Raw genomic sequence first — 57164 nt, 5'->3', positions numbered from 1 at the left:
TCTAAAGTAAAAGCTCACAAAAACACATACTCATAAGGAGGCCAAACCGCAATTGCTCAGATGACCTTAGTGGAAATAACTGATAATTGCTGCAGCTTAACTGACAATTAGCTGAAGCCAATTCACAATTAATATTTAACTTTGTGCCTTCTTTCTGTACTTTTTTTTTTTCTCCTGCATATGCCTACATAAATGGGATTTCTTTCTTATCAGAGTGTGTGTTGACATGCTTTATAACAAACAGCTTCCGCCAGAGCAAGCCCCAGGAAGGTTCACTGCTCTGCAGGTGTTTCCTAGCCTGGCTGCCAGCTTGCATTTCCAATGCTCAGCTCCATGCTCTTCTCCCAGCAAAATCTCTCTCTTGCTCTTCTCAACACTGTGTAAATCTTGGCACTGCTTAAAAATAAGTTCCAGGGGTTTTGCTCTGGTTGCACAAGAGCTGTATTTCATCCCCAGCGAGCAGCAAACTAAGGACTAGTAAGTGTAAGAACATTCATTGTAGGACAGGGACATTTTGTGGGCAGAGGTGTAAAAATACTGTTTAACACTCACCCACCTCGCAGGTTCCATCCAGCCATCTCTGCGTGCTGCCACTTCTACAACTGTGAAAAAAAAAGTTAACGCTGCACATTTCTGTAGTGGGTCTCTAAAATTCAAGGAGCTGAACATACCTGCTTTTCTGCTGCTGAAAATTACAGCAGGATGCCATTGCAGGGTGGCAGGAGTCCCTGCTGCTACATACAACACTAGCTCTGGGAGAAGAGCCTGTCCAGCTGGGCATGGCTCTGTCACCTGCTCATTGAAGGTGCTCCTCCTTGCAGGGGAACTCCAGTGAAATGGGAATAAAGCTCATGAGAGAGCCAATGGCCATCATATATATGCTACTCCTGTCCTATCCCCTTACATTAAAAACTGATCTGGGAAGGTGGAGTACCTCAAGCTTTAGCAATACTGGTGGTGAAGCTTTAACAGAGATCTTTTCTATCAGATGAGGCTTGAGCAGGTAACCCACATCAATAACATTGACTCCACCAATTTGTTCATCTGCGATGTTTTTTGATATGGCAGAATATCAGCAGTTAAATGGCCAATGCAGTGCAGTGGGCAAGACCTGACTACGTAGTCTTTAAAAAAGTGAAATCATAGAGATTTCTTCCACATAAATACTCTGATCTTTATAGCTTAAACATATCCTTAAGCTTTTTTCCTCCCTCTGGTTGAATTACTCCCTGACAGGTACCTGCCTGGTGCCCCTTCATCTGGCCAAGGGTAGGATGAGGTGGATGAGCTGCTGCTTTTCCTCCAAAGGACCAACACCATCCTCTCCTCCAGCATACAGCTGGGACAGGCAAGCACCAGCTGCCTGGGGAATATCTCTTCCCAGCACCGAAAAAATTACTGAGTGCCCTCCACCATGCAAACCACCAAGCAATGCAGACAGCCTCATATGTGGCAGAAAGAGAGAAGGAATGACAGCTTTCCCAAGAAATTCATCTTTATTTAAGCAACCATGAGTCACATGAGCTGCCAGCTGGCCTGAGGAATAACAATAGCAGTGGCCTGGACAGTAGCAGTTCGAGCTCACAAGGGAGATTGTCTCTTTCCAGAGAAGATACATGATAGTACATATACAAGAGAATATTTTCTCACCACTAGAAAGTTAGTGTGCTGTCAAGTGCATATCACCCCTAAATCCCTGCCAGACTTAGGTGTGGTGGCGACTGTCAGGAGGTAGCTTGAGTACTACACTGGAGCAGTGTGAACTGGATCCTGCTTCCACTGAAGTCAATGGTGAAGCTCCACTCGTCCCAAGGGATTGGGCTGAGAAGCAATAGCCTGTCCTCACTCCTTCACAGTGCAATTTTTTCTAACACAAGGTATTTGCAGTCATGTTAAAATGCCAGCCAAGTGCTGTAGGATGTCCTGCTGTTCTTGCCTGTGTAGTAGCCCCTGCCTGGGCGGCAGCAGCATGAGGGGTTTCCATGTTTATCTCATACACAATTGCTACTTATCGTTTTTCACAGCTAAAAGCCACTACATAGAAGAGGAGTAAAAACTACTGTTGGATCAACAGACATTTCATGCAGCCATAGAACTTACAGCAGGTGCTACATCCATTGCAATGATGGGTTTCAGCTCAGAAGCAGCTCTGCCTCCTCATGCGGGCAAAGCACGACAGGGAGCCTTTTCTTTCAGGCAGACTGACAGCCTTTTTTAAGTTCTGTTTATTATTGATAAGAGTGGTGCAAAGGGGATGTGGAGTTGGACTTTGTAGCTTTTGACCTGGCTGGAGATCAGTCCTGTTCTCTTATAGATTTAAACTTCTGCGTGTATGTGTAATATCGAAGTCCTTTGGCACACAGCAGCGCGGTGGGTTAGGGAAGCCAAATAAAACAGAGCTGGGGCTGGAAGCTGAACAAGCCCCTGTGAAATCAGTGTGTCATCAAGCTCGAGGAGGTTGACTAAATCAAGAATTAAAAAATAATGTTATATTGCATTATTAAGGAAGAACAACACAGGAATGTGTCCTTGTGCTGGTCAATTGTTTCAAAGCTCATGCACTACTTTCTGATTTTCTTTCTGATCTCTGGCAACGTCTGAAAATAGGGGAAAAACAACTGACCATCACTGGATGCCTACATACTCCAGCGTGATCAGAAATGTGTCCAAAGTCAATCCTTGTGAGTGACCAGGCTGGAAGAGCAAATTTCCCATCAGTGATGACACACTTTGTGTCCATTTGTTTACCGATTGCACAAGATTGATCCTGGGCTGCGATCCAAAACCATCTTCCTAGAAACATTGCATCTTTGGGGGTCACAGGAAATTGCTCAGATGACCGTCATTTTTGCTGGTCTTCTCTCTCCATTTTTGTTCTAGGGGATCTTCATTTCCTACTTGTGGAGCTACAGCCCCTACATCTCCCGGCAAGGGAATCTGCATCTCCGAGCCCAGGTGCCTTGTCTGTTTGAGGCAAAGATGTGGGACTTCTACTCAGAGCATCATCCCCTCTGGCCAGCTTGGAAATGCAGGACAGCTAGTAGTGCAAGAAAGGGAAACATGTGACACATGTCCCACCACCCAACCCCTGCAACACCTTCCTCAGGGGATTTTGTGGGTGAATTCAAATATTTTCCTGTGCCAAGAGCTGGATCTACCTGGTAGGGATGCCCAGGCATCAGGTTTCTACCTCTCTCGCAGGATATATTTGCCTTTCCGGTCCAGATTGCTGCTGAAGTGGATGGAGAACCAGAGGAATGAAGTTAGGATCATCCCATAAACCTAAAATGAAATAAAGAGACAGGCATACAACTAAGTGTATAACTGATTATGATCCTCCATCTGGGCAAATAAGCAATCATAGATGTTGCATTTGGCCATTTGGCACTTCTGAATTATGTATCAGGGTGTCACATTTTTCTTTAGAGAGCTATTTTTCAGTGAAGTGGTGAACACCAATTCTGACATGGGAGAAGAAAAAAAAAAAAAAAGGCAGCATGTAGTTAAAACATCTGATTCGAATTAGCACAGCGTAGCTCAAACCCAGCCCTCATACCAAGAAATAAGATGAAACCAGGAAATTCAGATTTCAAATTCCTGCCATACAACATTCCTCTGTGCAAACAAATGTATCTCTCTCATAATAATAGCCTTTTGTAAAGATACCATGAGGGGAAAAAAACCCCACACACATGTTGTTTGGAGTAAAAAAACCAACAAAACAAACAAACAAACACCTAAACCAACTACAAACCCCACCTCACACACCTGTATAGTTACGAATACAGAGGACAGTGTGCTTCCTCTCTATTGTGATATTCTGCCCGATATATCACACACCAGGATTTACACAGGCAACATATCAAAGGTAAGGCTTCTGTGGGAAGGATAATGAGGGCTTTAACAACATACTCTTTCCTAAAGTATGCCCTAATGTGCAAGTGCCTTTGCTTGCAGCTTGATCTGGGAACATGTGTGCACTGTTGGATGAGGGACAGTGACATCAGAGCAGCTATAGCCCTCTTCACGTGCTTCCTTTGCATCCTGCCATCACAATAGTTAACCGTGCAGTGAAGTTTCCTCTAGCACAAGCTTCAAAGACAGCCGCCTTATCTGGTTATGGCATCAAGCTGTGAAAAAAGGATACATATAACAAAAATGCTCCTGCTTTTATCTGAATATAGCTGCAGTGAAATTTTCCCTATAGCTGAGAAAAATTGGAAAGTGACACCAAATATTCACATGTGACTTTACATTTATAGCTCCAAAGCAATGCCTGATGGTTTGCTTAAGTTACTGCTAGCAGTATAAAATTAAAAAGTGTTTGTTCCTCTGGGGTTTTTTTAGGTGGACAGGAATCTTCTAACCCATAATTGCGCCAAGGTGGACACAAGGAATAAAACGATCTTCAAATACACTTTCAGTCAGGAAAGGTCATCCCATCTGGGGATTAGCATGCAGATATCACAGCAGACCAAACTGCCCTTCATGGTGAAGAAATGAGTCTCCAGCCACATTCTCTTTTCTGGTGTGCAACACCACACACACAGAGTGCTTGCGTAATTACAGTGGTACACAGTGATACACCTCTGCCAAGCAGTGGGTGGACATAAAAGCAGGCTGTCTTTAATTAGTGATCCTCTCCAGCTCCAGAGAGACTGCTCCCATGCAGCCAGTGAGCTCCCCCATCGCTGAAAGACATGCCCCTCTTGCAGCATTTCATTTTTCCTTTTGTCCTCCTTCAAATAACATGCAGAAATTCAGTGCACATCCTTTATAAACAAGCCATCCTGCAAAGATTATTTAACCCCTCCTATGCAAGATTCTCCTTCAAAGACAGAACCTGGGAGCCCAGACAACATGCTCTGCTCCTTTCCTTTGCATCCTGCTCCTTACAAGCCCATGATTCATCTCACTGCCTGAGATGAACCCTAGTGGGTTTGTTAGCAGTCATTATTAAAAGAGACCTTCCCTTTCTGCCCAGCTCTCCAGCTCCACTGCTGGTGCTCAGTAGCTTTCAGGACCTTCCAGCACTAGCTGCACCAAGCGACTTCCCAGGCTGAGCTAGTAAACAGCAAGTTTCCTAAAATATAGAGCTTTTACTGCATCTCCTTTTCTACCCCTGCTGCTGGCTTCCTACCTGATCCACAAGCCCCCAGCCAGGTGACATGGCCCCTCACTCATGTGAGAAGATACACAGGCAAGCCTGAGTGGATGAAATGCAACTGCTGCTGCATCCTGCTCCCCAGTCTCAGCTGCCATGCCTCATTTGGGCAGAAAAACTGTGCGATGAGCCTATTCCTGCAGGAAAACCACTCCACTGATTAGCCTGGCCAAGAGATGTCCTCGCCCTTTCCATAGTGGAGTCCACAACTGCTTGTTTCTCTGCTGCTGGTCTCCAGAATCACCCAAAATCTTTGATTTTTGGGGGTAAATTAGGATAGCTTGCTCCACTGGGGCCTGCCTTTCAGGGGCCAAAATGCAAAAGGACAGACAGTGTTACCGTGAAGCCAATGGCGATGCCCAGGAGTGAGAAGACCAAGTCCATGTGCTTCTTCAGAAAGTCCTGGATCTCTCGTAGGCAGTCCTGGGAAGAGAGAGACACACCTTGCAGCACACCAGCAGCTTAGTAGGTAGTTTCGGACCTCCAACACCACTTGCCACAACCCCAGAGAGGGGGGCAAGAGAGAGGCACAGCATTGCACAGCTGGGTATCTCTCCCTTTTTCTACTGCTGCTATTGCAGCTTGGGAAGACAAACACCTGTGGTACATTTTCTATTACTACAACATGCCTATGATTTTCTTGATGTGATGCATTTTGGACTGTGGGGGATGTGTCTGTAAGTGTGGTCATGAAAAAGCTTTTTTCTTTTCACCCACTGGAAAATGAAAAGAGAGAAATGGAAAGATGGAAAAGCAGAGCACATTGTGATGCTAAATGCATTCCCCAAGGTTACTCACGAACAGCTCAATCTTGCAAGGTGCTGCAAGCATTAGTATACATTAGTCTTAAGCATGCCAGTGACCCCACAAAAATCCAAGAGGTGTTAGCCAAGAGACCCATTTCAGAAATGCAAGAGTCTGCCCTTGATGAAGCAATTTGCAGAGCGAGGTAAGAGTGCCCAAAGCCAGGAGTGAATGTAGCGCAGCCACTAAACTCTGGTTTCCTGTGTTACAAAGCACATTCTCCCACCCACTTCCCCAGCTCCCAGGCAAGGGAAACACAAACAACTAGGCAGGAGGAATGGAGTCACCCATACGGTGCCCAGCTTTGTTCTGCTCTCCCTTCCTGCTCTTTGAGCTGAGTTTGACCCCGTCTGGAGATGTGACGTTCCCGGAGGGAGTGCTTTGAAACACTGCCCTGCGGGCTGATACGTGCCCGCACATCACAGTGTCCCGTTAGAGCCTGACATCTTCATCTGACAACAATGTAATTGTATTGCTGTAGCAACATACTTTTAGTTTTCCTAGAGACAGCATATACTGATGCTGGTGGCATTAGATACTTCAGCTACTATTATTTGGCTACTCCATTGGAAGAAAAATAATTGTAAAATAGGTTCACTCAGAGAGTATGGAGTCGAGATTGCAGCTTCAGTGCAGAACAATCTCATACTGGTGGCTTCTCCTGCAGCCTCACTGAGATACTGCAAAAGAGGATGAATGTAGTGTACTTGATGAAGCTACTGCTGGGTATCATCATCCTGCTTCACGAGTTTCTCATTTGAATAACTATTTAATGCCCCGGGAAAAAGGAATAACATGAAATTCCACATTGGCTGTTAGTAGAACACATTTTAAGCCTCAGAAACTAGTGTCAATTTGGAAAAGCCAAAGAGTTTTTTTGCCCTCAGACACGCGCCCATGATACCTCACACTATCTGTGTGCACTGGAGATGAAGAGGAGGCTGGAGGGAAGTGACAAGCTGCAAACACAAGCATTTTTAAAGCTTTCTAGAACTGCAAAGGAAACTGTATCTGCGAGTGTATGACGCACCCCACCGAGGCTCCTCTTCCTAATTCACAGAATCATACAGTCATAGAATGGTTTGGGCTGGAAGGGACACTAAAGATCATCTAGTTCCAACCTTCCTGCCATGGTCAGGGACACCTTTCACTAGACCAGGTTTCTCAGAGCTTCATCTAGGCCTAGCCTTGAACACTTCCAGGGACGGGGCATCCACAACCTCTCTGAACAACTTTTTCCAGTGCCTCACCACCCTCACAGTAAACAAATTTTTTCCTAATATTTAATCTAAACCTACTCTCAGTTTGAAGCCATTCCCCCCTGTCCTATCACTACATGCTCTTCTAAAAAGTCTCTCTCAATCTTTCTTGTAGGCTCCCTTCAGGTACTGGAAGGCCACAGTTAGGTCACCCCTAAGCTGCCTCTTTCCCAGGGCTGAACAAACACAATTCTCTCAGCCTTTCCTTGTAGCAGAGGTGTTTCATCCCTCTAATCATCTTGGTGGTCTGCTCTGGACTCGACTCAAGAGGCTGATGTCCTTCCTGTGCTGGGGACCCCAGAGCTGGATGCAGCACTCCAGTGCTGCGTCGTGTTGTTATTGAAAGAGCAAAACCACAACAAAACAAACCCTAACCCATTTCAACCCCAAACCATGGAAAAGCCACAATTCTCATTAACACTTTAACTGCAGTGAGGTTTTGACAGATAGCAAGTAGAGGCACAACCCCCCTGTGGGGAGGGAGAAACTTTTACCTTACCTGTCCCGCATCGTGCACCTGGCCAGGTGGGCATGTCTTGTGCTCAACATTGGTTGTGTCCCCAAAAGGAGAGTGCTTCCCACAGCACAGGAACTGGAAGAGAGTGAGAAGTCTTGCCAATCAGCTGCCAGGGCTCTCCCCTCACCATCAGCTGCTGCAGCAGAAGGTGTCAGCAATGGGCCACCATTCCTCCCTGTTGCCCAAGGCAGGGCTACCCAGCTAGGGCAGCAAGGAACAAAGCACGTAGGTATGGAAACAACAGCTGCAGCTAAATTCAGAGGAAGTGGGTGGATTTGGCCCCAGTCTTGCTCATGCTCTTTCAGGACTGCTGCCTGGGACTGGGGCCAAGCCCTCCCTCCATGGTCACAACCAAAGCTCGCAGTGGCTGCTTTGGAAAACCCAGGGATACATAGACTCATGTTTCCAGTGATTGTTATGGGCTGGGGGGATCCCCAGCAACACCCACTGTGGAGCTGGTTTCCTATAGCCAAGGTGCACTGTCTATGGAGTAGAAGAACTGTTTCTTCATCAATTAAAGAGTCTAAAATGAACAACTGCCAAAGCCTGTTTCTCCCTGGTTCTCCTTGTCAAATGAGACTCTGGGTGTGCTGCTCCACAACCCTGAGGGCAAGCACCTCCATGCCTGGTCATGGCTCTGAGGGCCACCACCATTGCTGCAATGAGAAACATCTGCCCTCCTCTGCATTCTGAGAAGCATGGATAGAAGTAGCTTCGGAAAGTACTTGTTACGATGATTTAAGAAAACACAGAAAGACAAAGGGAGTTGTGTGGGAGGTGTCTGAAAACAGGCAAGCAGAGCTGACCTTCCCATCCAGACTTGCTGTGTACCATGAACTCACTACCCAAACAAGCCCTGCTGTGCAAGGGAGGCGGCATCTCCTGTACTCAGCAGGGACTCATGAGTTTCTCACCATGGGGGACATCCTCACTCATCGCCTTTGGCTTCAAGGGCAAGCATCCTCACTGTGCTCTGGGTAACCACCCTTGCACACCTACTGAGCTACAGAGAAAGCCCCTACGCCAACAACTTCCTGGGCGGTGGTTTTTGCGAGCTTGATAGCAGTTAACAGATCTGTAAAAGGCCATGTAGCCTCCAGTACTCCTCAGCCACAGGCTCAAGGGTAAATAGAGATAACCAACTCCAAATACTACTGCTAGACTATGTAGGATTCCTGCCCCTCCTCTCTACTTGACCAGGTGTACACCCACATTTTTTTACCACAGACAGGGAGCAGGGCATAGGGCAGGCTGAGACAGACAATACATGTATCAGCTGCAGTGTGAAAGTTTTGTAGATCTTGCACCACAGTGATGCTCTGATAGATGACCCTTTCCTCCTGTGGATAATCTGGTTGGTCAGAGCTGTGAAAGTAAGAATAGGAAGGGAGGAGCAGACTCCACAGCATGCTGGAGGACCTGGTTCCTCAGGGAAAATGGCATTGCAGCACCCACAAGGCAAAACACAGGTGTCAGCCCCAGCCTGCCAAAACTATTGTGAAGATATCCCAGGGCAAGGTTTTCTGCTGCAGCTGAAAGACAACTTACTGCTTTGTGGATGGCAGTCAACTCGTGCCTCCTGAAGCTGGAGGTGTTCCTCCTCACCTCCTCGTACACAAAATCATACACATCCATCATGCTGTCTTCCACCTGCAATGAAAGCAGAGATCTGAGCATGCAGAACACTGATCACAGTCGTCTCTGGAGGGAATTATGCTCTTCTTGCATTCCCCCAGAAGCTCTCCCAGGTACAGCAATACAAGCAGTGCAGCTATTAAATGAACCCCACAGCAGCGGGAGCTGGTGTATGACCCACCACGCACGAAGGGGCAGCTATGACATGGTGAGTCCCATGAGAGAGGCGGTGGCACTGCAGGTGTAAGACCTTCTGCCGTGCGTGGACCCTTCAGCATCATGCTGGGGCCTCACCAGCTGATCGATGGAGCTTTTAGCTAGTTTGGGATTTAGTGTCAGACAAGAACTCAGGTACCTGTGACCAGTGTTCCTCTGAGTCCCTCTAGCAGGCAGGGGTAATGCCATCTCCCTGTCCTGATGAGAGGGCTGTGAGGACAGGCACACACAACCAAGAGATGCTAAAATACAAAGTCGAGAGGACCTCAGAGGGCTGGTGTTATCCCAGTGACAGAGCAGTTTTTCCAAACAGAGCCAAAAAAATAACAGGAGTGATTCAGTGGTGAGTCAGACCCTAAATATTTACCAAACGTGTGAGAACTTGCAGCTTGACAGATCCCAGCCAACTCCCGCTCGAGTGTCAAAGGGAAAAAAATATGACAATTGCCTTCACTGCCTGCAGTCAAAACCTTATTTCTTCCTTTCCTTCTCCCTTACTTCTTCAGGAACACTGATCTGAGTGGGCCTGCATGCAGTGTTTGGCTTTCAGGAGGGAAAATCCGTGGGTGAGACAGGCATAGCTGGTGCCTGCACAGTGAAGGATGGGCACTCCAGGAACAGAGCCACCCCTCAGTGAGGCTTTGCACCTCAGTCTTCTGAGCCAAGGAAAAAATCCTCCGCAGAAAAATCCTCCGCAGAAAAGCTGTTCCACACAGGTATGGAGGGAGGATGTTCATTTTGTCCCCTCTGTGTTTCAGAGTGCATCAAGTGGAATGACTGCAGCAGTAAGACAAGATCTCTTGCAGGCTTCTGCATCAACCTTCCCCTGAGCAAACCTTAAAACCCAATACAAAGGAAAACATCCAAGCTTTACTAACTTCTTGAGGCCATGAAGCAGCTTTCCAGCAGCTGCAATTAGATTAATGGATTCAATAATAAGATCGTCCATTTCCACTGAAGAATTGGATTAAGAAAAATGAAGAAAGAATAATCTTTTGACCTCCTCTTGTGGAGGAAGGAAGAACAGAGCAGCTGGCTTCTTAACCCAAGAGATTACTACCTTTTGAATATCACAACCCCAGTCTAAGATTCAGGAATAAAAAGTGTTTTGTGCTGTGACAACATACATATGGGTTTTGGCAAAGTAACAGTGCTGCATGTACAATTTCTGCCTTTTAATATTTATCATTAGGCTCAGGATGCTAAGCTTTCCTCCAAAAGACCTAAATTTGGATGACTTTAAAAAAAAGTTAAAAAAGGGTTCAAGCAAACTAGCTGCTAGGTTCAAGCAAGAGTTCAAGGGTTAAAAGCTATCCAGAAGTTTAACTACTTCTAAAGGTCTCTTGAAGTCTGGGACAGAAAATGTTTGGACAGGTAGTTTTAAGTCCTCTGCCTTGGTTGGGCACATTCCCCAAAACCTTGTGAAAAATATCAAAAAAAGTTGTGTTCACTACAGTGAGTTTTGGGCTGGGTCTTGCTGCTGACTCTACAATTATATTCAACTTAAACCAAGGTAAGATGAGACTTTGACCAGTGATGTTTCAACTACAAAGACCATCACAGGCTCCCCTGCAGCAAAGTAGTCTCTGACCATGCCACCAGAACCAATTCACTGTGCAGGAAAGTCAGTGTTCATTTGTACTTTGTGCTGATAATAAACCTCACCAACCACGGCTGATGTCCTCCTCTGCAGCCTCTCTGGTGGTCATGCTGCACTGAGTAACCTGTGAGGAGGGCAGGATTTCTGCCCAGATGTTGACAGCTGCTGATGAGCTCCTGTCAGCTGCACAAAACCCTGAAAGGATCAGTTTGATCAGGAGAGGTACTGCCTGATACAGTGGTGCATGTTTGCACCCTCCTTATTATCTCAGGTACCATACAACGATGTCCAACATTGAGACTGAGAGTGTTTGAAGGATGAGAGTGGATAGGAAAGAATTTGGAGGAACAAGATGTCCATAACAAAACTATGACAGAAAAGTAATCCAGTTGTTGGAAACAATAATGGAAGAAACCGCAAGCAGTCACCATTTCACAGCCGGTTCAGCTACAGTGATGGTGATGATGATGGTAATCTCCAAGTACATAATGACTACTAAAGACTTCAATTGCACCATTTCTGAGCTTGCTTGTGAGCTGACTTCTCAGTTATCTATTATTTTTTTTATTTTCATTTTGTCAAGTAGCCTCCAAAACCTGAAAACACAAGGGACTAAATGAAAAATATGTAATAGCAATAACTTCCTCTAAGAATGTGTGTCTGGTCAAGCCTAAGAGTACAATTTGCTGATTAGTCATTCTCAGCATTTCTGTCTAGCAATTATATCTAGCATTTACATCCAGACATTATCTGAATTTGCTATTCAGATCCTAGTAAGGGAATATCAAACTATAAAACCATTTCTTAAAGAGCGAACTTCTTGTAGTTCCTCCACATCATCTTTTTGATTTTTGCTAGGATCATTTGCTTTTGGAGGGAAAAGCTGCTCTTTTCATACAATACAGTTGTTTGTTTTCTCATGTAAATATTCCAGAGGTAGGTATATAAAAGTACTAAATCTCAGTATTTATCATTGTCTGTTTCCTTCTCTGCAGAAGACAGTGTATGAGAGGTCTGGTTTAATAAGAGAAGACTTAAAAGTTCAAAACATTGCACTTTGCTGCCTGGAATGGGGTTATGTTTATACTCAGAGCTGCAGCCAAGCTCTGAAACACCGGTGATGCATGGCAGCATCTATCTAGCCCAAAATGTTGTGCTAACTCAAGCATGCCTGATGATGTAAAAAATAAAACCTGAAAGCGTGAGACAGTCACCAGGTGGTTTCATGACCTATCCTTATTTGCAACATTGATTCATCCAGCAGACGCAAGTTCATCCCTATATTTTCCTTTGATCCAGGACCTAACACAGTGAAGATCTAGACTGCAGCACTGCTTTCTATCCTCAATTGCCATCCTCAACAGATTCCATTGCACACTCCAATGATGGGCAACTTTGATTCCATTGCCTCAAGACAATTTTCTTTTTCTGTGTTGGAGAAAAAAGAATACTAAAAGTAATCAGGATGCTTTTTCTCATGGTTAAGGATACCTTTTGAGTGCTTACTCTGATATTGTTAATAACATGCTTTAAGACAAACACCCATGTCCTACCCCTTAAAGAGTACTTAGCATGTAATGGACCAATACAGCTGGAGAAGAGAAAGTCCATTTGGGCTTCATTTTGAAAGGTCTTACACTCCTCCTCCCACACATAACTATCATTATGGTCAAGTGTGTTTTCCTGTTCCTAGTGACACGTTGTGACCCACTGCTGGAGGAGTTCTGCTGGACAAGCTCTCCCTTGGAAGGAGACTGCACCTGCAATGCTCATCAGTAAGAAACACCAAGAGCTGAAGATAAAGCATCAGCTGGGCTTAAGAAAAATCTCCAGGTTAAGTGATATGGAGGTCACACCTCACAGTAATTCTTTTCCTGGAAGAAGCTGCGTGAAATGTTCCAGCTCTAAATTAGTTAAATAATTGCTGCCTCCCACTTCTATCCGCATTCCTTAATGAAATATTCATTTAGGGATGATATCGATGGGTTGCTGGATATAACAAATGGAAAATCACCACCGAGATTGATGCAGCTGATTCCAGCTGACTCAATAAGTAGCATTTTTCACTTAAAGAAAAAAGAAATTTTGACATTGTTTATCATCCTTTACATCCTTTATCCCCCAAGAAGCAGAATTTATGGTGCAGGAAGACATGTACTCTAAGCCATTAATGTTCTTACCCTTGGCTATTAAAAACTAAAGCAAATTTCAATCTTACCTCCTTTAAGAGGAAAACTGACATTTTTTACTTAGGTTATTTATCAAGGATAATTTGTACCTGTAACTGGATTTGGAACAGAAACAAAAGACAAGAAGGTCCACCTTCAGTTCCCAATCCCTTTGCAAGTCAAAGGTACCAATGAATCCCCATCCTGCTGCCAATGAATACCCCTGCCTAGGCAACCTGAGAGTATTGCTCAGATGGAAACTAATGCAGACTTGTGCCAAGAACAAAGATCTGAAACCCCGTGAACCATTTTTGCAACTGTTGTTGGCCAAAAATCCCTCTACAAAGCAGAAGATCAAGGAGAATATAGTGAAAGGAGATGTAAGGATTGTCTCAAAGACAAGCCCACCTTCCTCCCTTCTGATAAACAGGAACAGTCTTGACATGGCCAAGAAGGAAGACAGCTCAAGGACAATAATACCGAAAGGAGCTGTCAGAATTATCTCAGAGACAAGGCCACTTTCCTCCTTTCTGATAAACAGGAATGCTCATGATGCGGCAGAGGAGGAAGACAAGCATGGGAACCAGGACGAGGATCCTCTGCTCCTGTGGGTCCTTGTGCCTTTGAGTAACCAAACCAATCAATGCAGTGCAGCCTCAGAAGAATCTGCAATCTCAGCACTTCACGTTCTTTCAGTGCCTCCAAGAATGATGTACTCACTGGCATCACTCAGAAGTGTCCCTGCAGTGGTGGCTACCGCAGACTGCCCCACTTAACTATGAACTGCAAGTTAGTCAGTTAAGATGTGAAACTGGAATAAAGTGGTTAACTCACTCAAAATCCTTCCTTGTTCCAGTAAGAAAAACACTTCTGCATCTTGTTGTCTCTGCCTTTCCTTTCCTCCCTGGTGTGCAGAAGTGCACGTGTTCACAGCATGTCAGAAATAGGGAGGAGGCAGAGGCAACAGCTTGGGTTTGGGCAAAGCAATGCTGCAACTTCAGTGAAACAGGAGAGAGAAAGCCAGGCTGGGTTCTTTAGCCAGGTTGCAGAGCAACTCCCACCACATGGATCGAGCACATGGTAGGACGAGCTCCCCTGACCATGCTCAACCAAGCCCTTGTTGCCTGTCTACACACAGTCATTACAGCTTGCTGCAATTTTTTATTTCCTTTATTGCATATTAGCTCTCCTCCTCTCCAGCCTTCCTCCAGCCAGTCATTCCCAGATGCAGAAATCCAGCCAGCACTGCAAATCAGAGCAGCCTTTGAGGCCCTCCATGGAAAATGGCAGAAGGTAAGAAGGTACTGCTCCCCCTCTGACTGACAGTGGTCAGTGAGGCTTTTAGCCAAATGGTTCCCACCTGTTTTGTTTTGTTTTGTTTTTTTCCCAAATCTGTATATAGATTCAGGTTTTATATCTATTTATACACATATGGGGTGGGGCGGAGAAGACATATGCACTCTCACTCACTTTCTGGTATTGCCAGAGGATCAGACAAACCCTGACCATCCTTTGGACAATCACTGAGGAAATACAGAGAAGAAGAGAGACCAAAAACCACTGTGGAACAAACAACTCAGGAAAAGCAGAGCCTTACAAAGCTATTTCTCTCCAGACCCAGTGCTTCGATCAAGTCCTTGCACAAAACACTTAAAACATGTGAAAGTGCTGAGCTCTTCCCCACCTCCTCCTCATTGTCTCTCTCCACATCCCAAAAAGAACAGCAAGAATCTAACTGTATGGGTGCTATACATCCCTTTTGGCCAGTGGGCAGGGGGACATCAGAGCCTCATGCTCAACTAAGCCATAAACTGCCGAGGCCACCTCTGTGCTACTCTGGATGCAACCAGGAGCATTGCCTTGTGTCTGTGGCAGAGCACCAGATGCTTTATAAGGAAGCACAGAAAACCTGGATGGGAACTTAATCAACATCAACACAGTTTTTTTCCCTAAATCCTCCAGATCTGGGGCTGCACTCCTTGTGCATGCCACCAGCCTCAGTGTATCAAAGTCTCCTTGGTTTTTTTAATTAGGTTTTTAGGTTGTATCAGCAACAGAGCCAGCCCCAGGGCAACCTCTGAGCTGGTGGTGGCTGTCCTGCTGCAGTGAGCATCCCACAGGTGCATGAAGGTGGGATGGCAACCATTCAAGCAGCCTCAGGTACCGTGGCTGGCGCTGCTGTAGGCGGGAGCTCCAGCTAATGCTCTGCCATGGAGAGCGGCAGAAATGGGGCCGTGTGGGTTCAGCGTCAGGGCAGCAATAAATTATAGAACCCGTGAGTGTAAATGCCTGTGTGGAGGCTCAGACAAAGGAGACCAGTGTCTCGCTGTGGGGAGTGGGCTGTTACTGTGTGATGAGAACATAAACACTGGGAAAGAGTCACAATATTTAAAAACGTTAAGGAAGAGGGAGGGGTTTCCCTCCTCTTTTGTTTTTCCCATGGAGTTCAGAGAGTGGGAAAGCTTGGTCCTTACCTTAAAGTGATTGTGCCTGGTAGATAAACAGCAAGAGCAAGGAGCACATCAGATTATTCACAATGTTCTCACAGCTAAACCACTAACTTTTTAAGTGTTCTCGAAAGACCCCTGTGAGCAGCTACAATCCTGATCCAGCCCCACTGAATCAAAAACCAAAAGGAAATTATCTGTATGCTTCAGGTCTGGTTTCACAAAGCACATTAACACAACTTCAGCTTGTGTTTAAGTCCCATTAAAATCTCTAGGACTTCAGACTGCATTTAATTATTGTCCACAAATGAGACAGACCAGACCCTGCAAGACTTCACCCCAACATACACCAGAGGCAGCGATGATAGGCACAAACACACCCTGGAAAAGCCACAGACTTGGTTTGCCACTGGAAGGACCTCTACAGCCCCACTTAAGAAATTAACTGGGAAGTGCTCGGTCATTCCTTGCATAACTGCAGAAACAAGAAATACATGTGTTGATTTTACGCATGCAAAGAGAGTATTTGCCTCTTGGAGACCCGGACAGTGCTTTTTGCAAAAGTACTGATTGGGACAGAGATAAGAAAACCAGCGCTGGTCCCACATGCAGGGAAAGGATGAGGGAAGCTGCTCTGTTTAAGAGCAAGCCCCTGGTGTGGCAGTGTTTGTTATTTAAAAGCTGCAACTGTTAATTCCAGCTGTTCATCCTGGGCCTAGAAAATCACCATCCCAAAAGGTACCACCTTGCTTGCTAACAAAGCATAAAAATCTCTGTTTAAACTTCTCAGATCCAGGAGGGGAGAGCAAACAGGTTCCTTTGGATGAAGCAGAGCAACACTGCAGGACAATAAAGGTGTACATGGATGGCTTATGTTCCCTGCCCATAAAAACCTAAATCCTCGCATTTATTCTTTGAGTTCAAGTAGTGCAACACAAAGGGGCTAATGCCTTCCCACTCACATGGAGCCAAAAGCCACAGGTTAAACCTTCTTTTGAAATCACCCAGAAACATGAGAAACCACTTGATAACTAAGAGATCACCATACCATTGCAGTCAGTGCAAATCCAAGCAATCTCTTCATCCAAAGGACATGGGGAATCAGGCCCTTATGCCTGAAATATGGGCAACTATTTGCACCAGTTTAAAAATTTCCCGAGTTAAATCATAATTTAATGCATTTTACGCTTTTATTTGTGAACAATCTCTGTAATTAAAATGCTCATTCTTGTTGCAAAACTTTTTTCATGTTACAGTGGCTTAACTGTCACCCACCCACCCTTCCATCCTAACTGGCTTACAGGGCTGGTGCCACAAGGCTGATGGAAGGACCAGCTCAGCTGCTGCAGGGAATGGGAACAGCAGAAGATGACATGGTATAAAAACTCCTCTGGCCTCTTTCACAGCAGGGCCCAGAGCAAAACCCCAAACCTCAGGTTCAACAAGGCAAAGTGCTGGGTCCTGCACTTTGGTAAAGTGAGGTCAACAACCTCGTGGAGTGCTGTAGGCTTGGGGAATAGTGGTTGGAAAGGGCCCCATGGGAAAAAAAGGCCTGGGGGTGCTGGTGGAGAGCTCAACATGAGCAAGCAGTGTGCCCATGTGGACAAGAAGGCCAACGTCATCCTGCCCTGTATCAAAAATAGTGTGGCCACTGGAACAAGGGAAGTGATTGTCTCTTCACACGGTATTGGTGAGGCCACACCTTGAGTTCTGTATCTGGTTCTGGGCCCCTCACTACAAGAAAGACATTGAGGTGCTGGAGAGAATCCAGAGAAGGGCAATGAAGCTGGTGAAGGTTCTGGAGAGTAAGTCCAGTGAGGAGCAGCTGAGGGAGCTGGGGTTGTTTAGACTGCAGAAAAGGAGGCTCAGAGGTGACCCTAACACTCTCTACAACTACCTGGAAGGAGGTTGTAGCCAGGTGGGGATCATCAGTCTCTTCTCTCAGGCAACTAGTGACAGGACAAGAGGACATAGTCTCAAGCTGTTCCAGGGAAGGTTCAGGCTGCACATGAGGAAGAATTTCTTCATTGAAAGGGTGGTCAGGCATTGGAACAGGCTGCCCAGGAAGGTGGTGGAGTCACTGCCCCTGGAGGTGTTCAAGAAATGACTGGATGAGGCACTTAGAGCCTCTTGTTGATTGGTCAAAGGTTGGATTCAATGATCTTGGAGGTCTTTTCCAACCTTACTGATTCTGTGATTCTATTTTTGTGTTGGTCAGTAAGGGTACCAAGTCTTCTTTATGGCAGCTGCAAGTACATCTTTGCTCCAGGCTCAGACAAGTTTGTAAAGCTGCAGTTAATGGGTGAGGAGAGAAGTGAAGTTGTGGAGGAGGAAGCAGCAGCCTTCCACCAGCTGTGCCAGATGTGGCATGTCCCTCCTATGTCCCTCTCTGCATCCCAGGTCCTAGCTGCTTTCAGCCACACTGTGAATGACTGAGAGACCTCACTTAGACAGTGGTTTGTGGGAAAGGAACTGCCTTAAAATAGCTGTGGAAAACAAGACTCAGCTCTTCAGCTTCAGGAACCAGGACTTCCTAATGTGGCTAAAAACCATCTGAAAACCTCTTAATTTCTGTGGTTACCACAGCTGTTCCATCAAAGACACTTGCATAGAGGTCGTTCTCTCTGCCCTCCCATGTGCAGTGGTCTCTCCTTTGCTTTGATTGCACCACCACTGTCCTTCCTCAGGCGAGTTTGCAACACTTTCCTACCTAGACCACATCTCTCACTGAGAAGAGGAGTAATTGCAATGCAACCTTTTTGGATAAAGCATGGTAAATCTCAGGTTCATGACTGCTACATGTCTGGCATACATTATTTCAAGAATAAAGGTTATGGTGACATCGAGTCTATCGGAATGCAGATAACTCAAAATTAAAACATTTGGCATCTGTATGAAAGAGTATGTTCAGAAGCTACAGAAGGCCACAAAAGCAGAAAAGAATGGGAAATTAAAAGATTCACATTTTGTTTACAGTGCCAGGTCTGAGAATATCAAATATTTACAAATAACTCTTCCTTTTTCCCTATCCAGCTTCTCTGGAAGTACTGTAAACAGGGCTCTGAAAGAGCTGCAAAGGCAGAAAGGGCATCTCACTTTCATCATGTTCAAACAATGTTTCTATCTATTTTGTCTTGATAATAACCATCAAAACAATTTTTCAACTGAATATTGGGATTTTCTGTTTCAGACAATTTTCTGTAAGAGGGGTCTGCTTTATGAAGAAAATGTAGATTTTCTTTTTCCTTTTTTTTTTTTTTAATCAAAAGGAGTAAACCACTGAAGCACATGCCATGGATTGTTTAGGGAAGACCTCCCAAACTCTGGCTTGCAGAGGGAAGGGAAGGCTCTTCTTTCAGTGCTGCCTGTGTTCGTTTGTCACCTTGCTCATGGGGAGAAAGAGGATGGGATCTACCACCAACAGCTTCCAGCTGGCATTTCCAAACTGAACAGGCTAATTTTCTGTCCAGAATTTCACTGAAAAGTCAATGTATTTTGCATGGAAAAAATCTTTGTTTTAAACATGAAGGGGGAGGAAGCAGCCCCTTGGTGCTGTCAGGGTCAGTGATTCAGGCACATGTAATGGGCATATTCATCCATATTTAATTTTACATCCCCCAATTCTGTTCCTTTCTTGATAGCTGTCTACATCCCATCAGGCTCACAAGACACCCACCAGCTTGAACGAGTTTGATTTTTTTCCCCCAGATTACCAGAATTAACTATTTCTGAAAGCACTGACATGCAGTAGGCAGCAGAGGACACCTGCTTTAATTTGGTTCTTTATTTTGAGAAAGTCAGACAAACAAACAGCTCTATAATGAGACTTCAGGAGTCTTCCTCCGGCTTCATTCAATTTTCTGTACCACTGCACTACCTGCCTTTCTGTCCTGGAGGGACAGTCACATCTGCATTTCCCTCTGTCATCTGCATTTCTTTCTCTGGTGAGACAGGTTACTTTTCAATCAAAACCAAATTTCCATATGTTTTGTAAGTGACACTTCTAATTAAATCTTCCCTCATTTATATTCCCTGCTTCTCTTTGCATTTTAGGAAGCAGAGAAACCCAAGATGGTCTCTAATGGTATTTCATTTTTTCTGCTGTCAGAAACACTGCTGGTTTTCTTCAGCCAGAAAGTAAACCTTTTACAGAAACCCTTCATTTTGCCTGGTGGAAGTTGCTTTGCTGTTTTGCTTACAGAAACCCAACCAATTACCAAAGCTAACCATAACCATAGGGGCATTTGTGGGCAGGGCACTCAGGGCAAAAAATCCCATAAAAATAATTCAAAGTCAAAACAGATGTAGTGATTAAAAGATACACAAAGTAATTCTCCTTTAAATATTTTGAGCAAAGTATTTTTTGAATGGCACATCCCTGTATTAACCCAGTATACAGCTTTTTCCTCCAGACTTTTTATGCCCTACTCTCCCTATTTGGATTAAATTTTAACTAAATAGTCTCTTTGGATAACAGAGTTTCACAAGACCAACCGGGGACAGTTTCTGGAGCCATTTCTCCTTTACTGGCTTTACAGCTCTTGCATCAATCTATCATTTACCTTCTGCAGAAGAAGGAGGAAAGTGTGCTCAAAGCCTCCCTTCTGTGTTGGTCATGAAAACAAAATCATTTCCACATTAAATTGTTAGTTTGAATGTAATAAATTCTGGTGGTTTTGCCAATGAGAAAAAAACCACAGAGGCTGTGGAAATACTCTTTTTCACGGATGTCTCAGCTCTGATTGAATCTGCTTCAGACAGTTAAGCGTATAGATAAAAGATGCTGTTGTGCCATCAGCACTTACCCTGACATTTCCAAAGCAGTTGGACAAATTCACAGAGGAAAAATCCACTGAGACCACTAAAGGCAGAGGCACCAGCAGGTGCCACTGGCAGGCACCCAAGCCACAAGCTGTTGTCATCTGAAAAAGCACTGCTTTGCACTTGCTGGGTTTTTATTCTGCTACCTTGGCCAACAACTGTAGTCTGATCCAGCATAGCCACCTGCACATTTCAAAGGATTTTCAACTACTGTGGCTTCTGGTCAGTTCTGGAAAAACTTTCTAGAGAAGCAGGACCTTATCCCTCACCTTAACCTTGACTTCTGCTTTCAGGAGGGCTGGATTTTAATTTATGCACAACACACTGAACGATTATGGGACAGGGTTCCTTGTCCTTGGGAAAGGCAATCACAACAATCCTAGTACGGGTTGAGTCTCCAGGATATTGAAGCAGCTGTGCTCCTCCATCACAGGAGGAAGTCTCACAGCCAGCCTTCTGACACACCGGTCTTTGGTCCCCCACAGTATCTGTAATCCAAAGAGATGAGGTGGCCGCACCAATCCCTAATCCACTGGGATGATGTTTCCCATCACTCACATCTTCGTTGCTGCCTGGAACATTGCAGGTTATGGCACAGGACTGGGACTGGGGAGGAGCAAAATGGAGACAGGGACTGACCCACTGCCTGAAACATCTATCAAAGCCCCAAACACTTATTTGAGTTACTGTCAGATAGTTTAAGTTCTTGCCTAAAACATCAGTGTTCTGCTTTCAAAAGAAAGATGTAATGATTATTTTGTACTCCCGAGTTAAAATTCATATTTTTTGAATGCAGGGATGCAAAAAGGGGGATTCACAAAGACCTAATAGCAACAAATCCCTCTGAATGGGAAGAGGAATAAATATGCAAAAAGCAAATTATATCAGATTTGGAAAAGGTTAAAATAAGTATAAAATTCTTTAGGCTACTAATTACTGAGGTCAATTTCTGCCTTCCCCAGCAGCCAAATATCCTGGCCCCAGGGGCATCCCATTCCCAGGTTATGGTTACCCACTGTGGTGCACAAATCCTTTAGCATCTCTGCATTTCTCAACTCAGCTTTCCCAGCACCTTGCACCTCCCACATCACCCATCTACCACAGCACCAGCAAGCTCTGGGTTAACAACTCAAAGCCCAACTTTCTTCCAAATTCAAACTCCTCCAACCTTCTCTTTCTGGTCCAGCATGATAGCGACCCCAAATACCATTTTTCACTCTATTGTTTTTCCTGTAGCACTGCTGCCAGTTAATAAACACATCTCCTGGGTGTTTCTCCTGGTCATTGCCAGAGACAACCTGAACAACCACAGCCTGCCATTGCCTTTGAATAGAGGCTCCCAATTGACATTTGCAGGAATTAGAACCATCTGGAAATTACTTTTCTGAAGTCAAGTATGTCATTTAAAACAAAGCAAAACAAACATGCCCTGGAAAAAAAAAACAAAATACAAAACCAAAACAAAAAAACCAAAGCTATTTAAAATGAGACTTGCATTTTGTTTTGCCTTCAGGACAAAGAGCTTGCCCTGCATGAGGGTTTCCATGGCTTCTCCCTTCAGATGAACCCATTGAAGAGGCAGCTAATGAAGGTGGCCCTGTTCTTGTAAAGGGCAGATAAGACAGAGCCTGGATCTGACAGACCTCAGCATGGATGGCTTAATTACTAACAGATGTCCCTTTTACGGGAGAAATAGTTGCTACAAAAAAAAAAAATCTCTGACGAGATGCTGGTGGTATTTCCTAGCAGCCAACACTTACCTCCGTGCTGTGTGTGTATCTCCAGCAGGCAGCTGGGATCAATCCACAGAAGGCCAGAGCAAAACAGAAAAATCCCTGAGGATAAAGAGGAAAAATACCATTAGCTACAGTATGGGGAGAAAAATATCCATTAGAAAACACCATAAGGACATATTTAATATGCTTGTTTGAGCAAGTTTCATTAAAGTTTAAACATCACCTTCTTTTAATATCCCTCTTAATGCTGGTTACTTAAAAGAAATTAGATGGACAATAATGTGATTCTCCATCAGAAGTCCTCTAATTACACTATGGCCAATTGAAGAGGTCGACCAAAAATGCAGGCAGCTTCCTGTGGAGCAGTTAATCTATTCTGCCCAAATTCCTCTTGGAAAAAGAAAAGGGGGGAATAAAAACATTGTATTTTCAGTATGTTCCTCTTCTACAGGAGGACTGTGCCTCAGAATAGCATCTCCTTACTCATGGGATTCAATGCCCTGCATTTAAAACCTGGCTATTTGCTTCAAAGAGGGGGAAAGCCACACAAATAGTCCATAAAGAAGTGAGAAACCAGGACAGAGAGCAACCTGCTCTGGAAAAGGAGCTGGACTTTACTTGGTGATTAAGGTGGCAGCTGCATGGCCAAGCCTCCTTCTTTAAATCAGCACTACCCTAAGTTAGACAACAGGATGACAGAAATATAATCAAGGCCAGCAACTGACCCTGAAGTGGCTTAACAAAAATGGCAACAATGCAGGAGGTGACTTGACTTTTGTCTTCTTCCCCAGGCTTGCAGAGCTGGAAGTTACGTGCTTTGTCTCTTTATTTGAAAAAATATGGACTAAAAAAATCCAAACCCTCATGTAAACAGCACTTGCCTGCTGTGACAGCTGGACCAAAGGATCTTGTTCACATAAAAAAAAATATAAAAGGGAAGGAAAAAAGTGCCTGTGAAGCATTTGAAGTCTAAATGGGCTCATCAAATATGAATCCACAGCTTAGTCTTGGAATGACAAAAGATAGTGAATAAGTACCAGTAGAAAATTAATGGCCTTACAAAAGTTTCCGTGAAACTGTGCCTCTTCCAACACAACAGTATGTAGGAGGGGAAAATTACACAGCTCATTGCACCTTATTTTGATTTATAATTTTTTCTATGACTGTTTTCATTGCATGATACAGCTGAAACAGCTTGAAAAAGATTACATCTTACATGAAATTTTACCAAATTTAAGCTTAAGGAGAGGAAGAAAAGCATTGCTTCTATCAATTCTGCTTCACTAATAGAATTTTGCTTAAAAGGTATAGCTTTAAAAAAAAAAAAAAATATCCAAACTCATGCCTATGAAGCAAGAAAAGAAAATGTGTTACTTCAGTTCCTGGAAATGAAAGTGAATATGCCAGTAAACTGCCTTTTGCTGGTTCTTGTCCATCTGCTGTGTTCTCTGCCCTGTCCAGTGGTTTTGCTCCTGGAACACAACTGCCATTGGCATTTCACCACTATTTAGGGACCGCCCTGTTTCAGGCTCTGCATCAGGCACTTGGAAAAACCCTGTTACAGCTCTTACGAAAAATCTTAAATTATGTATGTCCAGTCTCTCCTTTATTTTATTTTTTTGGCAGCTGCCTGGACATATTGCTGATGAGATCACCCGTTGCCTTGCTAGGAGCTGAAATGAGATTACGGAACACCCTAAAAAAGAAAATGGGAGGAAAAGTTTGATCAAATGCTGACATGACAAGGGGAATACAAACAGTGAAGATGTGGAAGAGCTCACAGGGCAAGATGTCATAGACTAAAACCCAGATGGAGTGGGGGGTTCAACCCCTGCAGGTACAGCACAAACTGGAGGGAGGAGGTGAGGTTACACAGGCATTTCAGGTTGCTCCTCACTAGACCAGATCCTGCATTTTGCACTTCCTCCAACTTCCCCACCAAACAGTGTAACAAAGTCATCGTTTTAAGCAAAATTAAGTTCAAAGCCAAGAAAATAATTTTTAAAAAATTAAGCCAGATGAAAAAAAAATCAACACTAGTAATGTAGCAATGTGAGCGCTCCTCTGCACATTGTTCCATTGAGGTTATAATCGAGAGGACCCACCATGAACCTGGCAAGTGCAAACAACAGCGTGCCAGTGACACCACCCAGGTTTCTTCCCCCATGCTCTCCCTTCCTCCCCCCCAGCTCCAGCACTTATGACATATCTCTGGGGCTGGAACCCGCATCAGATTAAAATCCTCCTTTCTCATCCTCCCTTCCTCAGTTCCACCCTGCATTTCAGTCCTTCATGTTCAACGTCAGCTCTGCCTTTATTTCTCTCTGGTTTCTCTGGGAATACCAAGATGTGGCCCCTTGGGAAGCTCCCACTCCATCCAGCCAGTGCACAGCAATTACATGGCTCCAAGAACATCTTATAAATGAATTATAGCCTGCTTTTTCCCTTCCTAGCCAAAAGGCTTTTGGAAGAGCAACTTTCTAATTACATTAGAAGACATTTGGAGGAACAAAGAAAAAGGCAACATGCAGTTTGCATACTAAATGCAGAAGGGTCGAAGCTTGTTCACCATCTCCCAGACCCTTGGAGCTCCTTGGAGACAGCCATAGGCTGCTGCCTGTTCCCTTTGCGGGAGGCAGCCACATCAGCCCTGTGGAGGGCTGTCACCAGCCAGACATCCATTACTCTTTTATGAATGACCTTGTTTCCATCCTTGCTGCAAGGAACAATTTATCTTTGACAGACTTGGCAGAATCCACTGAAACAGCATCCTGTCTGTTGGCTGATGTTTCTTTTAATTCACCTTTCTGGTGCTTCCCCTTTGGCTAAGGGGGTCTGCTTCGGATGAGGGAGGGATCCTTTAGCTCAGACTGCTTTCGGTAGCTCTGCCAAACTCCCACACTCCCAGGGAAGGAGCTGACCTCTGCCCTGCTCATCTCTAGCTGCTTTTTGGCACTGCTGTGATCACTGCAAGGGCCAGCTCCCTGCCAGACTGCACAGGCCAGGGGCAGGGAAAGGGGAGCTAATTTCAGATTGCATCCATCAGGTTGTGCCCCTCCCTCCCTGACCCAGTTCATCTAAGAGCACACAGTGTTTTTGCCTTTCGACACAGCAAACAGGAGTCAGTGATCTCAGCCCGAAAGAGGAATCTGTCCTTGGCACCAGCTGAGCACGCAAATGTCTCACTCAGGAGTGTTGCACCATGAGGGACAGCACAGGAGGCAGATTAATTGCGAAAGATGCTGAAGTGCACTGCAGTGATGTAAGGACCCTACACACTTGCCTACAATGATACACCTGGGTACAGTAAAGCAAACAGCCTGTGCTGTGTGCTGACCCTACTGGCACATCACTTGATAAAAAACTGGGTTATACCGGGCATTCACTAAGGTTTTTTGCCACAGAAATTTTCTGGAGCAGCTGCTCCATCCTGAATACAAATTTTCCTCTAAACAAGTGGGGCTTTAGGCTGTAAAACTCAGAGTTAAGAATTTCAGCTGCAATGCTATGGTTTGCATATTGCTCCCCGCTTCTTTTGCGTTTTCCTTTCTCTGCCTGCCCAGGTAACAACACATGATTTCTTAAACCTCATCGGTGCCAGAGTCTTTCTTTTGTACAAGCAGTACTAGGAAAACTTCCTTCCTTTTCCTCCCCTTCAATAGTGTCACGGCCTCCAGGGGCTGTGAGAGCTGCAGGATATTTACATTCAGGACTGACTGCATGATGGACCACCAGAAAGCAGGGTTTGCCTGAGCTGGAGAACAGTCAGTAAAGCTGTTGCCATTCTGCCTGTTTAAGAGGAGCTTTAGGAATAATATTTCTGGATTATAGAACACAATCTTTTATCCTTAAGTTCTCAGTTACTTTCTTGAAACCAGCTTCCTTGCAAGCACCACTGGATGCACAGTAGCATCTGTCTGGTCTGGTGGTGCTGCTAATGAAGCTATAAGACAGTCTCCTGAGATACGTGTGCTTAAACCAGTTTGACCTGTTCTAGTTTCCAACCACTGTGCACCACTGGTTACTGTTATTAGAACAGCACCAGTAATGTCTGCAAAGACCTGAGACCCCTACTCTGTAAACACACAGACCTCCAGATAGCCAGGTAGCATGAACATCTATAATTCAAATAGACAAAAAAAAGTGCTCCTTTAAACCCATCTGCATCCTGCTTAGTTTTTCCCCTGGGTGGCTGGTTTACCAATGCCACTGTGGTGGATTAGCCACATTGATGGAGACATCCCCTGAGCGTGGCTTGGTTTCATGTAAAGCCACAGATGTCAGGCCAATAGCCTAGTGTCTTCCCTCTTTGATTAGTGCAAATTAAATGGTCTTCTAAATAAAACACACTCTTTGCAGGGAGGAAAAGTCCTTTAAAATCAATAGTGGGGGAAGCTGAAAGATCATCTCTATTGCAGAAGAGGGAAAATAGCAACAAGCAGCGGTGCTGCGAGCCACAGCCCAGCACGGATCGGCAGGGCTGGATGAGACACTGTCAAGAAGTTTTGGAGCCCCACAGGGCAGAACCCCACTCCTGCCTGCCATGACACATCACGGCAGCCGTCAGGGTTGGCTCTCCCTGCCTTTGCTTCTCGCAGGCAGATCAGATGTGCCTTGGGAGGGAGCAGGAACTGGGGGGGAAAACAAGCAGCAGGCTGGCCATTGGTGTAAGATACAGTTAGAAGGGGCGGGTTGGGGGCGAAGGCGATTCATAGAACAGGCAAAGTTCCCGTGTGTGATTTAAGATGCTGATGAGCCTCTTGAACGAACTGGAGCAGAGAATACGGTTCATGGTGGCCAGCTCTCGGGTATTTCCCAGGGTTTCCGTCAATTTGTGAGGGCTGGGGATGTGCCGGCGCTCCGCAGGGGTTACGGGGACTGCTCCCGTTGCCGGAGGGTTCCCCAGCACGGCGCGGTGCCAGCGGGAAGCGGCGGCCGGCGGGCCCGCGGCCCCCTCCAGCGGCGGAGCGCGGAGCTGGAGCGGCCCCTCGCTCGGGTATCGCCCTTCTCCTCCTGCCCGGAGGCTGGACACTGCTCCCCACGCTGCCGGAGACGGTGGAAACGGAGCTTAAAGGCAGCAAAGAACCTCCCCCGGTGAGAGCAGCGTGGGATGGTGCCCCGTGGCCAGAGCTGCGGGGAAGGCACGCTTCAACTATCGCTCCAGTAAATGGCTGTAATGTTAAACAGCCTGTTCTGTGCAGTGGCAAGGCCCGAACTATACCAGAGAGTAAGTCAACAAATAAACATTACAGAGGAGTTTGACTGTATTTTCAGGCAGCCATGACAATCTCCATGAATCTGTACATACCCATCTGTTGGTTTCGATGCGGTAATCGCAGGCACACATTAAATACACTTCAGCAAAAGAGAGGGGATGTAGACATACTCTGCTAGAGGTATTAATGGGAACTGTGTCACTCAGGCCCCTGTTAGCACCTCTAACAGAGAAAGGAAGATTGCATTTTGAGGAGGTGAAAATATTAACTTCAGTAGCTGCTTTGCACTGTATTTTAAGGTGTCAGCTTCTCATTTCTGCCACCAGCATAATTTTCCCCATTTACATAGATTAGATAAATCTCTTTAAAGTTAGTTTATGTATGATAGCAATGCAATTATTTTATATTAAGTACAACTTCATGCTCAACAGCCCACCTGTTAACTCCTGCCCTTCACTTAGCACAGGAAAGTATGCAGTGAGCAGTGCTTTTCCACTCATCCCTCCAGCTCTGAGGCTAGGAGCTGCTCTGTGCAGACTAAGCCACATGTGCAGGTCACATTTTTAAATGGAGCTGAGCTCACAATCCAGCTTACTACTGTTGACATGGTCTAGGCCCAAACATGCACTTTGCTGTGGATGAAGGGAGAGGAGAAAGGGGGAATTTCAGCTCTTGTGCTACCTCTCCACCCTCTCCTTGTAGGCTGAAACTGAGGGTTCAGCCCAAATCCCCCATGCCTGCTGCCATGCTTTGTATGTCTCACACCTGCACCACTGTGGTGGATGTTTGCAGTGTGAGAGAAAGAAGGGAGGCTAATTTTGCTGTCACAAGTCAGGAGAACAGTGTGGGACTCAAAATTGCACTGCAAAAGTTTGCCCACATAAACCATGTGTTGACTTGGTGAGGAAAGAAATACCCTGGAATTGTCATCACCACAGTGGCTTTGGCAAATAAGCACCTTCCCTCTGAAAGCCGCATACACAGGACCTTGGCAAAAGAAACAAGCTGCAGAAGGATGCAATCCCAGCCTGAAGAACTCTGCAAGGTCACGCTTTTACAAAAACGTCCCTTTGCAGCAGGGGGTGGAACAACAGGGCCTCCTTCCCCAGTAGTGCTTGCTCTCAGGCATAAGGCAAAACAGCCCCCAGCACCACACTTTTATGGCACCAGCCCAGGGTGACAAAGGTCCCCTCCCATCCAGTCCCTCTGGATACGCACCATGGCGGTGAGGCACTGCGATTCCCGCACCGTGGCGGCAGAGCTCAGCAGGGCTGCCAGGATCAGGGTCATGCTGAGGCAGATCCCAAAGTAGAAAGCTGGAAGGAAGTCAGACATGCGAGCTGCGGTCAGATGCTAACTGCTAGCAGAGGCTTAGTCTGATGCTTTCACCCAGAGAGGGGCCAAAAAGTGCATTTTGGGGAGCTGGCCCAAAATTACCAGGTGGCAGAACTGAATTTTTTTGGTAATTTATTCAATAACCCCCACCTGTGTATGTTTTCTTGTCTGGCAGGGCTGTAAGCCTCTGAGTGGTTCCCACAGCTCCAGCAGTGTGAAGCACCCTAAAAGGGTGTTGGGTCCACCCAACAGACCACAAGCTGCCAATTATATCAGCACTCTGATAAGGATCCCCCCGCATGGGGAGTGCAGCAGCTGTCCCATGGCCCCTATCGGGACTCCGGACGCTGCTAATCTGGTGCAACACTCGCCCTCCGGTTTCCTCCTGGCTAAGGCGGGATCACAGCCAGTACCCCAGGGCAGGGCTCAAGGACCACAGCGCTGCAAAGGGCTTTGCTATCCCAGCCATGCAGAGGTGATGCTTGCGAGCAAGGCAGGTGGAAGCATTGCTGAAGAGTGATGGCTGGGATGGGAGAGCCTGCAGGGCCACAGTCAGTGCCAGTATATAACTCCTGTGTGTGTAGAAGCAGGGGAGGATTGTACCTTAGCTTTGGACTAACGTAGTTTTTACACCTGCTTTGTTAAACTGAAACTGAGGACCAGGATCTAGAGAGGGTATGAGCATGTTTAAGCCCAGAGTACAGCCTGGAAGAAGCAGCAGATGCAAGTGCAGCACAGGTGAGCAGGGTATTTTAGTATGTGGGCTATCTTTGCTCTACCCTTGTACCTGACAGTTTATATTTCTCCATTGTGAAAGGGAAAATACCCCAGGTGTTTCCACACATTTCTCCTTCCAGCCTCAATTTTCTATGAGCTGCTTCAATTCCTTGAACAGTCTCTCTCCCCATGCTCCAAAGGCCCTGCCAGCCCTGCGCCTTTAGGTTGTCTGTGGTGGAGGAGCTCCCCCTGTGCTGAAAGCTCAGGGGGAGGACGGGGAGATGGTGAATAGAGGCACCAGAGGGAGGATGGAGAGATGGTGAATAGAGGCACAAGCGGAAATGCAGAAGTACCTGAGCACCCCGTGCTCCCACAGCACCCTCTGGTGCCTGGCATGAGGGTCTGATATAGGGGGAAAAAGTGCCTGTGGGATTGTGTTAGTCCTAATGCATCCTCCAAAACCCAGCCCCTTCCCCCTCTTGAGATACCTCTGCAATTCCTTCAACTGATTTAGAGAATTTTGCAGCTCCTGGTATCACAAGAGGTGTCATTGGGATGTGCCCACAACGTACCTCTGTAGTGGATGACCCTGTAGGAGTTGCCATCCAGGGAGATATCGCTGATGAGGGTGAAATGGAGCCCATAGTGGGTAACTGTGCTCAGCGTGGCAATGGATAGCCCCAGCAGCTGGAAAAGAAGGGTTTTAGGAAGGGATTTACAAGGCAGTAGCTCTTGTTGGGTGCACACAAAGCTTTCGGGTGTACCTGGATGTTCCTGAGCCCCATGCAAATGCAGACAGCCTGATCATCCAGAGACCACTACATGTACCCCAAAGTGCACATAAAAGGACAAACCCCAGACACTTAAAAATAATAAAGCTCTTCTTCTCTCTTGCATAATGAGTACATGTGATACTCTGCAGCCCACAGCCTCTTTGCCACTGTCAGTGGATTAAATTCCCACCACATGAAGAAACCACAGAGGATCAATGCTCTTGCAGCACACTGCATAGTCCCACCCCACTCTGCAGACTACACACATGCAGTTGTGAGGGCTGCCACCTTCAAGAGTGGTTTTGGGCAAGGATGATGTTCTTTGCTTTGCTCTTTGCAATGCGAGTCCCATTGCCTGCTGATGGTTCTATTTCTTATTGCAGAGTGCAAAGAGATGAGTCCTGTACTGTTCTATCTGTGCTGGCTTCTGTCTCTGCAACATGTTGCTGGCCTATCTGCTTCTGTCCCATCCCTGAAAGCACAGGTATGCCTATGGGGCAACTACTAGCACATCACCCTCCATGTTGCCCAGAGTAAGTCCAGGCGATGGAGAGGGAACATTTCTGATGGCACCCGGCTCTAGGTCAGGGCTCCTCACAGCATGAGTGTTGGCAGAGGCACCAACAGTGGGACAGTTAAAACCAGCTCCAAATTTAATGTACTGAACCTGTAAAATACAAAAGGTAAGCCCACTCCTAGGTCCTAAGATAAGACTTCATCTTTTTGTGCCTTTACAATAGGGAAACACAAGGCAGCTATACCTGTGACAAATGTGACAGTGTGATGTCACCGTAATCCCCTCTGTGTGACATTTTGTAATAACTTTTGGGGGAGACTGACAGTTTCGGAGAATAAGTACATCCAAACCATAGCATTTTGTCCAACCTAATTTGTGGCACCCTCTGACCCTTCATATTGTACATTACTGCATATCTTGACCCACGCCCAGCAAAATGCTAAGTGCAACACCAGTTAGCTCAGATTTCTGAGAAACAGCAGTCTAAAATCCTTCTAACAGCAATCAGGTGATTCTAACCATCCACAGTAGCTGTGCCTTAAAGGTTCCTCTAAACTTAATGCTTGTTACAAATACTCCTTTGATTTCTTCCAAATGACGTATATTGTCATTTGGAAGAGAGAACAACCTTACAGTCGCTGCAGCCAACAGTCTTGGAATGCTGAAATTTGGACAAACTGTGAATTTCATATGTGGCCCAAAATAAGATACTACCTTTTAATTACACTCTCTCCAAACCACCAACCCTCTTTGAGCTAAACACAGATTATTATTAGTCGTAGTGGTAGTATTAAGCTGGTAGGTTTTGATGAAGTGAAAAGGCAACAAGAACATACAAGTCAAAAACATCCAGGAGAAGTGCTCTCCAATTTCCACCATTTCCCATCAGCTCTAACAGCAGATGTCAAGAAACTCTCCTTAAATTTGCTTCAAAAGCTGATAAAAAGAATCCCTAGAATTGCTTTCGCTTTGTGGTGCCGATCCACAGGTCTCTCACCCACACTTCCATCAAAGCCTTGCAGTTTCCTCACTGACTCCACCTGCAGCCAACCACCCTCCCAGCAACAAGTGTGACTGCAGCAGGTCCATCCGCCCTCTTTTGCTCCAAGGAGACAGGAGCAAATATCTTTTTGCTGAAAACTGCCCATTTTGCCAGTAGGGACCTTTCCTTTCTCTTTCGAGGCACCTGCTGAGTTGTGAAAGAGCTGCAGTGGTGTGACAGCCCTGAGAAAGCAGAAGTCTATCAGTGGAGGGGGGGGCAATGCTGGTGGCCAGCGATAACCACCCAGAGCACAATGATAACGCAGGCAGTTGGCTTTGCTTGCCCTCTGCCCGCGAAAAACAGAACGTGGGAAAACCTGACCCTCTCTGAGCAGGGATGGGAAAGGCAACGGTTCATCTTGGTTCTGCAGAGATCCCCCCAAACCTGCCTGCTCACCATGACACAGAGGCTGGTCACCAGCAGCTGGCACTTGGTGGTCCTTATCCCGCACCTCAGTCCCATGGCAGCTTGTTCCCAGAGAGAGCTGCAGTTGGTCTCTCCAGCCCTTGATAAAGCCTGGGTTTCCACCAAAGGGAGGCATGACCACAGCGGGGCCTCTCAGGAAGCGCAGTCCCCACCACGTGCCGATGCACCTCCTCCTGCCTGATTAGTAAATCCTGTTTAGGGCAGTCACCTTCTGCACAGGCTCAGTCGGCTGCTGTCAGCTCCCACACACTCTTTCTCCCCAGCTGGGAAAGAAGGAAAGACGTACAGAAAAACAACCCTTCACGGAGTTTGGAGCATAGCTCCTTAAAAAAAAAATTTTTAAACTGTTCAATCAAGAGTCAGCATCAAAATACCCTGGTTTTAACTTTCAGTGGGATGCAGTTTTGCTTAATGAACATTGTCAGTAACTTTTTTTTTTAATAATCTGCATAAAAAGTATCTTGGGGAAAAAGTTTAGGAAAGTATTATTTAGAAAAAACCAAAACTGTTGTTTGAAGAAGAGATCAAATCCCCCAAACAGACCTGTGTAAGAGTCTTCTCTCTAAGTTTAAAACCACCACATGGCAATAACCTATGGCTGAGTCTCTATTAAAATTTTTATTTGCAGACACCACCTTTGGTACTATTTTATTCAAGAAAATGGCTATGTGTAAATACAACCCCCTGCTCAGGAGACCCTCACTGTCCATGGACATTATAACTCTGACCTTTCCCCTCTCCTATCACTGAAGACTCCATGGACCCACAGCTACGAAAGACTCAGGTGATTTCTGGTCTTCAAAACCAGCTGTCTCCTGAATGCATATTTCTTAAAAGTAAATCACAAAGAAGCCTCAAGAACAATCTGGCCAAAGTGAGCCTGAATGACTGAGTGCCTTAATCATCCTTTGCTGGAACAAGACTGGTTTTCAAGAAGGAACAAGACCTGTTTTCACCTGGAAAACAGGTGAAACAGAATAAAGAAAACTAGTTGCATTTCTCCCAGGAGGCAAAGAAAGAGGGTAAAAAAGTAAAACCATCCCACATTAGTTACTGCAGTTACAGGAAGATGACAAAGAAGCAGGAGAGGAGTGAAAAGAGGAAGGAAGATGCAGTCTGTAGAGCAAAGAGAAACAAGAGAAAGTGAGTTGCACAAAGCCATGTGTATGGGGAAAAGCAGTGTCATGATTTTCTGACCACATCACTAGCTTTCTTGCAAAATATCTTGGTTGCATCCTCTGAGACACCACTGAGATCTGCCATGGCTGTTGCCAGAAACAGGTGTCCCCATTACTCGCAGGTCCCTGCCCTAGGGGTTGGTGCTTGATGCCCAGCAGGAGAAACTGATGTACCCATGTGCAGACAGAGACCTTCCATCTCTGGCCACCAGCTGAAGACCACTTGAGAAAAACCTACAGATGGACAGCAGGGAAGGAGGGCAGTGGGAGAGGACAACAGGCTGGTGAGGTAGCTGATGCCCAGCCACTTCTGTTCAGGAGCAGGACCCCTGAGGACAGGCCAGGTGGGGAAAATGCCTTATAAAACACTGTCAGAGTTAGGACTGCATCTGAATGCAGAGCTGTGAGCACTCATCATTTGTTCTGGTTCTAGGGGACAGATGGTGGTGGTGTCACCTGCATTTTCAAGGGGAGGAATCACAGGTATAGAGGAAGCAGGGCTGGTCCACAGGTGGAGTTACAGGTTAAATCTGGAAGAGTTGCAAGAAGGTATGAGAACAGTTCCGTGCTGAACACCAGCTAGGGCAGCCCAACCACGAGCGACAGTGAGCAGATGTGTAACTGTCTCACCCGCCCTGAGCACACCCGGAGCCTGTTACACCGCCAGGGACGGGAGAAAAACCACGGAGCTCATCTTTTCTTCCCCCTAGACCCCAGTTCCTTCCCCAGTCCTAAATGCCGGCCACCGCAGCAAGACCTGTGAGAAGCGAGGTCTCACACTAGAGGTCCCCATAGGCCAGCAGAACCCCTTCCCGAACGTCGGGATGATCGACGTGGGCTTTTTAAAGGGTAGTTCCTCCCCAGTTGAACAAAGGTCTTCTCTGTCCCTTCAGGATCCTCACACCTCACAGCAGGTCCACCTGAGAGGTTACAAAATCGTCATCCACACCCTTTGGAAGGACTTCTAGTCTTTCCACAAAATATGTTCTACCTCCTTTTGTCTCCAGCCTTAAAACCGGTACCTTCCCTGATTCACAGAGCTCTGAAAACAGAGTAAACGTGCATTTCTAACATTAAAAAAATAACAAGAGTAAAAGGAGTTACTCCCTCACCCAAACAGAAAACCAAAAAGAAAGTCAGTCCCTCACCCAAAAAAAAACCAGGAGCATCAGCAGAGTTGGGATATTAAGAGATTGGGCTGTGACTGAGAGAAGTATGTTCGGTACATGGAAGGGCACTACTGAGAGGAGCATAGTGGCAGTCCATGTGCTCATCTTACCTGTGCCCATCAGAAAGGCAATCTGTACAACTTCCTTGTGGGATTAAACTTCCTCTGGGTGCCCTGTCACTGGAACATACCTGCCTCAGCAGCTCTCTGTCCAGGGAGCACTGGTGAGAAGCAGGGTGTCCCCCCCCCGCCTCACCCCAGTGGGAAGAGAGGCAGAACTGGTGGCATACTGAGGGACCACCCTCACAGTCAGCATGTAGGCTGGATGGCAGCATGGCTTTTCCAACAAGACTCGGCCTCCTGCCTGCCCTGCCCTGCCCTGCCAGGTTTTATCAGTTGGTCCGCTTTGCAAGAGCACAAGTTATCACTCTCAAATGGCGTGCAAAAGCCACAGGTGACCACAGCTTCTGCCTGTGGCTTCATCCCTTATCTCTGATTATCAGCTGGAGCATGGAAAGATGGTAGTGAGTCTGAAAATACCCCAGAGAGGACAGGTGCTCTCTCCTTCTAGCCTTGTGGCAGCTTGCAGATTTCTATTATGAAAATACATACCAGCATCCCCAGCTGCACAGGTCTCGGAAGGACATGTCACCTCATCCATAAGGGAAGGACTGATTTAAAAAAGGGAACAAGCCAGGTCATATTTTTTGCAAAGCTATAAACCTCCAACCCTCTTCTGAGCTGGAGGGAAATGATGTCCATGCTGTCAGAGGGATGTCCTGAAAGAGCTGGGGGATTTGATGTGTTAATACTGCATAGGGTGAACTTGGGACACTAAACACAAATGGAGCCAAAAAAGGCTGAATTCTCGCTGGTGCTTTCTCCATGCCCACTTTTCTGGCTCTTACTCTGTTGGTGCAGGCACCGGTGATAGAATAGCAACACCCCAGCCTCAGCTGCTTGAACTCTGTCGAGGCAGCAGGTAAGAGAAACTTTCCTCTTGGCTTTGGGACACTGCTACTCATGCTCCTGAGAAAGGATGGGCTGGAAGCAAGGAAGATGATGTTACCCAGGAGCCAAAACTACACCCATCATCCAGGCAGGACACAACTCTGCCAGGTCCCTGATGCTTCTCAGGAGTCCCTTCCAGCCTATAGCACCATTAGGGAAAATACCTCTCCTCCACAGTAGCAACCAGCCCCAAATGTGGCAGATTTACAAGTGTCAGTGGCTCAGCCCATTCAGTCCTTCAGCTACCGCCCATAACACGGCTCCATTCACCCCAAAGCTTGCTCGTAAATAAAACATGTCCATATCAAACCGCACCGCAGCCGTACGAATGATGGGAAGCCAGGGAGACCGCACAGCCCACGTCTGCCTTCCCGGGCACATCACAAGGATGCATTGTAAAGGCTGCTTAGCATTCATATAGCACATACACACAATCAAAGCTAAAAATCAACTTTTAAACCCAGGGCCATCTCTTTTCAAAAAGGAAAGGAGAGGAGAACAGGGGGAGGTGCTGGGCTTTGCCAAGCTTCAGATGCACCATATAACTCCACTGTGAATGGAAACAAGGCTGGCTGGAGGCTGCCTTGGAAAAGGCAAAACCAGAGAGAAACCGTAATATCTCCAAAGGACTTTTTTACTTATTATTTTCAACGTGTGTCTCTGAAATCCTCTAGTGATTCCCAGGAAATCTGAAATTATTATAGGGGAGCAAATAAAATGCCAGAACAGTTATTAAAAATAGTTCATCAAACCACAGAAAGATTACATTGGAAAAGAGCATAAGCTGAAGACAAGGAGTTCCTTTCAAAGAATAAACTCAAATGAACTTTTTTCTCCACTGAAAGAATTGTACTCTTAGCTCTAAAGCACATCCCCCTAATCAAACTAAATTACTTTTTCTTTTCCACATGTTACCTAATTGCAAACTATAACTGCCCAGGAGCCAGCTGTGCAGATGATAGACCTGAAGACACAATGCGAGCCCTGCTCCATCTAGCTCTGCTCCTAAAAAACCCAGCCTGGATGCAGCCCAGCCTGGCAAATGGGGACTCACCTGCTCACAAGAATATGGTTGTTCAACTGCCCATTGCCCTTTATTTCTGCCATTCATCCTCTCATGCCTTATTGCAACAGGACCTCTATTGCTTTCCATGGAGGTCCATAAAGTTTTGGCAAAACCCCCTAGAAAGCTCATGTCAGCTGCCTGTAATGCAGGTACATTTGCACTGACCCAGCACCCCATCTGCAGGTGACACATGTGCCAAGGCAGGGGCAGCACTTTGCTCTCACCTTGGGCAGATGCAAGAACTAACATGTAGCATCAGTGCTTGGAGACCCATTATGGCAGAGTTCCCCTCTCTCTGAGAGTAGTTTAGCCACCTGCAGCATGGATGAAGCCACACGGGGCTGCAAGATGTCCACACCAACCATGCAATTATCATTTTTGCCTTATCTGCTCCAGAGAAGGAGAATTTCTTCTCTCCACTCTCTGCGGATAGGTAGCACATTGCTGGATGCTCTCTCTCCCCAGATTATGATCAGGAAGTTTATTGTGAACACAGACAGTGTTTAATGATGTCTTGTTCTACTGGATCTTACATAGTCATTAACTCTATAAAGAGATTTCAAATAAGATTGCACTTCTCTGAGTACGAGATGTACCTACCTAGGTTCCTTCAGACTGTCAGGAAGCCAGCTCCACTGTTAGGAAAATGTAAGCTGTTGTTGTGTTCTGTGCTCAGCCTCAGACCTGATGGCCACATCTGGCTGGAAATACACATTGCAATCAGCAACCCCGAAGCCAATTTGGACAAGTCAAGCTCATCCCTGACCTGAGTGTGGAATCACTATGGCTGGAGGCTGCACACTCTCCCTTGGGACTGGGTTTACTGATGTTTGAAGTGCGCATTATTAATGAAAAAAATTCCCTGCAGTTATTTTTATATGATAAAAATCCAGTTATTACTCTTGAGCGTGGCTCTTTGATACAGAAGGTTTTTTCCTGAAAAGTTTCAAGGACAGCAGCTTCCCCTTTCCTGTGCGCAAGGCTTTCAGCAGAAATTAAAGACAAGGTAATGAAAGAACACTGATATTACTCCACTGCAGTAATGTCCTTCCTGACTAAGCTGTGATTGATAGTGAGTGCAAGGGAAGCCCCCTTCACCAGCCAAGGCAGCTTTATGGATGCAGAAGACAAGTGCATTACACTGTGTGAGCTGAGCAGGCAGTCTGTGAATGCTCACGCTCACAAACACGATCACAGGCACAGGCAGCTCCCCTGCACTGCTGGGAACCCACCAGGAAAAATGCACCCATCTGCACTAACACACCACATGCTGCTTCTCTCGGGTCAAATCTTTCAGCAAAGCTGGTTTTCCCAGCCTTGGTTTTCCCCCAGGCCTACAGCACGGCCAAGAATGTCTCAGAAGCCACTGAATTTGGGTGCTAAACCTTATGCGTGCTTGAGTGGGATAGACAGAAAATCAGAGCGCTAGCAGGCTCCTTACTGTCACTTCCAGGAATTTCAGCCTGGCTGCCTGTGACATCCCAGTGGGCCTGGTTCCTTCAACCCACTGCCATTGCAACAGATCCCCAGGAAAAATATTTATCTTTCAACATGGTGGAGCCTTGCTGCTCCCTAAATACCCCACACAGGTACAAAAGGGCCCCCTCCGCGTCACATTTAGAAATCACAGATAGCTCTTTGAATTACCAGAAAGCTCTTTGAATTACTTGGCTTCAATACACCCAAGGAGCAGCACCAGAGAGGTTCAGGGTAGCCAGGGGGATATACAGACCCTTACTTCGATACCCAGATCATGGTGCAGAGCCCTGCTGGCACCTGTCCATGTGATGACAGCTCTGCCACGGGCATGCATACATCCCTGCCACCAAGTTGCTGCCAGTGACACCAGCTTTGAGCATTTTCCTGAGATGGGGTTAAGATCCCTCCCCAAAAGTGAAGCAAATGTAACTGAACTGCCTCAAACCTCCTTCCTATTCATGCCTCTGGGTGGAGGGAGACCTGCAGAAGACAACTTGCACTTCAGTTAATTCTAATTAGCAGCTGATTTAACCCCTCAGTGGTCATGCCAAGGGGTCACACCAGCTCCAGCTTGGCACCTGGCACAGGGGGCATGGCTGGTCCCACTGAAGCCAGTGAGAGGGTCTGTTTAGCATCGCATGGTTGAATCTTTTTTGTTTGTTTGTTGAAGCTGAGAGTGGATGCAGCCCTTGGGCAGTGGGTTCATGTAGCCCCCCTCCATCCACCCCGTTCATTTAGCAAAACACTGTGCAAGTTATCTCCTCACACCAGCTTCCAGGACTCCAAAAGGAAGCTCTTTTTTCCTGCCTATTCAATTCAGCTATCCCAAAGCACCTTACCCCACTGCTCCTCCTGCCGGAGCTGGAAGCAAGGCTTGTTTGATGGAGAGCCAAGAGGGACTGCTTGGCATAGCAGAGGGAAGCAGGGCTGCAGTGCCTGAGCCACAGAAGCTTTACGTTTTCCTTCTTCTCTCTATGCCTTTATCCTTGAAACTCCCATTGAAGCCCAAAAAGCTGGCCTGCAAAGAATGGCCTTGGTAAGATGACTCACATCACTGCTATAAATTTTGGTTATCATACTTTTTCGGTTGATCTAACAAAGCAGAGCCTCTGTGCCTCTGTCCGACAAACGCCGATCCCGCAAGGTACCCAGTTTTGGGAGGGGGCGGGTCGGTGACACATTGGACGGGACAGGACATGGGCTTCCAGCTCAGCGGAAGCAAGGGGAATCCCGGCTGCTGGTGCGTGTCCGGTGCGTGGAAGAGGCGAGGGGGGAAGGCGGGGAGCCCCTCCCCCGGCCAATAATAAAAACTAAATTAAAACCAAAATATTAAAACTTACAAGGGCAGGGGGGCGTTGATCTGCAGGAGAAGTGGCGGGGGTGGGGGTGTCGGGGAGCGCCCTCGAGGGGCAGGGACGGGATGGGATGGGATGGGATGGGATGGGACGGGACCGGGGTGGGGCGGGCAGTCCGCCGGTGCCGGCGGCGCCACGCGCCGGGCGCGCGCGGGGGCGGGTGCGCGCGCGGGGAGGGCGCGGGCGGGGGCGCGGCGGCGGCGGGCGCGCGTGGCGGGCGTGCGGCGGCGCGTGCGGCCGGCGGGTCTCGCGGCGCGTTGATAAGGGCCCGTCCGGCGGCGGGACCCGCCGCAGAGCAGCCGAGCGGCGGCGGGAGAGCACGGGGGGCATGGGAGCGAGCCCCCGCTCCGCGCTGCACACCCCCGCGTCCTTCTTCCCGCTTTCAGTTTAGTTTTCGGGTTGGGGGGAAGTTATTTAATTTTTTTATTTGTTTTTCCCCGCCCGCCGCCGTGGCCGCACGGCGATGAACGGCGGGGCTCTGCCGCCGCTGCCCCCCGCCGCCCCCCGCGGCCGCCGGCGGCCCGCCTCCCCGAGCTGCTGCGCTGCAAGCGCCGCCTGGCCTTCGCCGCCCTGCCGGGCACCGGGGCGGCGGCGGCGGCCGCCGTGGCCCGTCGGAACGAGCGGGAGCGGAACCGCGTGCGGCTCGTCAACCTGGGCTTCGCCGCCCTCCGCCAGCACGTCCCGCACGGCGCCGCCAGCAAGAAGATGAGCAAGGTGGAGACCCTCCGCTCCGCCGTCGAGTACATCCGCGCCCTGCAGCGGCTCCTCGACGAGCACGACGCCGCCGCCTCTTTCCCCGACGGCCGCGGGCGGGTGGCCGTCGGGGAGGTCGGCGGCGGCGGCTACTCCTCCGCTTCGCCCTCCTTCGCCTCCTCCGTGCCCGGCTCGCCCTGCTCCTCCGAAGAGAGCGGCTACGACGCGGCGCTCAGCCCCGAGGAGCGGGAGCTGCTGGACTTCACAAGCTGGCTGGGGAGCTACTGACCCGGCGGGAGGTGAGAGGGCAGCCGGAGGGGAGGGGGTGCCGCTTTCCCGCCCCGGAGCTTGGGGGAGCGGGGCAGGGACCCACTCGGGGCTCTCCTCACATCTCTCCGCAGCCGCGCCCAGCCCGCAGCACTTCGGCGCCCGCAGCATCCCCCCTGGAAGTACTGACCTCCTCCCCAGCGGGACCCCGCTGGCTGCTTCTCTCGCCGGGTTCACCCCTCGTCTTCGGGTCGTGAAAAGTGCAATGATGTATGTAACTCACTGCAGGGCCCCGCTCCCTGCGCCGGCCGGGGCAGCGTCTCCGCCTGCCCACCGGGAGCTGCCGACCGACGGAGAGGATGCCCGAGCGAACCCGCTTCCCTCCCACCGCTGCGATCTGGTGTTGCTTTGGAGGGGTGGAAAGGAGAAAAAGAAATCAAAACCACTTGATGCTTCCTTGTTTCTGGAGGGGGAGGGAATTTTTTATCATGTCAGATTCTATTTTATATGTAACTTGAACTGCCTGTGGGAACACTGGTGTATGAAGACTTATTTTTGTACAAGAAACCTTAGAGAAAAGGGTTGAAAAGATGGTTCTATTTTTAGCAAGTCCTATTCACTTGTTCTTGAACACTGCCAGCTAGAATGTTTTGGGAACATACATGGTGTAGATAAAAAGGTGTTTGTTTGGGTTTTTTATTATTATTATTCTCTCCAAACACTTCAGTAAAGGACTGTAAAGTTGCGTTTCAGCATGGTGTCTGAGTTTGCCTGGTGTGAAGGTCTATTACTCTGAAAACTGAAGTTTTTTTAAAAAAAATGTATTGAAGGCATTTTTGTATGCACTTGCTAGGATTTCTTAAGTTGTACATATGCAGTTTTTAAGAGAGTATCATATTTTATGTAAATTGACTTTATAAATAAAAATCTATTTATAAATGGCTTCAGAGCTGTAAGATACTTGTATTTGCCAGAAATGCCCAAGGTAACTTAAGTGTTGCCTGAAGGAGTGGGAGAGAAGAATAATGAGTGACAGAACAGAAAGGCAGTTCTTCTGGACCAGGTTTCATGTGCAGAACGGAATAAGGAGCTGCATAACAATCTCCAGGCTTGCCTTTCCCCCCCCCCACCCCCCTTCAAGTTTTACGCACTCAGCACTTGGAGCAAGTACTGCAGAGATTGTGTATGGGGAGCTGCAGATGTGTGTAGGAGACATGGCAGGTTCAGAGCTGATCACTTCTTTCCTGAACATGCAGAAGGTGCTGCTGCAGGAGGCTGTGTTGCCCTTGCCTACAGTGATGTGAGAGTCATGGGAGGGTAAAGAGGAAATGGGTATCTGAAGTTTGTCTTGGTAGCTGCTCTCAGGAGGTAGGTTGGGGTACCTTTATTCAGGGGAGCAGCATCTCCAAGAATGGTGGTGTCACTCAAAAACCACACATAACCAACAATGTTCCACTCTGTACTTCTCTAACTTCAGCTGCATGTACATATTCCTTATCTAAAGGCAACAAGCAAATGTGAGTTGCTTCTTGGAAACTGTTGTCAGAGACTCATAAGCTCTGTCCATTACTTTTGGGCTCATGCTGAAGATCTGCTTCGGTGGTGAGCTTGAAGTAAGACTGTGTCTTTAGGGGAATACTGCTGTGAAACAAAACACAGTGACGATTTCATGAAAAACTATGGCAGAGCTGTTAATTCCCTTAAACAGCTCTAGTGAATGTTAGGAGTTGAATGGAGCAAAGTGGACTGGGCTGTAGAATATCTTAAACAAACACAAAGCAGAAAGGGTTATTAAAATTGACCTACTTTACAGGATCCTGTGTATAATCTCTGCTGCCTCAGTACTGGGAAGGTAGAACTTTCCAGGAGGTATCACATAGCAGTCCCACATTCAGTAATTGCAGTGGATGCTCTGTAATCCAGATCTGTAAGAGTATTCCACACATATGATTCCATTTGAAGAGGAAAAAAAACCCAAATAAGCCATGGGAAAATGAAGGGTCTAACAGCAAGTAGCATTTGGGATACTGCAATCAAGAGCAATAGTTATTGCGCTTGAAGTTCATTCCCTAATCAAAGCTGCTCTAATAAACAGTCCCTTTAAAAGGCACAGGGAATTAAGGTGCTTAATAAGTTGCTTTCAAAGGTTTTACCCTTTATGGCTCTTCAACAGTCCCACAGGTAGGAAGAAGAGCTGTGAGCTGACCTGGGCATTAAGTGATCAAATCTGCTTGGCAGCAGCAGGTGGGGCTGGTGGAGTGGGGGAGTAATGTGGTACCTTTCCCCAGGGTGGGTTTAGGGGCTTTACCCTCCCAGATGATCTCCAAAAAATCAGTCAGCCATAAATCCATGCAGATTCCTACACACTTACTCTCAGCCTCAAACACCACCATGTCATCTTTTCCAAACAGTTTAGAAATTAGGACTGCTGCGCTGATTTGCACAAGTGTCCCACTATGGCAGAATGCATTTGCTTAAAGCATGTTACTACTGCTTGGTAGGGTGTTTGTTTTCCTTCCTTAGGAGCACCGATCGTTTTAGTATTTCCAAAAGCAATATTTGGCTGTCAGTCAAGTATTAACTGCCAGCATTATTACCAGGTTCATCTGATCACCCAAGATACTGTTGCAACAACATTGAAGCAGCATCAACTGTAACTGTATTGGCAAGATACTAGCTGTAAGCAGTTTTCACTTAAGCAATATTAATAATACCGGGGGTGGTAGGGGGAAGGAGCTTAGTCAGCATCACAAGTTACCTTAATGCTGTCAGCCAGTGTTTTAGTAGAAACTAAATGGGGAAATCAGAAATGTACAATTTCCTTTAAAAAAACCCTCACAGTGGTCATAAGTCTTCCAAAGAGTTGAGGTGAAAGAAGGTGCAGTGAGAAGGATATATGCCTGTATGTCCTGTATGATGGACAGAGGGACTCCTTTCCCCAGCTATGGCCATGGTGACAAGTCTCTAGCAGATTCTCAGACCAAGCTGCTACACCAGAGAGAAGTGTGTTGAATCATTCCACCCTTTTAAGAGAAAGCATGAGGGAGGATGCAAGGTAGGTTCTTTAGTAGTTGCAGAGACAGCAGGTACCTTCAGCCAGCCCAACTCACTCCTCTTCAGTGGAAGAAGACTACATGGACCCCTTTGAGAAGACTTCTGACCCTAAAAACTCACACCTAGACCTCTCTGCTGTATTTATACAAAATAGTGCCAGTGCAAAAACTTGAAGATGAAAGCCCTTTGACCGTGAGAGTCATCTTTCAGCAGCAAGAGTAACAGCAGACCTGTCTTCTCAGCCAGGTGCTTCCCCTGCCTGGAGAAGCCACCTACACGTGATGATGAGACCCTCAGTGTCTGGGTTAGCTGACGTCAAGCAAGAGCTGCCATGAGGGCTTCCAGGAAGTCTAAACTGCTACCCAGAACGCTTGTGGCAGGGATGGGGAATGCCTCTGATGAGCACATCATTTCTCTTTAGATATATAACTAGAAACCCAGTGCCTAAAATGGAAACTTCATCTCCCCAGAGAGACACAAACTGAGCCCTAAGGTACAGGGCTGCAGGAGACTCAGTCAGATTCAGGAAGAAAAAATACACTGAGGAATTTTGAGAGTTAGGCCAAAAAAAGGCTGAGGACATCAGGAGGCACAGACTTGTCAGTGTGCAGCTACAAAGCACATTTCTGTAAACTTCTCATGTCTACATCCACCGATGAGTTCCCATTTTCCTAAGCAGCATTTTGCACATCATAGACTTGTCTAATGAAGCAGAAATAAGTTGCAGGATAGTGTCAGGATTAGCTGCTCCCACCCCCAGGCTGAAAGAACTTTTCAATTTTTAAGCAGTGTCTCCTCCTTGGCATTTATTTATTTTTGTTATTGTTGCTCAGACTGAAGCTTTTCTTGTTACCTAAAGCACATAAGGCCCAGCACAATAAAAATATTTGCATGCATTATTGCCCAGTACTGTTCAAATGATGATGTCATGCTTAATGGGCAATCTCAGGTTCAGTTCCACGGCTACACTCCTTCCAAAATTTCTTTGCATGCTATTAAAAATAATTTTGAAGGAAAGGCCTATGCAGCCTGCTTGAAGGCTTGTGCACCACAGAGAAGACCTAGGAAGCAGGCAGGAGGGTGCTCTGCACCATCTCCATGGGAGGATGGCATTGCTGGTCCTCCTTGCAGGGAGAGTGGCTTCAGCAGAATCCCAGCACCACAGGACCCTCCAGAAAAGCCCAAGGGAAGAGGACTTTCTCCTGTTCCTACCACCACAAAGTATCACCAGCAAATACCTGCTTCACCACAGATTGTCCTGAAGAGAATAGCCTATGGTTGTTTAAATGTATAACAACTCACTTTTGCATGAACACCTCATAAGGACCTTGTTAGGGACCAATCAGGGCAGGCACCGAGGTATGCTCCATCAGATCAGCTTGCTGCTGCCTCTCCTCCCCTCTGTGAGGAGCAGCTGCCAAGAAGATACTTGTCCTGCCAGCCTTTGGTGTGCCTACCAAGGCTTTTCGCCTGCCACAGTTTGCGGGCAGACGGCTGTGTGCCGAGACTAGTCCCGAGGTCATTTCACTCTTTTCATGCAGGTCACAGAATAGCTGGCTAACAGCAGCAATTTTCAGTCATTTCTTATCTGGATTGGATGCGGGCCAGGAGCCTGGGAGGGTGTGTAGGTAAGAGTGAAAGACAGCCCCTTGCACAGTTGACGGCAAACAGAGCTGGCCTGGCTTTGCCCGGTTTGGGCATTGGCCAACAAGGGCTTGATTTTCTTCCCAGAAACTACCCTCAATAGAGCATTAGCCAAAGGCATACCTGGGAGCAATGGGACTAATAATATTAAAGCAACACCAGCTGTAATCACAAGTTAATGTCACACCCGTAAGAGGCTATTGGACAGTGTAACAAATGAGGTAGAATTCCAGCTCCATGAACCCCCAGCTCCTTTTGAGCTTTGTGCAAACCCCGGCACACATGAACAGAGGAGCTCTGCCAGATGCTTTCAGAGTACCTTGGGAGCTCACCACAGGTTGTCTCAAGCCAGTACCTGGGATTTGCTCTTTGGAGAAATGAATGGATGCTCCTGTAGCCAAATCTGAGGACATGGGGCGGGGGGGGTGGGGGGGAAAGGGGAGGATTTACATTTACAGGTGCTCAGTCTTTTTATGGTATCCAACCACTTTTCTTCCACACATTATTTTCCCATAATAAAGATCTCCTCAGAATGATGGTAAAGCTAGTTAGTACAAGAGCAAGAGAGGTGGTGTAGTTAAGGCACTTACCAGTAAAAGGGGCTGGTTTGCACCTCTACTGTTATCATCATCAAGACAGAAAAATTGAAGGGGAGCATCAGCATCCTTAGCTTAGGGAAAGTATTGCAAAAACACCAGAGACTGAGATTTCTGTTGTATTTTGAATTGAGAGCCTCTCCTGTTTTTGAGAGCCTACAATCAGACAGAGATCACTGTTCAGATCAGGATTACTAAATACCCATTTTCTGCACAGTACTGCCTCCTAACTCCTTGTCACCTCTCTTTTGTCCCATGGCAAAGCAAGGCGGCAAAAGAATAAATCAGTTGACCCCCACAAGTCCTATCATGGCTGTGCTACATACAGGTAAGGCAGGAGAGGGAACCTCAGAGAAATCCCAGCCAGATGGTAGGCTCCAACACCAGCATCCACACATGACAAGAAGGAAAGACAAGACTGACATTTATTTTCTGTCCAAGTTATCAGTGTTGTTGTAGAAGAGAGAAGAAATAAACAGTCATGTACAGAAACATAGAAAATGAAAGGAGAAGCAAGTGTAAGAAAGTGGTCAGCAGTAGAAAGCATAGTGCATTAAAACAGAACAAGAAGCACAGAGAAATTACTTCCAAGTATTAGTCTGTGACACTCCCCCCTCCCCATAAATGTTTTTGTTTATGGCTAGGTGTGAATAACATCAGAGGTATAAACATCAGAAAAAGAGAAACTTGTGGTAAAGCAATTGTTTGGCTGCAGGGAGCAGGGCAGTGCTTCAGGCTTTGACCTGTGAGCATTCACCTTGCTGCTGGAGAAGCCTCATTCTCTCTTTCATCTCCTGGCCTCAGCCCCAGCACTTAAAGCCTGCAGTACAATAGTTACCCAGTCACCAGATGCAGTAAGTTGTGCTTGCTTTTTAAGTTGTTTGGTTTTTTGGTTTTGGTTTTTTTTTTTTTGAAGGGAAGAAAAACCAACAAAGAGGCATGATAGCCCCAAGGGGAATTTTCTGTTAAAGTCACTGCCAAAAGAATGACCAATTTGTAAGTGAAATGTTGACACTTTTATAACACAGCAAATATCTTTGCCTTGAGTGAAGCACTTCAAGATTTTTTTGTAAAAAAGATGAATTTTGTCAGGAGGTTAAACACTAGTAGGAAGTGTTGCAATACTGTAACACATTGTCCCTTTCGCTCTCTTTCCCACATACAATTCCTTTAAGGCTCCACAAAGGAGCCACAGTCACTTTAGCAGAACCATACACAGAAAGAGCAGGTGAAACCCACGGGGTAAATAAAAATCTAGCTTAGAAGTGTTAGTAAATACCATCATCCTCTTACTAGCAGAGTACCTGCAAAGTCCTCTGCACAGGCTGCTGACTCCCACATCCCTGGTACAAGCCTGCCTTCACCATGGGCATACTCATGTGGATGGGAAGCCAGCTGGTGTCAGTAGGAGCAGCTGGTCCCCTCAGTAAAACACCTGCACGTGATTCTCTGCTGAGGGTGCTTCTGTGTCTTCTGCTTCTCCTCACCCAGGAGATACCTGGTACCTGAGCAAAGTGGGCAATGGGGATGGTGAGATACGCTTTAAGCAGCTTGAAGTTTGCAGCACACACTTTCTTTGTGCCTGATTTGAATGGAGGCAAGGATGGGGACCAGGTCTGGGTGCACCTGGCACAGCTCTGCACCATCTCCTTGCCTGATTCCTGTGTTGGCCCTCTCCAGCAGCCTGCATGCCTGTCCCACAGGCTGCATCCCTGCACGCTGCATGGAGCCGGAGTGCTGCTGAGATAGTTTATACCCTTTGGTCTTTGGTCTTGCTAGAGGACAGCCAGTAAAAAGAGGTGAGAGCAGAAAGGCTTTTGAAGTGGGGAGACCACAAAGCTCATTTAGGATGCATACACCACCAAAAAAACCCCAACCACCAGACAGTAATAACTTCAAAACAGTGCTGACTGAAGTTGAAAACAGTGATGTACTGGCAGAAAAACTAGTGCCTAAGCCAAGTTCAGACGTGGTTCAAGCTGAATTTGTCTGTTTATGATGCTGAAGAGAGCTAATGGTTGCCGGCAGGCAAGTCTTGCTGTTAACGAGAAGCACACAACTTGCTAAAACCTCTGGGCATTCTTTCAGGCCTAGGAGAAATCATAACCAACCCCCTCTCTGCTGGAGAAACCAAGGGCAGTGTCATGTTTTGCACATCCCATGGATGGCTGGGGCTTTGGTGGGATCTGGGATATAGGACATGAGCAGCACTTGGTGTGCACATTGCAGGAATCATCCAGGGAAGGAGCAGAGAGCTGGAAAGGGCGCAGAGGAAGTGGGCTTCTGGGGCTGCTGGGGACACAGACTGGAGCAGGAGCCCAGACAGGATGCCTGCAACTTGTTTTCTTCTGCTGCATTTGGGGGGACAGGATTTGGGACCATTCCTTGCGAGTAAACTGAACAGCCACCCACATTATGCTGCTGCCTTCCCATCCCAGCTTCTCATCACTGTCAGTCTTGACCTGATGAGCTAGCATCATCACCGCATTGGTGCACCACTGCCTCATTGCATCCTTGCATGGAATACAATATCCAGGACTTGCAGCTGCTCTCTGCAGCCACTGCAGAGGGCATTTGGGACAGAGACAGCAAGGAGCAGCTTAGGCATCACTGAAGGTGCTCAGTGTAGGCTACTTCACCCTGCTAGAAAGCCAGGCTGCGTGGCTGGATTAGCCTTGGCTCAGGAGAGCGCTTCTGCATAGCCAGGTCATGGTTTGTGATGCACTCTGGCTTGAACACATTCTTTTCTAGCAAATTGTTGTCATCCAGAAAAGTTAAGTGCAAAGTGTATTTCTTGTGTTAATTTATTTGTGCCCATTTAGATTTTTTTGTTCTATTTTAGTAAGAGAAGTGGGTTGAGACTTCTGTTGTACAGTTAAAATAATTCACTTGAAGCATTGCTTGTTGGCACACGACAGAGCAATTTACAAATTTCCAACCAGTTCTCAGCTGAGCATTGTACAAGCTATTATTTTGTCAGAGCTGATGAAGTTATTTATTGAAAATAAACTAAGTGGAGAATTTGTTTCTGCTTTCTTTCCCCTGATAATTTATTGTCTGAATTGAAAATTTTTTCCATATAGCTTTTTTTTCACTAAAAAAGCAGAAGCAGTTAATAAGAAAGATTATAGAAGTGCAGCATTTGCATTACAAAATGGTCCGTTTTGGAGTTGTTGAATGGAATGACTTTTCATTCCAAAATGTTGAACATTTTATTGAGGTCTCCAGGGTTCTTCATGGTTAAAATGGATAGCAGATCATTTACTGAAGTAGAAACTACACTTTGGGTCAACCTGGTTTAAAATGTCACTTTTCCGGAAATTTTGAGGCACCTCTGATCTACAGATACATCAAAGTACAGTGATGACATTTGAGCTACCAGAAAAATTCTGGGCTCTGCTTCTATCCTAAAAGCTCTAGCAAGTCTCTGTGAGGAAAAGTCAGGTAGTCAGCTGAAAAATAGCAGGTTGGGAGAAATAACTGCTGGGAGCACATGTAGAGGTATGGGTGTGTGGGACAGCTTGCCCCCAAACTCCTCCAGCCATGGGGGTTGCCTTGATTCTCCAGCTTTATGATCCTAAAGCATCTCAGGGCAGGATCTGTATGGCATTAGCAGCCCTGAGCACTCTGCCTAAGATTCAGCACTGCCACAGGATTTGCAGCACACAGCTTGGGGACCAGAAAAGTGCTGAAACACGGATGCCATGGCTTATGTGTAAGGAGGACTTCTCCACACAGAGTCCATCACAAGCCCATTTTTCTCCATTGCCTTTGGCCTCCCCCTTCCCACCTCCACTTAAAATTCACTTTGCATCATTTATCACCCCACTTTCTTTCTGAGTGCTTTCACCATGGGAGAAAGCTGGAAGTGGGAGGTGGAGCACAGGGAAAAAAGGAAAAAAAGAAAATGGAAAATATGGAAGAAAGTGAGAGGCTGAAGAGGGAGGGGAGGGAGAGGAGGAGAGGAAGGGCTTGAAAGAGTTGGTGATGGACAGGGGTAGGGTGGCCCCCGGGCTGCCACACATTGTGCCGAGCTCTATCCATCTAAATAAAGGGACTATCCTGACTTGTGTCCCAGCTGGTACAGGTTTTGTTGCCTTTTGGGTTTTGGTGTTGCCTCCTCCCCCTTTTCTCTTCCCTTCCCTTCCTCTCCCTCCCCAGTTTTATCCAGACTGCATCAAAGTGCCTCTCAGTGTCTCCACCTCCTCTGGCCTTTCCTCCCCCTCCATGGAGGCACAATGTCCCCTTTTGTGGCCACCACCCAGGTGACCTTTTCTACCCTCTTATCCCTGTTTATCCCTGCGCCCTTAGGTAAATAAACCCTGAGGTGAGGGGAGGGTGGAAGCTGGGAAGGAGAGTGCTGGCCCTGGGGCAGGTGCTTCCTTTTGCAGCCCCACTAGCCCCAGCGAGGCAGGAGTAACACCAGGGTAATGAGCACTGGAAAGTTATTAGGAGGTGGCATGCGTGCCAGGGAGGATCAGCCTGCCCAGCATCCCATAGTGAGGTGGAGATGCAGAGAGCTTTTGCAGATTTTGCCCCAAAAGAGATTGCATCCCATTTTCCACCCCATATAGGTGTTCATGGCAGCTGGCCCTGTAGGAGGGGGCAGAGCCAGGCTTGGATTGGGGTAGCCAAGGGCACTTGCACGTGGTGCATGGGCCTTTGAGAAGCAAATGTCCATGTCCAGCCACAGCCTGCACTGAGGATGTTGGCTAGGGGAGAAAAACAACCATTCACTGGTCTGGGTGCAGCAAGAGCATACTCACAGCTCCCCCTGTTATGCCTGGGGGCTGCTCGCTTTTCTCCTGGCTTTTGTCTCCCTGCACATTTCCCTTCAGTTCCTGCTGGTTTATCCATCTTTATGAGTCTTCACTCACTTTGGCAGAACTCAGTCACCTGCCAGGGCTGTGGCCCTGCAATGAGGGCTTGGCCTCTGCTGGGTGCAGGGGATGGTGGTGCTGTGGGGTCCCTTCAGTGAGCACCGAAAGCAGTCCCACCACTCTTCTTTTTCTTCCTCAGGTCACTGGAAAAGTATACCCCTGTCCTGCCAGCCCCTTACGTCCCTGCAGGCAAAGGGGCAGTGAGGCAGCACAGGGCTCCTTGCTTTCCCACTTACCAGGCAGGGATGCATCTGCCATGGGAAGCTGAACCCGCATTAGGACTGGTGGCACAGCTTTGGACAGGGTGAGGAAGGTGGTCATGTTCACAAATGTTTCTCATGGGGTTATTTTCCTCTTGAAAGCAAGCATCTGTCACTCTGGGCTCTCCTTGAGTATAACTTTTGAAGCCATTGAAGGTCTTTAGAAATGTTGTCCTGTGCCTGGTGTAGCTCTGCTAGAGGAGCAAGAGGCTCACGGTTCTGATCCACTCACTGCTGCCGAGACAGCATGCCTAGGGCTAAAGCTCAGTGTTAAACGGAGCCAGCCTTTTCCTCCAGGATGCTTAACAGGCATCAAGACCTCCAAGAGAAGGAAAACACCTGTGCCCTAAAATTTTTACACTAATATTTTCTTTTAGAAAACCATGAGCAGCTCTCTGCTGTGAGTCCCATATTTCCCAGCCCTCACAAACACATAGAGGCATGATACAGCACTTTAGCTATGAAATACCAGTAAAAGCCTTTATTCTGCATGTTTGATGCTTTCAGGCCTTGACATTCAAGTGGATGTGCCTGTGCCGAGCTCTGCTCCAGCTGTGCACACTGAATGCCCTGGAAAGGCAGGGCCAGGGTGGACACAAGAACACCCCCTGTCCCCTGAACCAGAGTGGGCTCAGGTAGCTCTGCCTGGCTGAGAATCTGGCTCATGCTACTTCACCATCTTTATTTGTAAAGGGAGAGCTCAGATCCACACAATGCCCCAGACTGTCTGAAATGGAGAATTCTCCACCCCAGAGTCCTAGTCTCCATGTATTTCAGATCCTATTTTGGCTGCCCAAGGTGATACAGTCAGATCCTAAATTAGCCTCTTATAATCTAAATTGAATTTAGACCCAGAAAATCCCCAGCTTTCAGATGTTTCTGGTTACACAATAACCCTGGCTCTTCTTCTCAGAGGAGTGAAATGGCAGGATTTTGAAATTCCTTGTTGGTTCATGTTTGCATATAAATGCTGATTTTATCTTTTCTGTACACAAGGTAAACACAAAGCTGTTTTACAATGATGTTGCCGTTGAAACATGCACGCAGGATGGCAAAACAACCCTGACTTAGAGATGTTTCCAGACCCAAGGACCATGTCTCCCTCCACACAAGGAAGCTGCCCGCTCCAAGATGCCCAGCCCACCCTCATCCCTGTTTATGCAGATCAACAGGCAGGTTTCATTAGGCGGTAGTAAGATCCAGAAGTAAAAGTTGGGTGGTGATGACAAAAGATGTTGATTTCCCCAGGCTGCCTAAGCCAGTGAACAAGCTTAAGTGCAGGTTCTCGATGGAGCTGAATTTTTCTGTAAACCCCCAGGAGCTATGGATCGTGCTGTAAGTGTCCAGACCCCACTGCAACTGAGCAATGATGGCACTTACTTCAACTGGGACTTTTATCTCCTACAATGCTGGCCTACACAGGGAATGTAACTCAGATTAAAGTAGACTTCTAAAGCAATGTAGCTATCCATGATATTAACTCTCTAGGGGAAACTCTTATGCTAAGAGATGCTCTTTGTGAAAGAACTAAATGCAGTCATGTCCAGGAGCAGAGAAAGGAAGACATGGTGTTGGGAGGAGATAGCTATCATAGAGTAAGTTAATTCAGCATAGTTCCTGTTTTACAGAGCCCTGCTGGAGAATCAGAGGTGGCTATACTTAAGACAACAACCCTGTCCACAAAGCCCGACAGCCTTAGTTACGGAAGGAATAATGGAAAATCAAACAAAAGCAGGTTTTCACATGATTTAGCTATGAAATCCCAGTAAAAGCCTTTGTCAGTAAATGCTGCAGAAACTCTGTTTGAAAGTCAACAGCCTCTGGTGAAAGAGGCACTCTTGGGTGTAGTGGGAGAGGTTAAAAATCCAGCTCAAATATCTCCTTTCAGCCATCTAGAAGTGTGGTGTCTACCTGAAGTTAGTCATTTGACTAGTCATCTACTTTAGCAGCCCACGAAGACAGAGGCATTTTCTGAGAGCAATTCATTCTGCTTGCTGTAGGATGACTACTTGACATGGGACCAACTGCCCCTGGGTGATGCCTGACTCTCCCAACATCCGTGGGTCTGTGGTGAGTAGATGCGTCAGTCGCAGCCAGCTTTAGGTGGTCACAAGTGGAGGAGCTGCCTCTTGCCCTATATACCTGAGTATTCATGAAGGCTGAAGCGCTTCCCCCCATCCAAGAAGTCAGCTCTGAAATAACACCTATTCACCCCAAATTTCACTGAAGTTCAGCTTGCTGTAGCTTCCAGTGGCCTTTGCATTGTGTCTGTACTATCTGAGGCACTATCAGAAAAGGACCCGACTTCACTGCTAGTGGTCACCATGCCTGATCTACAACATGAGTCAGACTGAAAAAGTCCACAGCCTTGTACACTGGACATCAGCCCTTCATCTTTAAATGACACTAAATGCATCCAGCAAAAGCTGGGTGATATGTTTTTCATGTCCTAGCAGTCATAAAAGTTTCAAATGCTACTGCTTTTGCAATGCAAGAGCAAAATTTAAAATGTCACACAGCTGTTTAATGGGAAACAATTAAAAAAGTGAACTTGCAGGATATTCCTATTAGAAACTACACTTTCCTTCTCATTGCTTTGGAAAAGAGGCTTAGGAGAAGGACTGGTGTGTGCCCATACTCTTGAGGCACTAACTCCTTGTCCAAGGCAAGGGATATGAGAAGGTGGGATGAAGAAGACAACTGAGAAATGTCACATCATTTTGTAACATGAGTTGTTCCACAGCCCATGTCAGAAGCAATTGAAGTGGGACAAGCACATCATCCCAAGCCTCCTGGCACAGCTGCCTGAGCCAGGCTCATACCTCTGCAGTGGAAAGCATGGCAGGCTTCTGTAATGCAGCAGGTTCCATTGCAGTGTGCCAAGCCCTGCTGCAAGCCCCAACTATAGTTTGCAGCCAGGTAGGCAACACAGGCATATCTCATTATTACAGGCAGAGCCTCAGCCTGCTTAGAAATGTGAGCGACAGCTAGGATTAGTATGAAAGAAAAAGTATATTAAATTGTCAGGAATTATAGAAAATGCACATACTAGCTTCTCGTCTCTAAATGGAGTCACCCACACAAGCTCCTCACCTGACCTCGCTCGTGTGGCTTTTACTGCCTTCATTGTTTCTATAAAAACTCAGAGGGATTTCAGTCCATAAAGAAGATGGAAACTTTATTAACTACCTAATAGCTGCAAGACAAGCCCACCCCTACCTTGTCCTGAGCCCTCCTCCTTGCCAGAACCCTCAATCCTTACCCCCCACTGAAAGCCACAGGCAATTTTAAAAGGCTGGAGAGATCTTCTTCCCTCTGCCTCCACTCCTGCCCTTTGCGTTGCAGGATGGCGTGTACATACCGCACAGCGAGTGAAGGGACAGATACTTCTTTAAAGCAACTTCTCTTCCTTTAAAGAATATTTTCTGTAGGTGAGCAGATGTGCCCGTTCTGTCTCCCTACCCTCGTTTATCTGGTCAGCTCCCCTTTTAGCGCCCCCCCTTCCCCCTCTCCATGCTTCTGCCTTACCTCCAGCCACTCTGGCCAGTGATTAATGGTGCCCATCAATCAGGCACCGCTGCGATGAATGCGGCAGGCAGTTTGCGATTAACCTTGGAGAACCTTGTCCCCCGCTCTCCCGGCCACCTCCCTCCAGAGCCCCCCACTGAGATTATCGGGTGAAATGAGGCGGGATGCATATGTACTGGGGGTGGGCCCTGGAAAACAGGTCCCCCGGTCCTTTCATATTGAAATGGAGAGGTCTCAATCGCTCCTTTGAACTTTGTTTGAAGGGGTAAAAAGAAACCCAAACCCCAGTGTTTTCCTTCAATAATGCAGAAGGGATCCAAGACTGGGACAGTCAGGGTTAGTGACAATAGTGGTGCCAAAATGAGTTGGCTCGCCTCCCTTGTGCAAGAAGAGAAAGTGTAAAGCCATAGGGCAGTTACCACAGCTGACAGAGTTTCACTTGACCGCCTCCTGTTCTCTCTCCTGTCTGGGTAGCAAACCTGGCTTTGCTAGTGCTGTACCAGCATGGGACAGAATACAGTCCTTGCATTCAAGAAGTGATGGCAATGATTTCTTAGTTTATTATAATGTCATTTGATGGCTTCAACCTGGGTTGTTCATCCCTAGCACTGGAGGAGGGTGAAAAAGGGAAGATGCTCCCATTTCCACCTGTGCCGAGTGCTTATATTTGGGCTTGCTCGGCTGAACCAGACTGACATCCTTGCAAACACCAGTGTGGCCTGCCCCGATGCAGCAGGGTGCACCTCGCACATCGCAGCAGGCTGGGGAGGAAAAGCCAATGAGACCATTTGAACTACACCTGCACTTAACACACGGCGTTTCACTGCCGTGCTCTGTGTTGATGCAGGGTGTTTTTGGTTTGAAAGTGTTCAAGGCCAAAGGTTATACCTCTGATTAAAAGGGTTTGCTTGCCTGCTTGTGTGGTGGTGGTTCATTGCTGGGGTTGGTATTTCTTAGGCAGGCAAGACTATCAGTTCGAGGCCAGCATCACACACCGGCTGTGGCAGCAGGGCAGGATGTGAAACAGCCAGCATTTTAAGTAGAGGCTGACTAGAAACCAACTTGGGGCTTGTAATACCAGAAGAAAAGCTCTGGTGAGGGACATCACACACTGACAGGTGGGATACATTTCTGCTTTCCCTCCTCCTGAGTGCTCCCTCATTTGCTTATAATCACCAAGAGGCTTTGTTGGTAAGAAATAAAGGTGTTTGTGCTCCCCTTAGAGGCCCATGGAGCCCTTTTTACTTTTGTCCCTTGCAGATAAGGATGCAAATTAACAAACCAACTTTAATTAATAGCCAAATCTCTTTCAAGAAACCGCCTTATACTCAAGCATTTCTAAAAGGGGGTTTTACCCAGTATTTGTCTCTTATTTGAATGGACATTATGAACATTTTGAACTCTGTTGTTCATACATACATATACACACACATACACATGCAGTCCTGTGTGCATGCAAATGTTTGTGTGTCCAGACAGTTTTTTCAAGCTCAGGAGGAGGAAAGCTCGCTTTGCTCATGGATTTGGGGGGAACTACTTGGATTAACCATCAGTTCAGGGGCTAGCCTCCAGCATTAGCCCATTTCATCTTCTTTTTCAGCCATCTCATCCCTCCTCACCCCAGACTGTGGATGCTTGAAGGGTGCCACAGAGTTGCCCCTTGCAGGTGAGCTCTGCCAGGGCGTAGACTCACTGGCCTCCCAACAAGGATCCTGCCAGAAAGGCTGGAAAAGCAAGGCTGAGCTTTGCCACAGCACCCGGAGGAGGTGGGGTGAGGCAGGGAGGGCACATGACTATTAAGATCTCCCTTCAAATGTTATTAAATAATGTTTTGCTGCTGCAGCACGACAGGTGTGGAGGCACAGGCAGGTAAACACAGCCCAGAGCAGGGCAGCCTGCCAAGTCTGTTTCCTTACATAAATCTCTCCACTTCAAGGTATGCAATTAATCCCGGCTCCAGCCTCCGTTCACCACAGACCTTCTTTGTACACATGATGTATTAATCACCAGAAAGGACTTTTGCACCTCTGCTATCATTTCTGCTTTGGAGGCTGCTGCAAACACCTTTGAGAACCCACAGAGACTGAAGGACACAGTGGCAGAGGTGAGTTGGCGATGGCATCTCTCGCCACACAGCCAGAGGACCAGTGTGGGTACACACACGTGCGGGTGTGTGTACCCCTGCCATACTATGGTGTGCTGCAGCTCATCTGATGCTGATTTTGCCAGCAGATCTCCTGTTCCACTTTGCCCAGAGACTATGGACGTTAATCAGTAACAGCTCCCCACCTTGAGTTTTAGAGGGGCGATTACAAGAAGTGCTCATTTAAAAGCCAGGACAGCAGATCCCCATCAGGAAGCCTGATCCTGCAAGAGCCTGCATGCACGTCTTTATCCCTGGTGTGCACAGGCAGGTGAGGGAGCCGCAGCCCTATCTCCTGCATCTCAACGGAGGGAGAGGACATGGCTGGAGGATCGGTGGAGCCTACCCACACCATGCCGGTCCACAGCACCTTCATTCTGGTCCTGTTTTGGCAAGCCCAAACCCTCTGTGCTGTCTTGCCCAGGTTGAGCTCTGCTGGGAAATGAGTC

The 57164-nt window shown here is 47.0% G+C and overlaps 2 protein-coding genes across 2 annotated transcripts; one reads left to right on the top strand and one right to left on the bottom strand.

Moving 5' to 3' along the window:
- Nucleotides 1–1446: 1446 nt before the first annotated feature.
- On the bottom strand, nt 1447–43003 carry TSPAN32 (tetraspanin 32). The gene is made up of 11 exons (XM_050336705.1): nt 42982–43003; nt 41758–41900; nt 40801–41016; nt 30208–30322; nt 28802–28899; nt 22392–22466; nt 9293–9394; nt 7727–7819; nt 5504–5587; nt 3191–3282; nt 1447–3037 (listed from the first exon to the last, which is right to left on the bottom strand). The coding sequence occupies exons 1-11, from the start codon at nt 43001–43003 to the stop codon at nt 2995–2997; spliced, it is 1083 nt and encodes a 360-aa protein (XP_050192662.1). The 3' UTR covers nt 1447–2994.
- On the top strand, nt 40114–40631 carry ASCL2 (achaete-scute family bHLH transcription factor 2). The gene is given in 2 exon segments (XM_050335819.1): nt 40114–40174; nt 40177–40631. Coding segments are annotated over 2 exon segments (516 nt in total).
- Nucleotides 43004–57164: the final 14161 nt, after the last annotated feature.

This window comes from Myiozetetes cayanensis, unplaced genomic scaffold (assembly GCF_022539395.1).
Source record: "Myiozetetes cayanensis isolate MyiCay16 unplaced genomic scaffold, myiCay2020 scf6-25, whole genome shotgun sequence".
NCBI classification, from domain to species: domain Eukaryota; kingdom Metazoa; phylum Chordata; class Aves; order Passeriformes; family Tyrannidae; genus Myiozetetes; species Myiozetetes cayanensis.
Note: the sequence above shows the minus strand (reverse complement) of the source record. Positions and strands in the feature narration are given on the sequence as shown.

Coding starts and splice junctions, on each gene's coding strand:
- TSPAN32 (XM_050336705.1), bottom strand. CDS start 43,003: ATGGTGGTGTTTGAGGCTGAGA. Junction 41,901..42,981: donor GGTGGTGTTTGAGGCTGAGA/GTAAGTGTGTAG, acceptor ACATCACTGTAG/GCAAGGGCAACACAGCCTCC. Junction 3,038..3,190: donor AAATATATCCTGCGAGAGAG/GTAGAAACCTGA, acceptor TTGCACTACTAG/CTGTCCTGCATTTCCAAGCT.